We start from the raw sequence: 72,089 nt of genomic DNA on the forward strand, positions 1-72,089 counted from the left end.
TCTTGAAGATGGGAATCAAGATTGACGTTGACCAAGATTTGGGGAGTTTGCTTTCCTTGGCTGCGTTCAGTACTTTCGTTAAGAGTGGGGACCAGAGATCGGGGAGAAATTTATAGAGGTCCATTGGAACAGAGTCTGGGCCTGGCGCTTTACCATTTTTTGACGAGTTAATGGCTTTCTGAGTCTCATTGATGGTAAAGTGTATGTCTATCGGGTACTTCACCGCTGTGAGCACAGGTCCAGGGGATGGAGCTCCGGTTTTTGCCTCTCCAAAGACTCCAGAAAAATACATCACCCAGTCTTCCGCATTAATTGCGACGTCTAAGGATGGGCCTTCCTTATTCCCGACTAGAAAAGGAGTTTTGACTATTCTCCAGAATGCTATATTATCTTTTTGCAAACTACTGTCTAAAAGCTGGGTCCAGAGATTTAGTTGTATCTCTTTTTTCCGTTCTTTAAGTGCTTGCGCGTAGCTTTTCCGTAGTTTGGCTATCTCTTCCCTGTTTCGTTCCTTCTTTGCTAGGGCTTTCTTTAGGGTAGAGTAGGCTTTTGTACACTTAGTGTTAAACCATCCTTTTCTTTGTGTGTTGTTTTGTTTTCTAGGCTTGGTTAATTCATTTCCTATGGTTTTCACTATTCTGTCATAGTCGTTCAGGATTTCATCGGCACCTGCTGAAGGGTTTAGACAGTTTTCGATAAGTGGCCTGCATTTGTCCACTATTCTTTTAGTGATTAGTTCTTGATCTAGGGTACCCCATTTTAAGGTAAAGCCGTTCAACCTGTTTAGCGTGAGATTGTCTTGCTGTAATAGGGTATGATTGGCTTTTACTCGATTCTTGTGATGATCAGGTTCGAGGTATGTTAACTTGAGGGGATAGTGGTCACTGAGTACGTTGTTAATCACTTCAAACTGCTTTATACAATCTGCGTTGGTGGTTGAAACCAGGATATAGTCAATTAATGTTTGAGCCCCTCTTCCATGAAAGGTTGACGCGAATGGAGTTGTTGGTGTCATTATCATATTTGCAAATCCTAAATCTAACTCGAACATAGTGGCTTGTGTATTGGTACCTTCTTCCGTATGTACGAAATGAGTTAGAGGATTATCATGTTCATCAGTTATTCCACAGATGGGAGCGTTACTATGGCCGCAGATATGTAACTTAAAGTCGCCTCCCCAGATTATTGAGTGTGTGCTTTTTGCGAATTTGATTTTTTGCATGTTTATTGCTTCAGTTATTTCGCTTAGTGTTTTGGTTAGGTCCTCTGAGCTCATGTTGTTATAGAAATTTATTATTGTATAGGAGGTATAAGTAGTTACTTTGATATTGATTATTTGGTAGTTCTGGTGAAGAACTATAGGTGTTATATCTTGACAGGGCCAAAGATTCGAGATGTATGTTATTAGGCCTCCTTTACTTCTCCCTGATTGTGATTTTGTAGCTTTCGAGAAATATGTTCTGTATCCCATTAGGTGGACTGGGTCATTCAGCCATGTCTCCTGTAGACATATTAAATCTTGTGTATGGGCCAGTTCCAAAAAGGCTTTTTCTTGGTGCTTTGATGCAAGGCCCGCCACGTTCCAGAACAACAGGTTCCGCTCAATTTTGTTTATATTATCTGTGAGATGTTTCTTAGGGGTGACGGATTTTTCTTGTGCCATTGAGTTTGGATGATCAGCTATCTGATTTGTTTTGGGCAGACGCTTTTTTAGCGGCAATAATGACAGTTTCTGTGAGCCCGAGGCCAGATTACCATGTTGTTGTCTGATTTCAGTCTGACACGCTCCGTTTAGTTTTCCCTGTGTTAAGGTATCTTCTTCTGTTCTTGGCGTTGTTAAACACTGAGATTTTCCTTTGGTGTTTATTTTAGAAGCAGTAGGTGATAGGAGTTGTAGCGTGTTGGTTTTATGCGGGAAGCTTGGAGAATGGGGCTGAGATGGTGGTCAGTCGACCATGTCTAGGCAGCTGAAATGGTTAAATGTCGGAATTCCCGACCATGGGTCGTTATACATTTGATGATGTGGTCTTCTACCGGAATTCCAGTCACCACGGTCGCTGGATTCGTATCCCTAGTCCCCCTGCGGATAGAACCTCTGGCTATATCCTTGTCCCCTATTTCCCTGGTGCCAGTTTCTTGGTCCTTGCTCGGGTTGGCTCCAGGACCAATTTGATGGCCAAGTGGGGTCCTCGGAGCGATGGGGTTGTCGGGGGTAGAAAAAGGATAGGCGTTTGACACTTATTCCTTCGTTGTGTTCTGGAGTATCCCAGGAGCAAGTGTAGTCGACTGCCCGTGGATTTTCGAAGTTTACAATGATGCAGTCTCCTGGGATTGTTTTGGGCTGGTGGCCAATCCACGGAACCCTTCTTACCGTGGTTATTCTGGAAATGTTGTTAGGATGGTTGGGTCTGTTGACATTTAACCAGTATCGTACTTTGTTTAGTAGGGACCAGGTTGGTTCGTCTGAGTCTCTGCCTAATTCAGGGACGCCTGTTAGTATGGCTACAAAAGGAGTTGCCTCTGGAGGGAGATTTACTACCTTTCTCCATCTCTTATTAGGTTGTCCTGTTTTGCTGTTGTGGGTCTGTGTTTGTTCGGGTCTTGGAGTAGTAACAGTTGATGGATTAGAAGGTTTATTTATCTGCGCAGCTTTTGCTGAATTGGGGACTGCGATTGGTTGGTTTTGAGTACCTGAATTAGGTATTGGTTTGTTTTGATCAATCTTTGTTTTTACTGAGTTAGTTTGATTGGTAGATTTGTTTTCTGGTTCTTTCACTGGTTTCGTTATGATTTTTGTGGTGGTGATGTTGACTGGTTTGTTAGCTGTTTGTTTTGCAGGGTTAGTTGCATTTCTTTTTCCTGAGTCAATGGCAGCGCCTAGAGGAACAGGAAGATCGTTTTTCCTTGAGTTGGTGGTTGTTTTTGCGGAGGCTATTAATATGGCCACTTGTTTTTCTATTACCTCAAGGCTTTTTTGTAAAGGTTGTAGTTGGTGTTTTATTATTTCCGAGATTTTATTTAACAGAGATATGTCTACTTTGGAGTGGTTTGTGCCTTTTTCTGCACGAGGAATTGGTTTATCTGGACGGTTCTTGATGGGGCTTAAACTGTTTGCGTGGTCTTCGACTATGAGGACATCGGATAAGATATTCTTAGAGGAATCTGTAATAACGATGTTCTCCTGATTTTGTTGATTAGCATGTCGGACAGTATCTGAGTTAGTGGCATTTATATGATCTGGACTATTAGATCGTAGTTGTAAGGTGTTCTGTTTTGGGATTGCTCCTTCCCTTATGCCTCTTGGTTCTGTTTGCGTTGGGTCGTTGATTGTTGGTTGTGGGCTTGCAAAGATATCGGGGGTCAGTTCAAGATCCTGTGAAGATTGTGAATTTAACAGTTGTGACAGTTGTGTGGTTACCGATAGGTCAACGGTATTAGGTAAGACATGTATTTCAGCATTTGTATCTATGGTTGATTTATTTAGGGGTATCACATTTGGAGTTTGGGCCTGTGCCAAAATACCCATTGATGAGCGCCGTGCTTGGTCTAGCTCATAAGATACGCGGCGGTCAATCAACAGTACTGTTTGATCTATGGTTTCGTTTACCTTGTGTAGGAATTGTTCAATTGGACCGACAGTGGTTGTAATATTTTTTTTCATGGTTTTGCTTCTGGAGCCTCTCGTGGTCATTGTATGTTTGTTGACCAAGTGTGGAGCAGAGGAAGTAACCTTGATTGATATTGATTTGGAAGGAGGAGTGCTTATACTTTTATTTTATTTGCGTATTGAGGAGCCTTTCCTCGGTGTTTTACCTTTGCCTAGTTGTTAGGGGGGTGCGCCCGGCCCGGTCTCCTCCGGTCTGTGACGGGCTTGGACGGGCCCACCCTTGGCCCAGGCTTCGCCCAGCGTCCCGCTCGCGTCCCGCGAGAGGGGACGGTGATGCCCTTTATGCGCCTCCTAGCGTGTCGTGAAGGGGGTGTGGCTGGAGACCTCGAGGGCTGCCGGGAGTTGTAGGCAGCCCCTCGCCTCGCTCCACTCGGCGTCCCCGCTGTCAGGTGGGAACAAACAGCAGGACGGCGGTAGGGAGGCGGTGGGGGGTCTCTACAGCGCGGAAATCCGATGTGGTGTCAGAGCCTTCCTCGCTCTGCTGGGATGCAGGTCAGGCCGAGTATACTGCTGGGCTGGAGTGGCAACAACAGCGTGTGTCAATTTCGTTATGGAAATGACTCCCTTTATGCGCCTCCTAGCGCGTCGTCAAGGGGGTGTGGCTGGAGACCTCGAGGGCTGCCGGGAGTTGTAGGCAGCCCCTCGCCTCGCTCCACTCGGCGTCCCCGCTGTCAGGTGGGAACAAACAGCAGGACGGCGGTAGGGAGGCGGTGGGGGGTCTCTACAGCGCGGAAATCCGATGTGGTGTCAGAGCCTTCCTCGCTCTGCTGGGATGCAGGTCAGGCTGAGTATACTGCTGGGCTGGAGTGGCAACAACAGCGTGTGTCAATTTCGTTATGGAAATGACTCCCTTTATGCGCCTCCTAGCGCGTCGTCAAGGGGGTGTGGCTGGAGACCTCGAGGGCTGCCGGGAGTTGTAGGCAGCCCCTCGCCTCGCTCCACTCGGCGTCCCCGCTGTCAGGTGGGAACAAACAGCAGGACGGCGGTAGGGAGGCGGTGGGGGGTCTCTACAGCGCGGAAATCCGATGTGGTGTCAGAGCCTTCCTCGCTCTGCTGGGATGCAGGTCAGGCCGAGTATACTGCTGGGCTGGAGTGGCAACAACAGCGTGTGTCAATTTCGTTATGGAAATGACTCCCTTTATGCGCCTCCTAGCGCGTCGTCAAGGGGGTGTGGCTGGAGACCTCGAGGGCTGCCGGGAGTTGTAGGCAGCCCCTCGCCTCGCTCCACTCGGCGTCCCCGCTGTCAGGTGGGAACAAACAGCAGGACGGCGGTAGGGAGGCGGTGGGGGGTCTCTACAGCGCGGAAATCCGATGTGGTGTCAGAGCCTTCCTCGCTCTGCTGGGATGCAGGTCAGGCCGAGTATACTGCTGGGCTGGAGTGGCAACAACAGCGTGTGTCAATTTCGTTATGGAAATGACTCCCTTTATGCGCCTCCTAGCGCGTCGTCAAGGGGGTGTGGCTGGAGACCTCGAGGGCTGCCGGGAGTTGTAGGCAGCCCCTCGCCTCGCTCCACTCGGCGTCCCCGCTGTCAGGTGGGAACAAACAGCAGGACGGCGGTAGGGAGGCGGTGGGGGGTCTCTACAGCGCGGAAATCCGATGTGGTGTCAGAGCCTTCCTCGCTCTGCTGGGATGCAGGTCAGGCCGAGTATACTGCTGGGCTGGAGTGGCAACAACAGCGTGTGTCAATTTCGTTATGGAAATGACTCCCTTTATGCGCCTCCTAGCCCGTCGTCAAGGGGGTGTGGCTGGAGACCTCGAGGGCTGCCGGGAGTTGTAGGCAGCCCCTCGCCTCGCTCCACTCGGCGTCCCCGCTGTCAGGTGGGAACAAACAGCAGGACGGCGGTAGGGAGGCGGTGGGGGGTCTCTACAGCGCGGAAATCCGATGTGGTGTCAGAGCCTTCCTCGCTCTGCTGGGATGCAGGTCAGGCCGAGTATACTGCTGGGCTGGAGTGGCAACAACAGCGTGTGAATGAAACCAAATTTGGCAGAAAGCTAGATCTTGGTTCAGAAAGATCTCTTTTTGTAATTTGGTGTGATTCTTTTCAGTAGTTTTAGAGTTATTTAAGAAAACATATCTATGTATTTCTAGGGATGCGGATCGACTGCCAATCAACTGCAGTGAATCAGCCGATCCACGTTCCTACAGAAATGCTGTGATTGGCTGGCCGCAACGTGAAAGGAAAGTTGCAGCCACCATTTTTTAGGTCTCGCGACCTATCGATGCGCGCAAGCGCATCGAGCGTAGCGAGAATTCATGTGGCGAAAACATCTTCAAACCAAAGGGCTTTCAGCCCCGCGGTTTTCATGCAGTGCCCGTGTACATGCACGCGCATCGCATGCAAGCCCAGCCTCTCCCGCCCCCATCCGGCATCAGGCTTCTCCTCCCCTAGCAGCACTCCTCCCACACCAGCAACTCCCCCCTCCCACACCAGCACCTCCCCTTTCTCTCCACGCAATCACAGCCTCCCCCTCCCACACCAGCACCTCCCCTCTCTTTCCACGCAATCACAGCCTCCCCCTCCCACACCAGCACCTCCCCCCTCCCACACCAGCACCTCCCCTCTCTCTCCACGCAATCACAGCCTCCCCCTCCCACACCAGCACCTCCCCTCTCTCTCCACGCAATCACAACCATGCTGCACTGCCGAGCCTGGGCTTTTCCAGCTCTTCCCTCCCACTCTCTCACTCTCCCGCCCCAACCCGATTTGTTCTTGTTCTGAACTGCAGATGTACGAAGCGCCGAGCCAACTGCACAGAAAGAGCCAGTCTCTTTGAATAACAGTCAAAAAGAGCCACAAATGAAAAACAGATCCCTTAAGTCATCTGATCACGTGCAGACGAATGACCGCTTTGGTTTGAATGACCTCGCTTTTTTTGTGGTTCTTTTTGTGCGTAAATATTTGAAACAAAACAATGAAGCAAGGGGAAATGGGGGAGAATTCATGTGCTCCATCGGATAGTCAAACCACCGTTTTTTTCCGTGGCGTTTTCTTCGAGTGCACGTACAGGCACGCGCATTTGGCCCATACACTTTCATGGCCATCTGTTCCTGTTCCTAATGGCCCTCCCCCCTCCCCCAGCACAGCGTGTACTTCTTCCTGTGTTGCTGTCTCCCTCGTGGTTTTCCCCCACCACTCGTGTTGTTCTCTCCCTTGTGAACCCAACCCCCCCGCCGCTTGCATTTCCCGTACTTGTCTTTCTTTTTGACTAAGAAGTCCACGAGAGTGCATGTGCTTGCCTGATGTCTCCCTTGTGTGCATCTCTCCTGTTCCTCCGTATTGCGCTCTCTCGTATGTCTGCGTCTCTGCCCCCATTCTCTCCTTCACAACCAAATGCTTCTCTCCCCTACGCTGTGATGTTCTCTTGACTGTTGCTGTCTGCCATGTCTGAATTTTGCCCACTCCCTGTGTTGCTGCCTCCTTCGTGTACTTCTTCCTGTGTTGCTGCCATTTGGCCCATACACTTTCATGGCCATCTGTTCCTGTTCCTAATGGCCCTCCCCCCCTCCCCCAGCACAGCGTGTACTTCTTCCTGTGTTGCTGTCTCCCTCGTGGTTTTCCCCCACCACTCGTGTTGTTCTCTCCCTTGTGAACCCAACCCACCCCCCCCCCGCCGCTTGCATTTCCCGTACTTGTCTTTATTTTTGACTAAGAAGTCCACGAGAGTGCATGTGCTTGCCTGATGTCTCCCTTGTGTGCTTCTCTCCTGTTCCTCCGTATTGCGCTCTCTCGTATGTCTGCGTCTCTGCCCCCACTCTGGACTTCGCACTTCGAAGATCCTTTGCAGAGTGTAAACGAAAATACTGCATCGTTTAAATGCATTATTTTCACATCATAGCAATACGGTACAGCACCATTAAAAGCGCATAGCAGGCTGGGATAGCTTGTTTTTTACTTGGGCAGCGTTACTTTCGTTTTGCAGGTTTCAACAAGCATTCCCATAGCCAATACGACTCGCATTAGGAAAGTGTAAGCTATTGGCTTTGTAAATAACAATGCTATTAATTTCTATATTTTCAATGCCAACACATATTAAAAAAATAATTGTCATTTACAATACCAATAGCTCATACTTTCCTAATGCGAGACCTATTGGCAACGCCAGTGCTTGTTATATCAGGACTCTGCCGGGGGTCAGGGTAGAGGTAACCTGATCCCATGGGTCTGATAGAGGTGTCTGCTTGGGACCCCTCTTGGGAATGTAATTGTGAAAAAATATTTTTTGCATCACGAGTATCCCAGATCCAACGAAGCGCTCAGTGTGGCCCCTATGTGAATCCGCAATGGATCCATGGACCAAGACCCCAATTAAAAATAACAATTCACCCACACACATACCTACTCACACACTCTCTCATACCCCCACACAACCACTCACACTAACCACAGACCCACACAGCTGCTTACATACTCACTCACACACTGATCCATCCATTGACACCTCTACTCATAGACCCACAAAACCACTCACAGATCCACACAACCACTCACCCACACATAAAGCCCCTCATACACACACTCACAAACCTATACACCACTCACACACCCACTCACACAGCCAATCAGTCACTCTCAAACCCTTTCACGGCCCATAAAACCATTCACACAACCACTCACAGACCCACACAGCCACTCACACACCCACACAGCCACTCACACACCCACTCAAAGACCCACACAACCACTCATGCACCCTTACAACCACTCATACACCCACTCCCAGACCCACTCCCACTCCCACTGTATCTGTATTGAATGTGTTGTTTTGTATTGAATAGGTGCTTTTGGTTGGAACAGATCTGCTGATCCTTCATGGATCTGCCAGCTATATAGCCGTCAGATCCATTATTTGTCCAGAGATCCATGGCAGATCCATGGATCCACGTGAACATTTTTAAAAAAGGTTTTTAAAACAATAATAATCAGTGTTTGGGAAAAGGATTGGCTCTGAAAAGAGCCTTTGTGCTTAGGGCATGCAGATGATAAGTACACATAGAACAGGATGCAGTCTTTTAAGTTGTTGAGGAACACCCTGTTGCCTGTGTCTTTAAAATGGACTCCGTCTTTTCGACATATTCTATCCATGTCGAAGCGTAAGTTGTTGTGGTATATAGAGCCCATGTTGTGATCTTGGAGAAATGCAGAAATAGTTCATTGACATGTTTCCTGGATTTCTATAACTACGGACAAAAGTGGCTTGACCAGTGCCACATCCGTCTTTGGCAAATGTTGGAGAACACCAAGGCAGTATGTGGGAAAAGTAACTTTAATTTACCAAAGGTATCCTACATTATAATTTCCAGTCCTACCCCAGTAATTGTGCCTAGGTCACCACAGTGCACAACCATGAGGCCTGGATGGTAGCAATAGGCAATTATTTCAACCAAAGGCAGCAATTGATGCCATGTTTACCCTTTCTGGCCAACCCAAGTAATGACTACATTAGGTAAACCTAGGTCCCTGTCAATGGCACTCTTTCTAGCACCCTCTATGGCCCAAAACACAAATCTTTGGCCCACATTGCAAATTATGACCATTTTGGAGACCAGCAGGAGTAGCACACAGGAACAAGGTGCAGCAGAATGGGCAGTTTTGAAGATGAAAGGCAGCTAAAAAGGAGGACAGCAAGTACAATATAAAATAACATATTTGATTGGATGGTGGAGATGGTGGAGATGTGCAGGGAACTAAAATTAGGTAGTGTCTTTAACAAAACAAAACTACCTTTGTTATTGACTTTGGAAAAATGAATAAAAGTTATATTTTTGGGAAATGCTTGGAATTGATAACAGTCAGCCACACCTACTACAGTTAATGTGAAGCAAGTATGCTGCTTAAAAAAAGTCTTGTGATTTTTTCACCTACTGGTAGGCAGAAAGTATTGGAAACATGGGTACTATTGAAATGGAGCTAAAAGAGTGTGGGGGAAGGGAACAAAAGAGACTGCAGTGTGAAACTGAAAAGCACACTGGTGTATAACAATTGCTCAGGAGGAGTGTATGCCTTGTAATTGACAATATTTTAAAAAATAAAATATAAATGAAAAGCATTAACAGCAGATTGTTGAATGCTTTTCAGGGATTCTGTGTGGGTTCACCAATCCATCTCAGATTCACACCGGACCGTGGGTAAACAAAAACTATCAAAATATACATGTTTATGGAAATCATGAAAAGGGTTTAAAATAGTGACTGTTTAGGAGTGGTATAACAAAGATACAAGATGTAGGCAAGTATGGGTGTAGAAAGTGAGAGTACAGTGGGAAGGATAGCCATTTTAGGTACTTATCTTCAGAGAGAGGAGGAAGATTACCATAGTTCTGCCTTGAGATTTGCAATAAAAACCAGATGTTAACAGATATTACAATAATAGTTGGAGTACAAAAAAGAGATTTTACAGGTATGGTAATTAGGTTGTAGTATAACAAAGTATATATGTTTTAAAAAGCTATGAGCATTTATAAGCTGAAAGAACATGTGTAGCTTCTGGACACTACAGTAAAAGGCAAAACAGAAGGGAGCTTAGATGAGAACATTAAATAAACATATAGTGAGCATCAAAGGAGAAAGTAAATTGCTATACTGAAAATATAGTTATTTTATTACCCCAGTATGAATGAATGTGCTTGAAATTAGATGTGGGTGCTTGCCTATAACATGTCATTTAATAGTATGTAATTTGTACCCACTCACACAGTCAGGCTGACACTTATATACCCATATACACTTCCACTAAAGCACTTATTTGCCCACTACTCATATAGCCAGGCAGTGACTGACACACTCAGTCACACACCCACAAAAGCACACCTATACTGCTATTCATGTACCCAACACTCAGACTGTGAGTTACACACACACGCACTTACATACATATACAACCAGTTATGCAGCCAGTCACCCACCCATACTTCCAGTCACATACCTATTTACAAAACGATAAAGCAACTCACACACCCTGTCAGACAGCGGCAGGCGCAATACACACACACACCACTCTCCTTTACTCACTCCCTCCCTTTCTCCCCATTCTCTGCCTCAATATCCATATCCCTTTGTTTCCACTCGCCCTCTCTAGACTTCTTTTGAACAATACCTCTATTTTGCTTTCCTTCATATTCATTTTCCTACTTACTCCTGCTCCCTTCAAGTCCCTCTCCTTCTCTTCTTACATTGGATTATCCCTCCTCCATTGATTAAACATGATACCTCTCAGAGGAAGATGCTTTATTTCATTTAAATTTTTCCTTTGCATTCTGGTACTTTCAAAACTTCCATTTATAACATGAAATGCCGATCAATGTGCTTTGTGCCTTCCCCCCAAGCCCGCTTGGAAAAAATGTAGATTTCTGCTTCTGTCTCCAACACTGTGCCACTCTTGTCATCCTTTCTCCCCATCACTACTCTGTACTTCACAGCTTCCAAGTGCGTATACCCAAGACTTCATTTCTTCTCTCGTCCTCTTTTCCGTTTCTGTCTTTCCCTTCTCTCCATTTTTCCTGACTTTGCTCTCAGTCGGTTATTCCTATTATCTGCCTCCCATTTTCTCTCCATTCCTCCTCTCTGGTCCCCCCTCTTTAGTTTCCCTCTCCCCCTTCTACCTCTCGTTCTTCTCCACTCTCTCCTATTACCCCTGTGTCACTCTTTTTTTTTTTTTTTTAATTTTTGAAAACCTTTATTGTGCACGAATTACAGTACAAATACGGGCCTACAACCTTCCGGCCGGCCACAAACTCACATATAGCACCAAGGCATGCAATACGGTGCCACAGTAGTACAGCTGCACAGCGGCTAGTAAACGGGAATCAGACTGGAAATTGCCGTAAGACCATGACACAGGAGTATTTAAGGTTAAGTTTTCAAGTTTTTTTGTGCAACTAGTAAAGTCAGGTCGTAGTGTTCCGTACTCATAAAATGATAAAAGAAGAGCAAGGACCATGCAGGTGGGACATGGCAATATCTACGAATCACACAATCCACTTCTCAACAAGCAGTCCCGACCGGGCAGGATGGCCACATATTGTTCACGTTGCAGGGTAGCAATCCCAACCACCCACTCATACCCACTCCGCCACCCTTCACCCAGTATGCCTGAACACGGGCCGAGGAAAAAGAAAAACAGAAAAGAAGCAAAAACCGGTCCCATAGAAACTAACAAAAATAAAATGTAACCCCCCACCCTACACACATGCAGAGGCTATGGCCTACCCCCCCCCCCAGCAGAGTGTCTGTCGCCCCTTAAACCCGAAATACAGAAGAGAAGAAAAGAGGTAGAAGTAAAAGGTGAGACAAAGCAAGAAAACATAGAAAAGGAAGAAAGAAAGGAACAAAAAGTGAAGAATTATAACACTTGGATATAGGGAGGAAGAAAAGAATGAGCTAATCTACCACTCCCAAAAAGAAGGAAGCGGGGAGGAGTAACTACAACACCAGAACTCCCGGACTCCCAGTCATCCAAAACCCCTACGTCATGCTATTGTTCCGGTCCGGAGCCCCTCGGCTAGTCAAGTACAGGCCCTGCGGCCACCAACCGCAACTTTTGTCCCAGAGCAGCCCGCCCACAAAATAACATTCGCCCCATAGAGAGGGACCAAAAACGACATAATACAATACTTGCGACTTGAAATACAGGGAGAGGCCAGCGCGCATGACAGGAATACAGTACGAAATAGGTAGAAGTCTCACCGAATGCACAATCAACACATCAACATATATTTCAGTCCGGGGTCACAACCAGGCGGACAATCAGTGTCAATAAGGGAGAAGTCATCAGCCCTGTCCCGATCGTCGGAAGCCCACCAGGTAGAGCCACAGCAGAGCAGCGAAGCAATATGGCCACAGAGAGAGTGAGAGTGTCGCAGGAACGCAAAATGGCCGTCGAGATCCAACAGTAACTCCTTCAACTGCAATAGTGGGTACCCTGGGAACCTGCAGCGCATACAAGTTCTCCGAAGTCAAAATCAGAAGACACAACCCAGGAGCCGATAATGAGGGCAACGATGGTTTAGATATGTCCCAAGGCACTCGCGATGAACATTGCAACAATGTTGCACTCTCCGGTGAAAGGAGAAACAAAGTATCACTGATTGAGGCAGCAGGCGGACAATCTCGGGCATCAGGAAATGCGGGAGCGGGCACCTCTGTCAAGTCGGCAGAAGGAAACACTGTATCACCCCGTAGCGCAAGCGGAGATGAAGGTAGATTCGGCTGGGTCAGTGCATTGCAGTCCCGCCGTAGCGACGACGCCATGTCGTCCATCTTCTTCCACAGCACTTGGCAGCCTTGGCGCATATCAGCGCGGAGGTCGTGCAGGGCAGTCAGGAGGGTCTTAAGAGATAATGCAGGCTGAAGCCCCCGACTCCCATTTCCCAAGGAAGGCACTCGGGACTCGGGCTCCATCGCAGGCGGGGCAACACAGGCCAGTGATAGGGACGGGCGCCCTCCCCCACTCCTCGGAGCCTCAAACAAAGTCACCATGGCGAAAGTCCGGGGAAACCACACAGGATAGCCGTGGCCCAGGCGAGCGTCCTTACAGGGCTAAGGCATTGCAAAGCACTGCAGAGCAGAGCACTAGCGAGGCACACAGCGCGGAGAAGTGTCCCGTACCAGGGGGGTAGCGAGGCGCGGGGTCAGGCAAGCACAGGCTATCAAACATGGCCGTGCAACACTCTCCGCCCGTACCTGTCCCAAACAAAGGATCTGCTGCAAGAGGGTGCCTCAGCTCAACGAGCGCTCGCTCCTGGCCTCCTTCCGCAATCGCCGTAGTCGTCGCAGCACAGACTGTGCGTCGCGAGGTCCCCACCGGTGTCGGATCGTCAGCGCCGATCAGGTATCCCGGCCTCCAGGGATCTCCGGGGAACGGCAAGGAGCAGTTGTGCAGACGGGTCCTCGGGCTGTGGGCATTACCGCGGCTATCTCCGGCCGCCGGGCAGGTCGAGAGACCGGGAACACACCGCTGGAATCAGCGCCGCGCCGCCCTTCATCCGTTTGTGAAATGCGTCAGGATTCATGCCAGGATCACGGAGCGGCGGTAACAAGCTGGCGGAGCCGGGAGCCTAGAGGTCTGCTCCGGTCGCCATCTTGGCTCCTCCCCCCCCCTGTGTCACTCTTGCTCCTTTCTTCTTCGTCCAACTCCCACCACCTTTCCCCATCTTTTCCTTTCCTATTTCGTCTACTACTTCTCTGTTTTTCCATCTCCCTCTTCCACCAAACCCCCTCTTGTTCCACCTTTCCATCATTGCCCTGTATCTCACTTATCCCCCTTTCTTGTCCTTCCACATTCATCCCATCCTCCATCTTCTAGAGTCCAGAGAAGAAAGTATTGCCGTGACAACATGGCTGACTTTACACAGTGTTCAATCCTTGAGTTATAATGGTTGGGAGTTAACTTTAAGTTCATACATGGTTGTACTGTAGCTGTTTTTTCTTTTATGCTCTTGTGTCTTGCGGTGTTGTGTGCCTTGACCTTTTTATGACGCAGTGGTCCTAGATCATCCACTGGCAACTTGTCAACTGAGGCATGTTGGCTGCTGCATGGGCTCCTGGTCTTCTTATGTTTGTTGGCTATGTGGTATAATTTATCTAAGCACCACACAGCTAAGCGCTACCTGCTTTTACGAAGCCCCTGGCAGAGACTCAATGTGTTCATGTCACAAGTCATCCCAGTTTGGAGTCCTTCCCTCCATTCTGGTTGGAGTGGGTCTCAAGGCCCCCCGTACTACCAGTACTAGTCTCTGATTACTATCATTCCCATGCTACGACAGTCCTGGAATTCCCAACTCACTCAGTACCAGTTACCCTTTGACAGCCTGATTTCATGTTTCCTCTTATAACTAGCTGTTAAGGATTACCATGTTACACACGTATGATTTTCCCGATTATTAGTGTATTTATATATGTCTCTCCTACTACTGGCCTACATGCATCACCATCTTGCCCAGTACAATACTTCTCTACCACTTGTATGCTTCCCCACCCCCAGTATATGGCTTTAACTACCAACCTGAATGTACCAGAATACACAGTCTCACTTCCTATGATGTCACTTCCTCTCATGCGTTTCCAATGACTCCACTTCTAACTCTGTAATTTGCATCGAAGGTTTTACCTTAAATGTGAGCCTGCTCAGGTAAACTTGCAAGTTGCTTCTTCTGTGAGCGCATCTCTAATTGGAAGGGAGAATCTTATGCCAGAGTCCCGACTGAGGCTAAGCTGTGTCATGAGTGACCAAAAAAGACACGGCACCGAGCATAAAGGCATCCCTGAGGGCACACTTTAAATGCACCAGAGGTCATCCAGCGTGCAAATCTTTTTTTCGGACTCAATATTTGTTTGCCTGTGTTCCCGTACTTCTCCCATGATCATTATACAAATATATTTAAGACGCAGCTAATTAGGCATTATAAAGCTGTCTCAATCCCCTGATGTGAATGCTCATTTTTGGGATCACGTATAGTTTGCATTCCATTTAACTAGTCAGTTCAGAAGTTGGGAACATTCCATGATATGAGAGGTTATTCAAGGACTTCTGTAGTTTGCTAATGTTTTCCAAACCATTCAGCTTTCAGAGAAATCACTGTACAACGGTAAACCATATAGCCATAACAGGAATAACCTTGGTCTGGCCACCTGCTGCAGTCAGTGTCTGGCCTCTGCTGTTCCAATGCCGCTTTCCTCGGTTAACCTGCTCCAGATAAATAAAACTGAAGCGCTAGCGTGACAGCTGCTTGAATAAACACCTTCCTGGCTTTAGATAAAATGTTCTCCATGTTCTCGGAAAATACATCAACAGGCACATCTTTTTACAGTGTGCAGTGGCCCCTAGAATTAAGGTCTAATATGCTGCTTCCCTCTTCCCTGGGTCGCAGTAAATTGGATCTATTTCTGGGTTCTAAGAAATCATAGAAACATACTTACATGGCAGTAGGAACATAAGTGACAGCAGGCATTACTTTGGTAGGCCCTCTGCTTTATCAGGTTGTCTCTTTCAGCAGGTACGTGCCTCCTAGAAACATAGGGGCAGATTTACAAGCCCCTTGCGCAAATTTTGCATAATTTTTCCCATGTTAAAAATGACGCAAATGTGGCGCAATGGGCTTGTAAATCTGGCCCATAGGGCCTTATTTATGAGGCCTTGCGCCACTTTTTCGCTGCTGGTGCGTCACCTTTTGTGGCGCACCGGCGGCGTAAAAATCTTTTGCCATGGTGCACCCTTTTTACAAAGTGACGCATCTCGGCAAATGCGTCACTTTGTAAAGGCCTGGCCACATTGTACCTGCACCAGGAATAATGTATGCAGGGTGGGCGTTCCCCTGCAAAAAGCCTCGTAGAAGTGGTGCATTGAAATCTGTGAGATTTCAGTGCGCCACTTCTAGAACGCCATTGCATCAATACCTTGGTCTGCCTCACGGCAGGCCCTTTCATATGGGGCTTAAGGACACGTTGCTGGAGTTGCATCTGTTTTCAGACACACCCCAGAAATGCATCACTTTTGACAGCATAACGCAAGGAGTTACAGATACACCTGTATTTCTGACGTCACTGTAGGTGCAAAAGTGAAAGGGCATGTGAAAGGGCTTGCGTCAGTCTTATGCCTTCTGTGAGGCAGGTGTAAGATATTGATGCAACGGCGTCCTAGAAGTGGAGCACTGAAATCTCATAGATTTCAATGCGCCACTTCTTGCTGCGGTGGAACATCGACCCTGCATACATTATACCTAGCAGAGGCCTTTACAAAGTGACGCACCTGCCTAGATGCATCCCTTCGTAAATAGGGCGCAACATGATGGATTTGTTACGCCGAATTCACAAAATAGGGCAAGGTGCCCAGCAGTCTGTAAGAAAGCTTTTACGATTTGTATTAGCTGTATATGGTAGGGTGCTCCTGCAGGTGACGTGTCCGTCCGTCACGTTTATAAATTTGTTGCTAAGTGTGTGCATACATAGATTATGGATGCATCCCTGTTAATAGGGCACTCCTTTGGTTCTGTATGTCAGACTCCAATATTTGTTCTTACTGTGTGTATCTTTTTATTTTCAAATGATGTTCATTTGGGTGTTTCAAATCATATCAACAAAGTTCAAAGTTCATAATGCATACTGTTCAAACAATGAAGTTCATCAAAGTATTATTCATGCTCCAATGAGTTTCGGGCTACCCAGCCCTTTATCCGGGAGCTCTACGAAATCAAAAACAGATATAGCCATTCACTAGTATGTATGATATAAACACACTTGAGTGCCCGTAGCCGCGTGGATTCATGCAAACAAAGGTGAAAAACGCCGACGTACTCGTAAAAGTGAACAATAGATCATGCAGTGGCATACACTTACTAAGAAGGCTTTGGAGTTTCATGCACGATATAGCTGAAACACAAAAGGTGAAATATACGTAAACAAAGCGTTCCTGAGACGTACAAGTCTCTCGCTTGAACTTGAATGTTCACATGGCGGTGAGATGCGACTTACTTGATAAGAGGTGGTTCCTACGCTTCGTTGAGGTGTCGCGTAAAGTGGCGGAAGTTGCGAGTGAAGTTTAAACAATCCATCTAAAATAAGGTGGATTCTCCCATAGCAGGTCACATGATTAACCGGGCTTGGAAGAGCTAAAAAATGGACAAAAGTGAGCAGGCAGTTGTGGCGGCCATGTTGCAAGTGGCGAGGTAGAAGGGGTGCGCTGTGTGATACATATCAACATGCAAAGGTGACATATAATGCATACAAAGAAATGGCTTTACAAAAGAAATTTGGCATCAAGAATCACCAGATGGTGATTTAAATAAAACAGCTGAGTTCAATTCTGTCGTTGAGCCCAAATGGCTGCATGGATTTCAGGCGATAAATCCATGCCGGTTCTCGTTGTAACAGGCATTTGTTACTGGCTTTGCCCTCTTTTTTATCTATAATTTCCAGTACTATGTACTTGAGTTGTGCCACACTATGGGAATGTTCATTGAAATGTACAGCGACGTTGGATTTAGCGTTTTTGGTTCGGATGTTGGATTTGTGTTCGTTAAGACGAACTTTTATTTTTCTTTCTGTTTTGCCGATATAGATCATTCGGATCACTGAAATAATATCGACTGACAAAATATCGACTTGCCAAAATATCGTGGACAAAATATCGACAGTCAAAATATCGAGTTTGTATCTACAAACAGGTAAGTACAAAAATATCGAGTACAAAATATCGTTAACAAAAATATAGATGTAAAAAATATCGACTTTATTAAAAACAGTGTTAAATTAAATTAATATTAAATTTTAATTACTAAAATATACTTAAAACGACTTAAATTAAATTATAATAATTAAATAATAAATGAAAATAATAAAAATAATTTTTTAAAATCTTATTTGTTGACCCTGAACCCTAAAAATACCCCTTTACCCAAAAACCCAAAACTGACCCTGAACCCTAAAAATACCCCTTTACCCAAAAACCCAAAACTGACCCTGAACCCTAAAAATACCCCTTTACCCAAAAACTGAAAACTGACCCTGAACCCTAAAAATACCCCTTTACCCATGAACTGAAAACTGACCCTGAACCCTAAAAATACCCCTTTACCCATGAACTGAAAACTGACCCTGAACCCTAAAAATACCCCTTTACCCATGAACTGAAAACTGACCCTGAACCCTAAAAATACCCCTTTACCCATGAACTGAAAACTGACCCTGAACCCTAAAAATGCTCCTTTACCCAAAATTTATCAATATTATTTAATTACCAATTAATTATTAATTAACAATAACAATAAAGTAAATATATTAGAACATTAGGTGTAATTATTTTAATAATTAATATTATTATTTCAAAATTAATTACTTAAAAATAACACAAAATTATATATATTAAAAATGTACTCTAATTAATGTAATTAACTAATTACAATTAATTAATTAACAATTATTTACTAATACAAAATATATTCAAAATTATATTAATTAATTAACTAATTAATATTAATTAATTATCAATTAATTATTAATTTAAAATATTAACAAACATATATTAATTAATTAATTATTATTAAATTACTTCCCACCCTATTCCCCTATAAACCCACAACCCGCTACAGAATTACATTACGCAATTATTATCAAAACAAAATTCATGTAATAAAATATTTTATAACATTAATACACACTATTCACACATATTATTACATAAAAATACACTATAAAATATTATATATTATTAAAAAATCGATATTTTTGCTATCTATATTTTATACAGTCGATATTACTTCACTTACCTGAAAAACGATATTTTTGTAGTCGATATTATGTCCAGTCGATATTTTGTCCAGTCTATATTTAAAACTCGATATTATGTCCAGTCGATATTTTGGAGTCGATATTTTGTCTCTATACCAGATCATTCCACAAGGACACTTAAGGAGATAAATCAGATTAGATGAATCACATGTGGCTGTGACATTAAGTTTGATGTTGGAGCCCCTCATGGGGTGGGTAATGGTGTTGCCTCTAATGATATTATTGCAAATGTTGCAGTTAGTACACGGACGTGTTCCTTTTGATGCTTTGTGTGTGATAGATTGTTTAGACAAGATTTCCTTGATGTTTTGGTTACAGGTGTACGCAAAGATGGGCGTAGATTTGAACAAGTCTTTGAAATCTGGTTCCGATGTTAAAATTGGCCAATGTCTTCAGATGATCTTTTTGTAGGTTGCACTAAGTGTGGAGAATTTAGAAACAAGGACCATCCTGGTGTCTTTAGGATTAGATGATTTAGCAAGGGTCATTTCCCTTGATATCTTCGCAACCCGATCTTCAGCTTGTTTGATTATTTCTTCGGGATAGCCTCTTTCAAGAAATCTGTTACCCATTTCAGTTATTCATTGGTTACGTAGCTCGGGGTTTGATGTGATGCGCTTGGCCCGTAACATTTGTGAATAGGGTAAATGACGTTTAAGGGAACCCTGATGGAAACTGGTGTAATGCAACGTATTATTCCGGTCTTTTTTTTCTGAACAAGTCTGTCTCGAAACCTGTGTTGGTTTTGGAGATGTGTACATCTAGGAATGTAATGGATTCTTCATTGATCTCCCAAGTTAATTGGATTCTGTCGTCCTTTGTGTTGAGATCTGCCAGCAAGTCCTCAAGATTCTCTCTTGAGTCTTTCCATATGAAAAATAAATCGTCAATGTATCTGACGAATAGCTTTAGATTGTTGGACCAATTTGGATTTTCATAGATGTGGGTTTCCTCGAAGTCTTTCATGTAGACATTAGCGTATGTGGGCGCTGCACAATTGCCCATGGACATACCGGACAGCTGCATGTACCACTCATTTTCATATTGGAAGTAACTGTGATAAAGGGTAAACATCATAAGCTCTATTAGGAATTGTTGCATAGAGGCCTCTATTTGACTGTTCAAGATGGTTTTTTCTATGGCTTCGATCCCTCCTTTGTAGGGATTTGATGTGTATAGAGACCTAACGTCTGCTGTGCATAAGATTACGTTTTCACCTTCTTCTTGTGTGACTTTTGCGAGCTTGTTGAGGAATTCAGTAGTATCCCTCACGTAACTTCTCATTGATTTGACTGATGGTTGAAGATACCTGTCGAAACTTTCCCACGGGTTCGTGGAGTGATCCTCTGGTGGACACAATGGGTCTGAATGGTGGGTCATTGAAATCTTTGTGAATTTTGGGGATCATCTGAATTGATGGACTCCTGGGATGATCTAACAGGAGAAATGTTTTGGTCTTTTCATCAAACGTTCCCATTTCCATGGCTTTATTTAGTAGATCATTCAGAATGTTCTTGGAACTTCTGCCACTTAACGCGACACCTCAACGAAGCGCAGGAACCACCTCTTATCAAGTAAGTCGGTATCTCACCGCCATGTGAACATTCAAGTTCAAGCGAGAGCCTCGTACGTCTCAGGAACGCTTTGTTTACGTATATTTCACCTTTTGTGTTTCAGCTATATCGCGCATGAAACTCCAAAGCCTTCTTAGTAAGTGTATGCCACTGCATGATCTCTCGTTCACTTTTACGAGCACTTCGGCGTTTTTCACCTTTGTTTGCATGAATCCACGCAGCTACGCGCGCTCAAGTGTGTTTATATGATACATCCTAGTGATTGGCTATATCTGTTTTTGATTTCGTAGAGCTCCCAGATAAAAGGATTTGCTACGCCGCCAGTGCGTCACAAAACGTGACTCACCGGCGGCTTAAAAGTGACACAAGGCCTCATAAATAAAGCCCATACTGATTAACATAATGCATTCATTTCTAATTCATTTATGGTGGGCCCCTAGTTTACACCTTCAGGCTCACTGGGGTGGTCACCCGCAGCTGAGAGATGGGTATGCAATCTGGAGGTCACAGATTTGCGTTTTGGAGCAGCACCTCAGCTTTTTCATCCTTCTAAAAAATATATAATGGTTTTCCATTGAGAGTGGTAGCATCTATTATTTACATCCCCACTAAGCCCAATGACTAGAGCAGCAGGTGCAATATGAAGCATATTATTATGATTATTTGTATTGTTATTATTAATGTTTTATTTTGTTCATTTATTCAATGTATTCAGTAATGCCAGTAACTTGAGGGTATGGGAGAGCACTATAGGATTTGTAGCGATGACTGGGACTCCTCCCTTTCCCATGAGTGTGAGATCTATTTGTGCCTCATGTTGTGTGTACACGTTACCCCGGACGTTGTTCCCCATGTCGATCTAAGTTTTGGGTTGCCGTACAAGTAGCTTGTTACCTTCTTCCCTTTGCTTCCCTGCATGCCTATTTGCTGCTCCTCTCTTTCTCTTTTTTCTCAAAGAACGTTTTAACCAGGATAATGTATGTCTCCTTTGAATTAGTAATGTCTTCAATGTAGAAGAGAGAAGCTCCTTGTGATCACCCAAATGATTTGGGCAAGTTCCAGCAGGTGTGCCTGTAACCTACTAGACACTTTTGTTCTCACATGGAACAGACATGTGCTTGGGTCCATTCCCAGTTCCAGTGACCAGCTCTGGAACATGAACTGCAGTCCCAGCAATAACTCTGATTGGTTCTGGGTTGTCTTCAGAGGCTTTGCATCCTAGGATAGTATTTGATGCCCGGGTACTGCTGCAGGCTCAGAACATTTGAACAGACTATACATGGAGCATAGGCCACCATAGCAAACCCATATATACAAAGGTGTTCTTTGAACAATTTTTAAACTGCAACTTGAGTGTAAGCCTCTGCCACAAAGAGGAAGTCAAGTAGTCATTACAATTTTGTAGACATTATTTAGTTGAAAATGTGTCTCATTATTACTAAACTATTGAACCTAATTGTGAATAATATTCTTATTCTTTCTAGAATTTCTGATTGGAGAGTAAAATAACAGAGGGATATTTGCTCTGTTACCTGTACATAAGCTTCTGAACTAATTTGACCCTTCAAAAGTAAACCTGGTTTATTTACTCTCCGAACCCCTTGAATTGCAAAGGCTAAAAAGAAGGCCTAATGGTAAAAGAACGACTCTGTAAGCAGCTAGAAAGGAAATGGAGAGCAAGTCACAACACCATCAACAGAACTACCTACAAAACTGCAGTCAGACACTATCACCAGCAAATAAGAGACCCCCCAAAAAATCACTATGGGACAGTGGAACCCCTTTCCAGAGGAGCCACGCGCCTGAGAGGTAGAGAGCGAGTTTGCCAGCAGGATTCTGACGCCAGTAGTAGTTGGAGCCGAGTCCCCCCTGCCGCCGCATTCTAACATCAACGCGGAAGCAAAGCGGAGCGGGGGGACTACAATACCCAGGAGCCTGAGCGGGGGCGCGCATCAGTGACGCGCTAGAAGGCGCCCGGAGGCGCTTAAAACAGCGGCGCCGCCGGAGCACCTCAGGAACCCCTTTCCAGAAGAGCCACGCACCTGAGAGGCAGAGAGCGAGTTTGCCAGCAGGATTCTGACGCCAGTAGTAGTTGGAGCCGAGTCCCCCCTGCCGCCGCATTCTAACATCAACGCGGAAGCAAAGCGGAGCGGGGGGACTACAATACCCAGGAGCCTGAGCGGGGGCGCGCACCAGTGACGCGCTAGAAGGCGCCCGGAGGCGCTTAAAACTGCGTCACCGCCGGAGCACCTCGGGAACCCCTTTCCAGAGGAGCCACGCACCTGAGAGGCAGAGAGAGAGTTTGCCAGCAGGATTCTGACGCCAGTAGTAGTTGGAGCCGAGTCCCCCCTGCCGCCGCATTCTAACATCAACGCGGAAGCAAAGCAGAGCGGGGGGACTACAATACCCAGGAGCCTGAGCGGGGGCGCGTACCAGTGACGCGCTAGAAGGCGCCCGGAGGCGCTTAAAACAACGACAACCCCTCCGCGTAGTGGGACGCGTGCGGGGCCAAGCGCGGGGCTAAGCCCGGGCAAAGGGCGGGCCCTCTGTGGCCCTCAGAGGCCTGAGGAGCCTGGCCTGGGCCACTCACGCTGCCAGTTGGTCATCAGCCCTTGGGATTATGGACCTCTAAACAACTGTAAGTCTGCCAACTGTTTATGTTGCTATTTTTTAACGGGACCAATATATCAGATTGACTTTTGTGCTTGACTAAACGTAACTGCTGAAACCACCCACTGCTATATTATCAGGGTCTGTTATGAACTGCAGAGAGACCAGAAGTATGGCAGCTGCAGGAGCAAAAAAACTGACTGGTACCCTTGATGATTTTATTGTTCGGACTCATGCTTTAATAGATGAAGGGATTATTTTAATGGATAGAAGGGTGTCCCAAGACTTGGCTATGGCCAAGCGATCCTCCTTAGGCCTCATAGCTCAAGCTTGTACCCCACATGCTGTAACAGGTCCAAATACTCTTGCCATTGTACACAATGAGGGGGGCTATGATGTCTTAAGTTCCCAAGAAGGTGTGGAGGCAACCCCTAATCTCACCTTGCTAGTAGACAGTGGACCAGTTGAAAATGAGTCTGAAAATCTTTCCATGGCTAATGCACTAAATCAAAGGGGCATGAAAGAGGGGGCAATTCCTAAACAAAAGACCAATAAATCTGGTATCCGCAAAGGGAAGAAAGCACATATCACCCATAACCAAGATCTAACCACTCAAGACCCGGTGCTCCCTCATTCGAGCAGCAACCTGGTCACTCATACCATTGACACTGGGGGAGTGCACCAAGCCAATGTCGGCCTACCCTTAAGCCTACCAGATGATACTGTTGTAGACAGCAGTTTAGAGGAAATCCTGGAATTAAGTGGCATGGTAAACAATCATGCCAGAAGCAGCGAGGATAGAAGTAGCCTAAATATGGTAAATAATAACATCTTTGAAATGTTAAAAATCCTCCTTGAACCCATCGAGGTTAGGCTACGCTGCCTAGAAACGATTCTAAAAAACATTCACAAAGACATAAGTGCCCCTAGTTTCAATTTGAATAATAAGGTACCCCACGCAAAGACTATAATGAATAAGCCATCTTTAGTTGATAAAAGCGTCCCCATCACCAATAAAAATGTGACTAGCAATCCTGGTAACTCCCTCAATCCAGGAGGCACTACCTCAAAGACCCCTGACCCAAAACAAACTCCGAACCCAGCTAAACCCAAGGTAATCCCTCAAGTTAAATTTAAAGACCCCACACCCCCGACCCCCAAATTGGACCAGGCCCCAAAAGACAAGAGAGAGTCCCGGAGAAACATCCATCTTCCCCCGGATGCATGTTCTTATGTTGTGATCCTGACCGGGGTTACTGAACTTGCATCAACTGAAGTAGAATCTTACCAGGGCCTAAAAAATAAGGTATGTCATTGGTTGTCTAAAAATCCCCCATTACCGCCCGGCATGCCTAGTAACATCCTAATGGTGGAGAGAACTCCTTGGGTTGGCGGTAATAGGAAAAATCTACAAGGTGACTGTATCGTGGTCACCTTTGAGAACCCACAGGTGGCAAATTACATCTGTGCCAGCACTCCGCGCTATCAGGCAAGCACGGTCACTGCCAGGCCTCTCTCCTACTTCTACGCACAGGGGAATCAACTAGACAAAAGATGGAGCTGGTTAAGGGGCCCACAGGAATATAAAAATAGACAGAGGTTCAATCCCCCATGGGAGGCGCAACCCCGTGGATGGGAGGAGGGTGGTGAGGATGGATGGAACCTGGTCAGGAGAAGAAGGGCTAGACCTTTCCAGGGAGGGTTTGCTGCAGGGCCCCAAAATAGCTACCCACTTTATGACCACCACTTTGTGAACGGGCAAGAAAACTACTTTAACGTCCCAACATTTAATCATTATGAGTGACCGTCATTTATTGAATGGGTAGATTGACAAAAATTGGGCTTACCCATCAAACAGTTGCAAATCACCCCTTCCATTTCCCCACAGAGTAGTCAGCCCGCACAAGAGTCAAACATTGAGATAAATACTGACTCAGTGTCAACTATAGGTCAGGGTACTGAGGGAGGGACAGCATTCTGTGTGAAAGACGAAAATGCAAGGGGCAGGCGGGGGATTACATTGGCCACATGGAACATCGCGGGCCTCAGGATTTAAATTGATGACCCCTACTGGAGAGACCTCATAAGCACCATGGACATAATAGCCATGCAGGAAACATGGGCCACTGAAAACATACTTACAGTGGATGGCTTCACTACTTTTTTTCTCCCAGCAGTAAACTCAAAGCGAGGGCGGGCAAGAGGTGGTCTGGTTACTTTGATATCCGCCAAAATTCCAGGCATCTAGAAAGAAATTCCCACTGGCAGTCCTTACTGCCTCGCAGTCATAATTACACACAGGGGCTCTAATACAGTACTGTTAGTGAATTTTTACAACTCCTTTGATAGGGAACATCCAGTTGGCAATTTGTTGAGGTTAATTTCAAGGAGTCTATAGAGCCTGAATGTATTGTTATTCTACTGGGAGATTTCAATGTTCATGGTTGCCAGGATAAATGTCCCCCCAATGTTTTGTTTGGCCCCCCGGAAGAAGAGAACATTCACTTTGAACATTCAGAACAGGGAACTTTTTTAGAATCCCTGTTGGCTGAAAATGGGTTAATGTTGCCAACCGGGGGGGAAGAGGACATTCCCACTTTTACGGGTCACGGCAGCGGGTCCACAATTGATTATATTTTCTTGAGTAGTAGTTACGGGAGTCAAATTATTAGTTACTTTGTTGTAAGGTCCCATTTTAGTGACCACAATCTGGTTGTATTAAAAGTCAAGAATGTATTTGATATCAAGGAAAGTAGCTTGAGTTTAGTGGATAAATGTGATATACGACCAACTGACCAGGCACGCAGAATTAAGTGGTGTAAAATAATTCCTGAGGATTTTTTTTGTAATCTGTGTACCAGTAGCCAGGAGGCTCTAAAACTCTGTATGGATGATCAGGCGGGGGACAACGAGGTAATAGAGGCGTATAAAAGGGTCTGCGCCGATATTCTGTCCAACCTGACGCGACAGGGCAAAAGGAAAACTCAAGGAAAGGAAGGCTGGTTTGACAACAAATGTTCCGCTGCTAATCATAAGTTAAAAGTAGCTCTTAAATCTAAACCAGTAGATAGAACGCTTGTGGCTACCCTTAGGAAAGAATACAAGACCACCATTGAAAAAAGGCGGCGCGAGATCAGAGAGGACGCTTGGGCCGACCTGACCTCAATTGATGTTTTGAAAAGTAGCGCCAAATTCTGGGCCGTGGTCAACCAACCCTTCTTTTCGGATTCAAGCAATAACTAACTGGATTGTGGCATCCAAGAAGACAAATGTCACTTGCACTTTAAATCTGTTTACGAACAGGAAACCCCTGGGGTTGAGGACACGACCAGCTTTTACCAACTCCCTTACAGCCTAACGGTGGACGAGGAAGAGGTGGCCGTGGCCATTGGGAAAATGACCAGTATTAAAGCTCCCGGGCCGGATGGGGTTCCTGCCGATCTTTTTAAAGTTGACATTTTATTCTGGTCCAAAATTTTAACTAGAGTTTTCAACAGAATCTTTAAAGCGGGTATCTCAGAACCATGGACCCAATCAGTAATTGTCCCTATTTACAAAAAAGGGGACAGGGGGGAACCCGGAAACTATCGCCCTATATCCCTTATAGATTCCGCGGTTAAGGTCCTAGGGAGAGTGGTCCTAAGCAAACTTACTGAATGGTTAGAGGAGAATAACACCCTCTCCCCCCTTCAGTATGGTTTTAGAAAGGGGCGTAGTACCATCGATCAAAGTCTAAACCTACAACTGCTCATAGGGAAATACACACAAGTTAAGCAAGGATCCCTTTATATTGCCTTCATGGATCTGTCCTCGGCATTTGACCGAGTTAACAGATCCAAGTTGTGGGGCCACCTTCTTAGTATTAGAATTGACCCAAATATTGTGTATTTTCTAGCAGACCTTCATAGGGACCTTACTGCCACGGTCCGTTACGATAGAAAAGGGAACTGTACAGGGAAAATCAGTATTACCAACGGTGTAAGGCAGGGCTGCATTCTTGCTCCCCTGCTTTTCACACTATACATCAATGACTTGAGTGGAATATTGGGTACAGCTTGTAAGGATATACCCAGGGCAGGGAAATACCTACTGCCCGCATTACTGTATGCGGACGACGCTGCTCTTATAGCTAGAACCGCAGTGGGTTTACAAAGTCTGTTGAACTCTTTTTATATTTTTATGACAAAACTGGATTTAAGTATCAATTTTGGCAAATCTCATGTCATGGTGGTAGGCCACAATGCAAAGGCCAAAAAAAATGTTATGACACTGCACTGTAATGGCCACAAGTTATCAAGAGTTTCTAGATTCCCTTATCTGGGTGTAGTGTTTGATGACCGCTCTACTTGGCACCCCCAGATGTTGGAGAAAAAAAAGGTTTTGGCACGATCCATATCTGCGGTCCTGGGTTTCTCACGCAAACTTGGGGTGAAGCCCATAGAGGCAGTTTTAAAAGTGTATGCTGCTAAATGTATTGCCATCGCTATGTATGGTGCAGACCTGTGGGGCTTTAGGCCTATTAAATTTCTACAAGTGATTGAAGATAATTTTTTTAAATCAATTCTTTCTTTGCCAAGATCCACTGCCAGCTTCATAGTCCACCAGGAATGCGGGGTGGACTTCTTGGAAGATCGAGTTTCTATGGCCCCCCTTTTAAAATGGATATCAGTATGGCTCAATTCAGAGCTGGAAGTTAACCATGAAACCCTGAAGAACTGCTTAAAGTTAGATCATTGAAACAAGATTCCCTGGCTGAAATATGTTGAACAGATGTGTGTAAAGCTGGGACGACCTGAACTGTTTCACAATCCATCCGCCCTTGTGAAAGCTGATTTGAAGTGGACAAAGAACACTTTTTTGCAGTATAGTGGAATGGACAGAGAAAGCAGGGAGCTGTTAAAGCCCTCTGTTAGGACTCACCAATTGATTGTTTCTTCAGACCACGACTTGGAACTCTATCTGAAGGTTGTTAACAACCCAAACCACAGGTACCTTCTCACCAAGTTCCGATTGAACAAGGTCCATTTGTTAATCTCTGGCCGTCCCGGCTGGACCAGGGACTTGGATTTGAACTTATGTAACTGTGATGGTTACTCAATCATGGACACTGCCCATTACTTATTTTTCTGTGCCCACTTTAAAGACATCAGGAAAAAATTCATCATACCCCTATTAAAGGGGAGAGGGTTCAAGCAGGTCAAACCAGCTTTACTGTATCTCCAACTGTTAACAGATATTTGGGAAATTTATAATGTGGCTAAATTTTTAACCATTGCAGTGAGATTGGGCAAAAAGATTAATTGGACGTAGAATATCCACCACAAACATTGCCCAGTGTTAACTTGAATCAAGTTTTTTATCTTGTGAATTTTTAACTGATGCATGTCTCTTTTTTAACTGTAGATTGACACTCTTTTTAATGCTGTATTGCGATTCTTGGACCATTTTTTATGTGTGTCTTGTACTTTTATGGTTTTTGAAAATTGAACCGAATAAAGTATTTCTTCTTCTCTTCTCACTAGTGGACAGCATCAAAGGAAGCTTCAACAGCTGCAAAGAGATCTTCTCAATTGTTAAGGCTTTCACCTCTCCCTCAGCCACTATCACAAACATAGCTACCTCCTAGCAACTCTGTGACATCCTATCCAACTTCTTCTACAGCACAATTGAAAACATCTACAGCAACTTCACACACAACCCAATCCCAGAGAACTTGTTGCTAACCTACCCACCACCAACCAAGATGGACAGCTGACCAAATAGACAACCCTCTCCAGAAACAAAACAGCAGCAATCATGCAGACCATCCACTGAGGGGTCCAACTGACCCATGCCCCCACCACATTGATAACCTGGGAACATCACCAATCAGCACCACCCTGACCCACATCATCAACACCATCCATCCATCAGGTCTGCTACTTTTCCGGATGAATGGAAACTTGCAGAAATCAACGCCCTCCTCAAGAAGCCTACAGCCGATGCAAATCAACTAAGCAACTTCCAACCCATCTCCCTGCTTCTCTATCCAGCCAAAGTGATTAAGAAGGCCATCAACAAGCAACTCACCACCCTCCTCGAACTTCACCAACTTCTAGACAACACTCAATCAGTATTCCGAAAGAACCACAGTATCAAAACAACTCTCATCACAGCCACCAATGCCATTCAAATCATCCTGGACCGAGGAGAAACAGCGGCCCTCATCTTGCTTGACCTCTCAGTGGCTTTCAATACTGTTTCCCATAATACCCTGATCAGAAGACTCCAGGAGATTGACATAAAAGGATACACTCCCAAATGGTCAGGATTCCACCCTTCACATCAGAGACGAAGAATTTGATATGCTGAGTCCCCTGCGGATTGTTTCTCAGCACCACTCTTTTCAACATATACATGATACCGGTAGCCAACGTCGTCCAATCAAAAAACATCACCACTCTCCTACGCTGATGACACCCAACTCATCCTCTCCCTGATAAATAAAACAACTACATGGTAGCAGACTGGGTGCGCACCCACTGCCTGCAGCTGAACTCAGACAAGATGGAAGTACTGGTCTTTGGCAACAAGAACTCCTCATGGGACTCCACCTGATGGCCGTTTGAGCTAGGACTAACACTGACACCATCAGACCATGCAAGAAATCGATGGATCATCATAGACAACAAGCTCAACATGACAGCTCAAGTCAATGCAGTGTGCACCTCTTGCTTCCACACCCTACGCATGCTGCGAAAAATCTTCAACTGGTTGTCTCAGAACACCAGACGGACCATCACACAAGCACTCAATCCCAGCTGACTGGCCTACAGCAATAGTGTTTACACCGGAATCTCCATACAACTCCTACACAGACCATCCTGAACACTGCTGCAAGACTCATAATCAACCTCCCATGCTGCACCCACATCACACAGCTTCACTGGCACCCCAATAACAAGGACAGCCAATTCAAACTTCTCATGCGCACATACAAAGCCCTAGACAACACAGGACCAGAATTCTTGAACAGGCGCATACACTTTCACCAAATCACCAGACACCTCCGCCCTGTCTCACTCTCACACATTCCTTGCATCCATAAAAGCAAAACTGGAGGTTGCTCATTCTCGTACATCACACTTGGTGCGCTACACAAATCAATATAACATAAGGTACTTGATAATTCAGGAAGCTTGTACGGAGCCTGACTTCTGTGGATTTGGAGGCAGCAGCCCATACCTGTTACAAGGATTGGCCCATTGCCTCTGAGGTCTCTATGCCTCAGAGAACTGGTCACACACATATTATTTTATATCATTTAATGTATGTATCAGTACTGTTAAAGCATGAGTACTGACTTCAAAGAAATCACTTTTGGTTCAGGCTTTTGCAAGATACCTGGGTGCGTATCACGGCATTGCCTGACTAAAATAAGACGGTCCTTTCTAAGAGTTTCTGAAGGTCCTATCGCCATCATATCCAACTGATTAACATGATTTTTTGTATGAGATGCTTTATGACTACATGGACCTGTAAAGGCTGGATAATGAAAGTGGGAAGCAAGCAGTGATATTCCACAGAGACTACTTGTTCACCTATTTTCACATTAAATGCTAACAAAGAAAACACATTTAATCACTGGAACACAAACAAAATTATGGTCCATAGCAATATCATAAACATCAAAAATGTTTATTTCTAAAAATTGAGACATGATAATGTCAATGCTTGCAGACTGTACAGTAAGGGCCTTATTCCCAGTTGAACGGTGCTCTTGAGGCTCTACATTTGCATGTGATTTGTGAATTTATTGTTACCATGCAGTAATTCTGTGCCAGTTCCATGCAATAAGAAGGTAAAGTGGACGGAGTAGGGAGTTACTACATAAGACCAGATTTATCGGTAGTAACATAACAATGAATTCCCAAGTCCCTGGGATTTATACATTTACGAACTGCTCTGAGCAGGTGGTACATGTATGCGTCTACCTCATGGTGGAGTGCAGGGCCGGACTGGGAACCACAACCGGCCCTGGCAAAGTGCTCGGCCGGCCCCCGCCCCACTCGGAAGGGGGAGGGGGCGGCCGAGCACTTTGCCGGGGCCGGTTTTCAGCCGTTTTTGTTACAGGGCCGATTTTGCAGCTATGCTGCAAAAACGGCCCTGTAACAAAAACGGCCCCCAGAGGCCCAAAACCGGCCCCCACCTGTGCGGCGCACCGGGGGATTGCCCAGTGCCCGCTATGGCCAGTCCGGGCCTGGTGGAGTGGAGAGAGTGTGGTGAGCGGAGCAGGGGCAGAAAGGGACAGATAAGATCTGACGGGGACCTAGAATGCTGTCAGGAAAAAATTGGGAGTCGAGGCTTGGCTGCTACAGTACCGCCCGCCCCGTAAGACCAGCTCCAGTTTTCAGCACCTGGGAAATCCGGGTGTGGGAGTACAAGCCCACTCTGAGCCAAGTGGAGGGAAATTCTGCACCGCAACAGCCCCGCCTGACCACATTGTTATCCGCCTCGATATCCCAGCGTTAGCATGCTATGCTCATATATGTAACACATTTTTTTCCCCCACAATTGTATCCTACTTACCCTGATAGTGAAGTGCTCTGATACCTGCTGAGTCATGTTTGCGCTACACAAAGCATTATAAATTAATGGGCAGATCTACATGAAAGTGCTGCAGGGTGGCACCGCAAGCCCTTGGCTGCTCCACGCTGCTGCACTTTCAGAGCACAGGAATGCAACAAATCTACAAAGATATGTCGCATGCCTGTGCTCTCCCCTGCGTGGGTGCAGAAACAGCTATGAAATACACAAAGTAAAAAGTTCCCCAAAAAGATAAGTAAACAGGAAGGAGAGTGTGTGGAAAAGGGGGTTAGGGAGAGTTAAGACAGGGAGCAGAAAGCTCCCTTGTTGGAACTGAGAGGCCTCACACACCCAGCGAGCTAGATGTCAAGCTTCATCATTGGCCTCTTGCTCCTCGTCAGACTGGCGCTGCAATGTCTGACGGGCGCCTCAAGGGCGCTCTTTGTCGGAGTTCTTTTGTTCCAGCCAATGGTTGTGTGCATGTGAGGGGAACAGTGGAAGTGTAGTCATGTGGGGATAGTGATGTTAAAAAAGGTGAATCAATTCACAAGATCATTTATTCGCGTGATAGATTCCCTTGGTTAAAAGGTGGGAGGGGAGATAGAGGCTGTAAGGGGCACAGTGGAACTACCTCAACCCCCTGATCAGGTCGACATGTTTCATGCGAGAGTCGCAATTCCTCAGGACCTATAGTGAATAGTACTACACAGTGAAAACAAACCTAAACATAAAAAGTAAAAGGGATACAATACAACCTCTCTGGGTCTGTAAGGGTACAGGCCTAGTGGTTCTGCGGTGAAGGGGTGACCCTAAAGGAATCCCTAAAGGGCCTCACAGTCTGTTCCCGTGGGGCAGCACAGAAACAGCTGCCATGTGCCGGCACAGGGACCCTTACACCATGGTGCAAGGATGCCTACGCCATGGCGAGATTGCTTTTGTAAAGGAAGGGGCCCCTTCCTGCATCAAAGTAATCCTTGCAGGCATTTTCCTCTTTCAATGCGTGCTGTAGAAAGCAGCACACATTGAAAGAGGAAAAAACAAGGAGAAATGAAAATATTTCTCCTTGTTTCGCTTGGCTACGCCTCCCCTGTGGTGGCGCAGCAAACTGACGCATTTCCAGGTTTACAATTTCTCGTAAATCTGGAAATGCCTCAGTGGACATGGGTGTTGCGTGGGAACACCCACAGCAACACCCATGTCCCACCCCTAACAAGCAAAGTGTTGCGTGAACAGAGGCGCTACTTACAAGCACAGGTTAAGTCGCGCAAGGTGACTACCTGTGCTTGTAAATATCCTTTAGCAGGCTGCGCCACCGGTGCGTCACGCAACGTGATGCACCGGCGGCGCATGGGGCTTGGAAATCTGCCCTTGAATATATAAATAAAAAATAAAATAAAATAATCAGGGCCTAGCAGGGGTTTGCAATTGTTCCATGTTTCTAGTACTGTTTTTATTTAGCAATGCGGTGCTGTGGGTTTAGCCTTCATCAGTTGCATTTGAACAAACTGGATTTCCATAACTCGTGGTTAAAGAGAAAATCCTAGAACTGGCTAAATAGTATTACATTTCTTTAACTGAAGGAAAAGGACACCATGAAAATGTATGTTTTTTGTAGCAAACTAAACCTGGTGAATTTAATGTGTATATAGATTCAGCTGTACACATTACCATTTTCTAGACCTGGGTTTTTATTTAACAAATCGTTGCATTCTGGTATTTGTAGCCTTTGTTTCATTAAGTAAATTGGAGAAACATACCTGTGGACAATTAACTGTTAAAGGGAAATGCAGGACTGAATTCATGTTTTTGGTATGCATGGAGCGATCAGGCGACCCTAAGTGTGATGTAAATACTAAAGAGAAACAGTTAAAGAATCACAATGTAACATATGTATGGTTACAACGACTAGTTAAAGGGTGGCATGAGCACTGAGATTGTTCCATATTGTTACCTCCAAGTCATTATTCCAAAAAGGCAATGATTTTGATGAGCACGTAGACGAAATGATTCCATCATCCAGTGTTGGACTGGCCTTTCGTGCACTCTGACAGTCTTTCAGACTAGCATTTTGTAGTAATGTACTTGTTACTCAATGCACTCTCCCTATTGAGGTTCTCTGCCTTGCTGCTCAGCCTATGGTTAGGACATTTAGAATGTTCAGTGTGTCTGTATTGAAAGGAGAGTCAATTGTTGTGGAAGGGCTGAGCAACGAGGAGGCTGCTCCTGGTGGGGCACTTTAATGGATCAAACTAACATCCTGTAACCTGTAACCTATGAAGTAGTCTCATGAATAAATCTACTACCTTTTCTACAAGACTGGCCTGCGCATCATTCTTCGTTTTAACACATTTCCAGATGGGGCAACTTGAAAAGACCAGTGTGTAGGCAGTTTGTTTTTTGTCCTGAGGGCTCTCACTGGAACAAAATAACACAACCCAGACACAGGTCCTTTCCAGGTGTTCCATCTGCACTGCCAGAAAGGCCCTTCCAGCTCTGCCATCAGCCGGTAAAATTAATTGCTCCAAGAAAAGACTAAAGATTGAACTAGTGTAGACACTAATCAAATTAACCTTTAACATGTGCATCCCTGTGCAGCGAGGTTAAAGATTAAGCTTGCCTCTCCCAAGCACCTGTTATGCATAATTCCAGGCATCCAACATTCAACACTCTGTCCATTAGCCCATCCGCCCATTCAACTGTCTGTCTCATAGTCTGCCTATATCTATGCGGCATGGGTGCACTGCCTTGGACCGTAGGTGAGTAATGTGTGTGGCTATATGACTTTTTTATATGGGTGGATGTGTGTGTGTGTAGTCTGGATGTGAATGGATGCCAGGTTAGCTGTATATCTCTTGGCGTATTTGGTTGGGTGACTTTCAGTCCATTGGCCAGGGTGCATGGGTGCCCCTGCGTCTATTGGTCTGTGTTCCGGTGCATCCATGTGTTGGATGTTTGTGTACATATTGTCTGTACATAAATTGGTCTGCGCACATGTCTGTTTGTAATTTTCTTGGTCTAGGTGAATTGGTACATTTCTGTCTTAGTGCAAGGCTGTATGACTTTTTGCCTCTATGTTGGCTGGTCTGCAAACACTGGTAGCTGCTTGTTCGTTCATCTGTGCACATAGATGCATGGGTGTCTGTTCACCCGGATGCTGTTTTTATTTAGTGCTTGGGTAATAGTATGTTTTTAGCCTGTGCACTGTGACTGTATATCTTTTAGACTGTGTGCAGGTGTGTTAGCTACCTCACCATCCATCACTCTGTATGTCCAGCCGTCTGTCTGCCCGCCTTCCCCCTTTCTCTCTGTCTATTCATATATGCAAATGTTTGCATTGTTTGCATTGTTTATGACTTTATGTGTCTTGTGTCTGACTGCATATAGATGTCTGTTTGTGTATGTGTGTCTCCGTGTGCTGTCTGTGTACAGATGTGCCTGCTATTCTACATGTGTTTGTCTATGTGCACGGCTGCATGTGTGTCTGCTAGTCTGTGTACTCGGGTGCCTTTATATTGGTCTCAGACTCAGTGGGGTCTGACCGTGCCCTTGGTTGTCTGCTGATGTATTGGTCTGTTTGTGCATGGATGTCTGTGTTTTGCCCAAAAACTGACACCTTGCTTCTTGGTACCTGCTTGAACTTTGAGCATGGATGTCATGGATATCATGTGTGGTTTCCAAGAGTCACCGCTGCAACTCTAACCTTTTCCCTTGTGACCCCTGGCACAACCTTAGCGAGCATGGGCCTCAGAGGTGGCAAAAGCAGTCCCAAAAGCAGAAGGTAAACAGCCTCCCAATGTACCTGTTTACTTTACTTTCTGCTGATCAGACTGGGATCAAGTTCAATAAAATAAATTCAGCAGAGCATTGCTCACAACTCTAAATAAAAAATGAAATAAAATAGCACATTTTTAGACAACTTATCATTTATTATTATCATGAACGCATTAAAAATGAGCCGTTTGAACAAAACCTTCACCTTTATGCTTATCATGGTTCATATTCAATATATGACCAATATAAGTTAACAGAGGTGGACATAACACCTAAGTTTTATCTTTTGTAAAGCGTTTTCCTGTAATGTATCTATACATTTTGCCTTTTTGATGTACACTACGGGACACATTACAAAATGGGCGTTTGTGGTAGAAGTAATTTTGGTTCCTAGTGGTCTATGTTTCGTGACAATCTATCCTCTGGAGGAAAATAAATGCTTACGTTTACTTGGCATATTATGTTTGCATTCTTATCAAAACACAAGTGATATCTGAAATAGACACTTATTTGTGTTAGGAAGGGCTGTGTTATCATATTACTTGTGCATTTACTACCTGGCAAAAGGTCATATCACTTAATGTGATGTCTCTGAGATAAAGTATGTGTGTTTGTCACTTCCGCTAAACCGGCCATTTTGGTGGATCGACGTTCATGACTTCGAGGGAGAGTCCCACCACTCCCCTGCAGTGCAGGGCAGTTCCATATTAAGGATTCTGTGGGCCCCTGCAAGACATAATTTAGGGGCCCTGAAATAGAAGAAATTTAAATTTGTATTACCCATTTCCAGCTTATTCAAACTTGCATGATGCCAAAAAATATTAAATTATATGTTACACTTAAACAGGATCACACAAAAAAGGCTTAAATGGGTTTTGTCCGGGACCCCAAAGTCCGAAAATGGCACTGGGTAGAGAGAGTCAGGTGGTAAATGTAGGTAGAAAGCGAAAGAGGTTTAGACAGGGCAAATAGAGGAGACAGAAAGCAAATAAAGAGAAAGTTCACTTTTCTAGGGGCCCCTGGAAAGTTGGGGACCTTGGAAAGTTGCCCACTTTGCCCATGCCTAAAAACTCCTCTGGCACAGCATTTAACAGCACATTTTAAAATCTTTGTTCCAATCCTACAATCAGGGCACAAGTCGTAAAAAAAGAAGTGGGGGGACGCTGTCACCGGAAGTGACGTCACGACAGGAAGTGACGTCACGAAAGGTGCCGAGCTCCTCGTCCCAGAGAGGCCAAAGAGTGAAGTCCAGCTGTTTGGCAGAGGGGATGGCGGTCCCCCGGTAAAATAAGTGGGGGGACGCCATCCATCCGCGTGGTACCCCGACTCGAGCCCTGTTTACAATGCTTGCCTGAGAGCAAAATGTGGAACAATGCTTGGTGCGCCTGTTTTCAATTCACTTTGCCTGATGTCCCCCTCACACACACTCTCAGGGGCGTAGCTGGGGGGGAGGTGGTGAGGCGGTCCGCCCGAGGCGGCACTATTTTGGGGGTGGCCGGTGTTCTGTTGTTTCCATCTCCCCATTTGGCTGTGCTCCCCCCTCGTTTGTGCGCATGCTATCTGAAAATGCTATTTTCCTAAATACAGGTATTTTTGCGCTCCCCCAGTGTTCTGCCGTTTTAGTGCACATGCGTGTCATTTCACACATGCGCACTAATTCATTTGTCATTCAATTTGAAGCTCTGTCCTGTTGCAGCGTTAACACCACTACCAGTGATTGTGGTAGTTAACCAGCCTGTGACGACAGCCACCACCGAGGTGCGCCGCACAAACCAGGCCCGGACTTTCATGAGGTAACCAGCCTGTGAAGACACATACGAAATTATATTCAAAATTATTGCTTAAAACAGTAATTGTTTGCCAACTTTACACATACCATACCAGTTTTATGTTAGGCGCACGCACAAACAGCTGCAGCACTTTAGGGGAGGCATAGACATACGGCCAGGCACCAACATGCAGGTTATAGCTGTATTTGTATCTCCCCTCTGACGTAGGGGGAGCAAAAACCGACGGGGGAGCACATCTAGTTAGGTTATAGCTGTATTTGTGAGCTCCCCTGTAGGGGGAGCAGTGAAAGCACTACCATTGAAGGCCCTGGGAATAATTTTGGGTCAGCCCATATACCCTCACAGGTGCCATTAGGAGGATGACATTCACTGCATCATCTTGAGCCTACCTGAAGGCCATACATTCAAGGTAGTATGATAGGGTGTGATGGCTGGGACGAAGAAGACTAGGTGTAATGAAGGTTATTGTTAAGTAATTTGCCCATTTTCTCTACGCCCTTTGTCCTCATCCCAGTCTTTATATGGAATACCAAAACAAGATCATACTTAGTCTTAAAACAAAGCAACCCTTAGGAAACCAAGGCCCAGATTTATTGTTCCTCATGAAACGGAGTGCTGTGTAAAAATCTGCCCCAGGGTCTTGAGAAAGTGTTAAAGATGAAATTCGTGTTAGATGTATACGATGTAGCTGATATGGTATTCCAACTCTTGTCTACTGCGAACAGCTTCAGATACATTCCCTACTCCAACTTTGAGTGCTAATGTATATTTAATAAAGAATTATAGTCCTATGTTGCTACATTGGTGTGCCCCCATCTTCTGATGTTTGTTTCTGAATAACTGTTCCTTTTTGGTCATTTGTGTCACACCTCTGGGTAGCAGGCTGTTTAAATGGTGAGCACCACAACATTAGACAATCCCTTCTATCAACCTTGCTTTTTTCTTACAAAACCTGTACTCTCTTTGTATGTGTAACTCCTTGCCCCACTACCATTATTATAGTTTTTACTGGAAGCTCCTCTCACTAAATCTACCACTGTGGCATTTTCTGTACTTTGTGCATTGTAGTGCTGCTGTTTTTTAGTGCTGGTGGTCCTTCATCAACTGATACTTGACCTTCGAGGATTGCTCTATGCTTACGCCGCAGTTTCATGCCCTTTCTTATGCAGTGGAGTAGAGAGTGGAGTCGTAACTCAAACCCTGCCATTCCACCCCTGCTGCCTGCCATAATGTTTCCCTAGACCTTTCCTCTGCTCCCTCCCCTTGCTACCTACCATGGGCGGCAATGTGAGGGATAGACCCGGGCACTGTCAACAACAAAAAGGGGAGAGAGAGAAATTAAATCAAAATGGATTCGTTCTCCCTGGACTAATGCAAATAAACAAAAAGAATCCACTCCTCGAGTCCTAGGTGTGGTCTCCGCAATGGGGAGCACCCTACTGTTTTTTAGGTCCCCTCACACACCAACAGGCCCCTTGGTGTCATGGGGCCTGTTGGTGTGTGAGGGGACCTAAAAAACAGTAGGGTGCTCCCCATTGCGGAGACCACACCTACGACTTGAGGAGTGGATTCTTTTTGTTTATTTGGATAGCCCCGGGCGCCAGAAGCTCTAGCTACCCCACTGCGCACTCTTCCTCCCTTGCACAGTGAAGTCCATAGAGTAGAGGTGGTTTAGTAAAGGGGACAGCTTCAAAATATTCCTGCTTGGATGAACAGAGTCTATGCTAATACACAACCTTGTCACCCTTCTCTGTTCACCCTAAAAGTTTCTGCCAGTTCTTCCTTCCTCCCCCATCTTACTTGGGCGTAATTATTCATATGGAGCCTTTTCCTAATTTGTAATAGGTTCCTCGAGACCCACATCTGCTCAACTGACCATATTTGTTCTCTGGGGATGAGATAAGAGGCTGCAAGTAAGTCCACACACACTACATATATATGTTCTCTTTTGGTGACTTCCATAGAATTATTCTGAACTTAAATATTGGATCTATGGTGCTCATGTTCTCTCTAAAACCAGCCTTTAATGGTGATAAAATCTATTCCTCACTCATCCAGTCTTAAACCCTTTCTAACAAATATCTATGACATCGTTTTTGTGAGATGTCAATCAGACAAATAGGCCTGTAATTTTCTGGCTCGCTTTAACCACCCTTCTGGAACACTGGCACTACCTCTGCTCCCAGCCAGGAATCAGGTTTCTCTGTGCCCTTTAAAATACATTAACATTTTGATTAAGAATAATGCTCCATACTACTGGTTCTGCGAGGAAAAGGCCACCTGGGAATTTATCAAAGGCCATTGCTTTATTCTTCTGTAATGTAGTAAGGGCCCTCCTTGTTTCCTCCAAGCTAAAAACAATCGGGTCTACGTCAACCATCTCTCTATTTATATCTATTCAATCTGTTTGGCTGACCCTCATCTCGTTGTCAACCTGCGTCATTTAAATGAATTAATCAGGTGTTTGTTAAGTGCAACTAATCACCCGTAAGTGTCTCAAGGTGCTTGGGGGGAAGGGGGGTCGCAGGTTCCAGTCCATCAATGAGGGGGTCATCGAAGGACCAGGTTTTCAGGTTTCTTGCGAAGATCGGGAGCGATGTTATCTGTCTGAGGTGGAGTGGAAGGTCGTTCAAGGCTCTGGCCAAGCGGAAGGAGAAGGAGTGGCCTCCTGATCTGGTCTTTCTGGTGTGAGGGACCACGGCGTAGGAGAGCTGGGCTGATCGTAAGGTCCTTTGCGGTGCCTAGAATTTGAGTTGGCTGTTCAGGTATGCTGGTCCGGTGTCGTGGAGGGCCTTGTGAGCGTGGGTTAGCATCTTGAAGGTGACTCTAGCTTCGATGGGGAGCCAGTAAAGTGAGCGCAGGTGCTGGGAGATGTGGCAATGTCTTGGGAGGTTGAGGATCAGTATTGTGACGGTATTTTGGATGTTCTGTTGCTTGCGGGTGAGGTTTTTCTTTATTCCGGCATAGAGTGCGCTGCCGTAGTCAAGCCTGCTGGTGACCAGGGCGTGAGTGACAATCTTTCTGTGTTCCAGGGGGATCCATTTGAAGGTCTTACGTAGGAGGCAGAGGGTGTGGAAGGAGGAGGACGAGATGGAGTTGATCTGGCGGTCCATTTTGTGCTCTGAGTCCAGGATGATTCCCAGGTTGCGCGCATGGTCCGTGGGGGTGGGCGGGCTTCCGAGGGCAGGGAGCCACCAGGTGTCGTTCCAGGCATAATGAGTACTTCCGTTTTGTTGGTGTTTAGTTGTAGGCAGCTGTTTTTCATCCATTTGGCGACGGATTCCATGCCTTCTCGAAAGTTGTGTCTGGCGGTGTGGGGTTCGTTGGATAGGGAGAGGATGAGTTGGGTGTCTTCTGCGTATGACACAATGTTGAATCCGTAGGTTCTGACGATGGGGGCGAACAAAGTCATGTAGACGTTGAAGAGCGTAGGGCTGAGGGAGGACCCCTGGGGGACGTGGTAGGTGTAGGATCTGAGGGAAAAGGGGGGAGACTGACCGGCTGCGTTCTGCCGGAGAGGAAGGAGTGGATCCGATCGTTGGCCTTGTTCTGGATCCCTGCGTCGTGGAATCTGTGAATTAGGGTGCGGTGAGAGATTGTGTCGAACGCCGCTGAGAAGTCGAGGAGGATGAGGGCTGCTGTTTCTCCTTTGTCCAGTAAGGTACGGATGTCGTCTGTTGCTGCGAGAAGGGTGGTTTCCGTACTGTGTTTTTTTCTGAAGCCGGTTTGGGAGGAGTCAAGGATGTTGTGCCCTTCGATAAATGTGGCGAGTTGGCTGTTGATGGCTTTCTCGATGACTTTCGCTGGGAATGGGAGCAGGGAGATGAGTCTGTAGTTTTTTAGGTTGGTGGGGTCCGCTGAGGGTTTCTTCAAGAGGGGGTTGATATTGGCGTGCTTCCAGTAGTCAGGGAACGAGGCTGTTGCCAGGAACTGGTTGATGGTGTGGCAGAGCATGGTTGCGATAGTGTCGGCATCTCTGTTGAAAATGTGGTGGGGCAGGGGTCAGTGGGGGCCTCAGAGTGAATTGACTTCATCGTCTTCAGTGTGTCTTTGGTGGTGAGGGCTGTCCAGTTGACGATCGCTGGCTTCAGGGTGTCTGGGGTGGTTGGTGAGGGTTCAGTGTGTTGGTTGTCTTCGTCGAAGTTGTAGTTGCTCTTGATTTTGTGGCAAAAAATGGTGCTGAGTTTGTCGCAGAGGTTTTGTGAGGGAGGGTTGTCGGTGGACTCGCTGGTGCGTTGGGCGAACCCCTTGATGATTTTGAAGAGTTCTTAGCTGTTGTGTGCATGAGTGGAGAGTCTATCTTCAATCGCTTTTTTCCTTATTTTTCTGATGAGTTGGTGGTGAGCATTGGTGGCGGCTCTGAAGTTGTTGTGGGCTTCTGTGGATTCAGTATTCCTCCAGGCCTTTCCGAGGCGGCAACAAGTGCGTCTGGAATCTTGAAGTTCGGTGGTGAACCATCTAGCTTTCTTGGAGTGGGTGTTGTTGTTTTCTTGAGGGGGGCTATGGTGTTGGCGCTGTCGGAGATACATCTGTGCAGGGTTTCGGGCTGGAGTGTTGGGGTTGTAGTTTTCCGCGATGGTTGGGGTGAAGTTGCTGAGGGATGAAGTTAACTGGTCGTCGGTGAATCTGGTCCAGTTTCTTTGTGAGAGCAGGTGCTGGTATCTGTGGATGGTGGGTGTTCTGAAGGTGAAGTGGACGCATCAATGGTCAGTCCATAGGAGTTCAGTGGTGTGGCTGAAGGTGATGGAGTTTCCTGTTGTGAAGAGGGGGTCGAGTGTGTGTCCTGCTGAGTGCTTGTGTTTGGTCACGATCTGGCGGAGTCGAATGTTGTAGAGGTTGTCCAGGAGGGATATGGTGCTGAGATCCAGTTAGTTGTTGAGGTGGAAGTTGAGGTCTCCCAGTAAGGTGTAGTTGGTGGACGCGATGGCATGCTGGGAGATGATGTCCATGATGGAGTTGGCAAAAAGTCTGCAGGGTCCAGGGGGTTAGTAGAAGAGGGTTCCTCGGAGGGTGGAGGTAGGGCTGGCCAGTATCTTGAAGTGAAGGTGTTCCATCAGGTCTGTGGACGCGTTTGGGGAGTGTACTCAGGACGAGGGTGGATTTGTGAATGATGGCAATTCCTCCTCCCGGGCGGGTGGGGTGGTCCTTCCTGGAGATCTTGTAACCTTGGGGAATGGCGATGGCGATGTCCGGTCCCGAGGTGGTGTTGGTCCAGGTTTCAGTAAAGAATGCTACGTCCGGGGTGGTGCTGTTGAGGAGGTCCCAGATTTCGGTGGCCTGTTGAGCGTGGGTTAGCATCTTGAAGGTGACTCTAGCTTCGATGGGGAGCCAGTAAAGTGAGCGCAGGTGCTGGGAGATGTGGCAATGTCTTGGGAGGTTGAGGATCAGTATTGTGGCGGTATTTTGGATGTTCTGTAGCTTGCGGGTGAGGTTTTTCTTTATTCCGGCATAGAGTGCGCTGCCGTAGTCAAGCCTGCTGGTGACCAGGGCATGAGTGACAATCTTTCTGTGTTCCAGGGGGATCCATTTGAAGGTCTTACGTAGGAGGCAGAGGGTGTGGAAGGAGGAGGACGAGATGGAGTTGATCTGGCGGTCCATTTTGTGCTCTGAGTCCAGGATGATTCCCAGGTTGCGCGCATGGTCCGTGGGGGTGGGCGGGCTTCCGAGGGCAGGGAGCCACCAGGTGTCGTTCCAGGCATAATGAGTACTTCCGTTTTGTTGGTGTTTAGTTGTAGGCAGCTGTTTTTCATCCATTTGGCGACGGATTCCATGCCTTCTCGAAAGTTGTGTCTGGCGGTGTGGGGTTCGTTGGATAGGGAGAGGATGAGTTGGGTGTCTTCTGCGTATGACACAATTTTGAGTCCGTAGGTTCTGACGATGGGGGCGAACAAAGTCATGTAGACGTTGAAGAGCGTAGGGCTGAGGGAGGACCCCTGGGGGACGTGGTAGGTGTAGGATCTGAGGGAAAAGGGGGGAGACTGACCGGCTGCGTTCTGCCGGAGAGGAAGGAGTGGATCCGATCGTTGGCCTTGTTCTGGATCCCTGCGTCGTGGAATCTGTGAATTAGGGTGCAGTGAGAGATTGTGTCGAACGCCGCTGAGAAGTCGAGGAGGATGAGGGCTGCTGTTTCTCCTTTGTCCAGTAAGGTACGGATGTCATCTGTTGCTGCGAGAAGGGTGGTTTCCGTACTGTGTTTTTTTCTGAAGCCGGTTTGAGAGGAGTCAAGGATGTTGTGCCCTTCGATAATTGTGGCGAGTTGGCTGTTGATGGCTTTCTCGATGACTTTCGCTGGGAATGGGAGCAGGGAGATGAGTCTGTAGTTTTTTAGGTTGGTGGGGTCCGCTGAGGGTTTCTTCAAGAGGGGGTTGATATTGGCGTGCTTCCAGTAGTCAGGGAACGAGGCTGTTGCCAGGAACTGGTTGATGGTGTGGCAGAGCATGGTTGCGATAGTGTCGGCATCTCTGTTGAAAATGTGGTGGGGCAGGGGTCAGTGGGGGCCTCAGAGTGAATTGACTTCATCGTCTTCAGTGTGTCTTTGGTGGTGAGGGCTGTCCAGTTGACGATCGCTGGCTTCAGGGTGTCGGGGGTGGTTGGTGAGGGTTCAGTGTGTTGGTTGTCTTCGTCGAAGTTGTAGTTGCTCTTGATTTTGTGGCAAAAAATGGTGCTGAGTTTGTCGCAGAGGTTTTGTGAGGGAGGGTTGTCGGTGGACTCGCTGGTGCGTTGGGCGAACCCCTTGATGATTTTGAAGAGTTCTTAGCTGTTGTGTGCATGAGTGGAGAGTCTATCTTCAATCGCTTTTTTCCTTATTTTTCTGATGAGTTGGTGGTGAGCATTGGTGGCGGCTCTGAAGTTGTTGTGGGCTTCTGTGGATTCAGTATTCCTCCAGGCCTTCCGCGATGGTTGGGGTGGAGTTGCTGAGGGATGAAGTTAACTGGTCGTCGGTGAATCTGGTCCAGTTTCTTCGTGAGAGCAGGTGCTGGTATCTGTGGATGGTGGGTGTTCTGAAGGTGAAGTGGACGCATCGATGGTCAGTCCATAGGAGTTCAGTGGTGTGGCTGAAGGTGATGGAGTTTCCTGTTGTGAAGAGGGGGTCGAGTGTGTGTCCTGCTGAGTGCTTGTGTTTGGTCACGATCTGGCGGAGTCGAATGTTGTAGAGGTTGTCCAGGAGGGATATGGTGCTGAGATCCAGTTAGTTGTTGAGGTGGAAGTTGAGGTCTCCCAGTAAGGTGTAGTTGGTGGACGCAATGGCATGCTGGGAGATGATGTCCATGATGGAGTTGGCAAAAAGTCTGCAGGGTCCAGGGGGTTAGTAGAAGAGGGTTCCTCGGAGGGTGGAGGTAGGGCTGGCCAGTATCTTGAAGTGAAGGTGTTCCATCAGGTCTGTGGACGCATTTGGGGAGTGTACTCAGGACGAGGGTGGATTTGTGAATGATGGCAATTCCTCCTCCCGGGCGGGTGGGGTGGTCCTTCCTGGAGATCTTGTATCCTTGGGGAATGGCGATGGCGATGTCCGGTCCCGAGGTGGTGTTGGTCCAGGTTTCAGTAAAGAATGCTACGTCCGGGGTGGTGCTGTTGAGGAGGTCCCAGATTTCGGTGGCCTGTTTGTGGCGAGATCAGACATTGAGGAGGATGCATTGCAGGGTCTTCGGTTTGGTTGTGTTCTTGCGGGCGGGTTTCGCTGGGTGCCGTGGTCTTGGCAGTGCTGCAGGTGTGCCAGCAGTGGTGACAGCAGAAGGGTCTGTGGGTTTTGTCTGGTGATGCTAGCTTGCAGTTGTTGTTGCAGCCTGGGTTAAGAGCGTGGAGTGCCGCTGAGTCGTAACGTTGGTGGTGCAGAGATCTAGGGTTCCTGACGCTGGTCTCAGTCGAGTCGTGGACGGGCGCAGACGGGTTTGCATTTGGCGCGCCGGCGGTGTGCCCGCTGCATGTCCGCGCAGCGGCCGCCATTAAATAGGGGTCGGGGAGGGCTTGACAGCTGTGAGGCGGGAGTGGGTAGGGGAGCTGAATTGGGCTGGTCGCACTGGTCGTGCTGGGAGGAAGGGGTCGCAGGGGCAGCAGCGATGGGGAAAAACGGCTGAAAAAGGCAAAAGGAAAAAGGAAAAAAGTGAGAGAAAAGCGCAAATAAGGCAGCAAAAGTGCAAGAAAGAGTGGAGGAAAGACACAGAGGACACAGAAGGAGAGTGAAAAGGGGAGATTAAGATGAGGGTAAAAAACGACAGAAAATGGAGGAAAGACCCAGAAGAAGAGTGAAGGGGGAGATAGAAGTGAGGGAAAAAAGGAGTAAAAAAGCGGAGCGAGAGAAAGGAGGCAGAGGTCCACTGGATCACCGGGGATGAGGCGCAGGTGAACCCTCCGGGTGGAGGAGGGACTCGAACAGCAACACCCGAGAGTGCAGGGGCACAGGGGAAGGCCTCACTCAATGGTGGAGCTGAGAGGGAGGAAGAGCAATTTCACTGACAATGAGTCAGTGGTCTTGCTCGCCTGTCCCTGCAGCGGCTGTCATTAAGTAGGGGTCGGGGAGGGCTGGACAGCTGGAAGGTGGGAGCGGGGAGGGGAGATGGGTTGGGCTAGTCGCATTGGTTGTGCTGGTGGAGAGGGGCCACAGGGAGCAGCAGCGGCGGGGTAAACGGGCTGAAAAAGGCAAAAAGAGAGAGAAAAGTGCAAATAAGGCAGCAAAAGTGCAAGAAAGAGTGGAGGAAAGACACAGAGGACACCAAAGGAGAGTGAAAGGGGGAGATTGAGATGAGGTTAAAAAAACAAGTGAGAAACTGAGGAAAGACAAAGAAGGAGAGTGAAATGGATGAAAGACCCAGAAGGAGAGTGAAGGGGGAGATAGAAGTGAGGGAAAAAATTAGTGAAAAAGCGAAGCGAGACAATGGAGGCAGAGGTCCACTGGATCACCAGGGATGATGTAGCAGGTGAAACCTGCGGGTGGAGTAGGGCCTCGAACACCAACACTCGAGAGTGCAGGGGCTTTGGGGAAGGCCTCACTTAATGGTGGAGCTGCGAGGGAGGGAGAGCAATTTCACTGACAATGGGTCGTTTAGAGTGAGCTAAAGTGTGTTACCCATGTCTGTGGCTGGATGTGGTAGTCTTCATCTTCAATGTGGCTCTCAGTCCCTTTTGCTATTATATGCCAAAACTGTTTGCTGTCCTTACGTTTTGCCACACTAGTTAGGTCTCTGCATAGCCCCTCTTCCCAGTTCCTTTCTGCCCCAATTCGGAGCGCTTTATATTTTTTCCTTTGCGCCGCCACAGAACTTCTATAACCGTTTTTTTATGGCACCCATCAACTCTGCCCTTGTCACCTTGCAATGCTCATCATACCATTCTACTTTATTATTACTTATCATCGAGCTCCTTCCCACCTTATATAAAACGTATTTAAGCTTCCCAACTAGTCTACTAAATGCCTCTTCCTCATACTTATTGTTGTCATATAACAACTGCAATGCAACAATATATATATCTGTGCTAGGATATCTTCATTCCTCTCTATCTCTGGCAAATTAACCCTTCTTCTATTAATGCTAAGTACAATTGGGCTTAATCATTTTCTGTCAGATTGGGCCTTGGGGGAGATAAGCATGTGTTCCAGGTCAAATATCCGGGCATTATGGTCACTATCAAACCTTTTCGTTACCGTCATGTCGATCAGATGGTGCCAATGTCCTGTAGAAAGTAATATATTCAAGTTCTGCAATTGGCCCATGTGAATGTATGTCTAGGGTCCTTATCTGATATTGTACTTCCATTACAGGCTCTAAGCCTTCACTGAAGAGCAAAGGAACCTACTTGAAACACTACTTTATTGTTTCTGGCAAAGCCAGCATGACCCAGTCTAGGTATTCCCCGTTCCTCACCCTCCTCCATAGTAAGATTTGATATCACTTTCAAGGTTCATCAATGGTGCAGAGATGGTCCCATGGAGTTTTTGTACCCAGTTTACCATTTAGACCTGAACGAGGAGCTTGAGATAAAATTGGCTTCACTGGTAGCTTAATTCACATTAACAATCAACCACAGATATATGGGAAACCCTCATTGTACATGGTCTTCAATATGTATAATGCTGTAAAAAAGCCAAGTTCCTCAAGATACTCAACGTCTGTTCCAAATTAATGCCCTACTATGGTCAGCTTTTATTTGTATCACACCCCTCGCCAAACCTACATTAAGAAATGAAGTTGATATGAGTAGAAAAGTGGGTATTGTAAACAGTGTTGGCTCTATGGAGAGTTTACTTTCTAACACACGGTTTCCAGACAGTGAAACTCTCATGAGAAATACTCCACAGAGTTTAAAAAGTATGTACTAAGAACAATGTACGTTCTATACACATCTTGTGCAAAGAGAGATTATTCACTTAAAATAACCAAGGTCTGAGGGTGCTAAACATCATACTACTTTTAGCCTTCATACTGTGTGAAAACAGTACATAGGTTAGTACCTGGTGCACACAGTCTTCTATGCTATGTAGAAATTGTCATGCTGAGACGATTCTGTCTAATAACTAAGGGCAGCTTACGATACTTAGCTCCATTGCATAGCCCATTCCTACTCATGCACTAAGGTTATATTGAGCTGTTGTGTTTGTACTAGTTGATTCAATGCCCATTAGATTCCCAATGTTAGACTAATGTTCTGATTTGTTAATTTGCCTCAAATTGTAAAGCGCTCTGGTATCCTTTGGGATCAAGTTTGCGCTATATTAAACTTTATAATTAAATAAATAAATAAATAAATAAATGAAAGAACAAGAGGGCCTCTTGTTTGAATCATGTGCATGGAGATGACCACACTGAAACTTGACAACAACCACTAACCAGACGCAAACATGGCTGGGAGATCTTTTCGCATATCCTGCTCTCTTTACCTAGACGAAAAATATGAGGCTTCATTTCAGACTGAAGAAGGTTAGACTGAAGAAGGTTTATATCCTCCCTGAAAACCAGCATAGGTATAATGAAAAAAAAATAAAAAGTATTACTTTTCCCCCCAATTCATCTATAGCATATTAATGTATACCTGGACCAGCGCTGGCAACGTTTTAAATCCTAGTTTTATTATAATTCCACTACACAATATACAACTCTACTGCAACACATTGCTCTAGTAAGTGACATAGCTGCTCTGTTTATACATGTGCATCATGAATGTTCTGGGCCTCGCCATGATGTGCCATTATTGAATGCAGAGGTGGTCAATAACGCTATATTTTGACCGTTACCTTCCTTGTTGACCTGAGAAGCAGAAGACGGTGTATGCGGTAAGTGTAGATGGGAAATTAAGGTTGTGCAAGGTTACTAATGATTTTAGCACCGAATAGTACTCTCATTGTCCCCGCCGTATGATGGTCCCTCCCTGCTTCCTACAACTTTAAAAAGACAGTTGCATGCAGTGCTTAATTTGTAAAAAAAGAATAGAAGTCCGGGCTCTCATCAGAAGACCACTGCAGCTTGTACCACCCATTGCCCCTGCCAGCTGCCAATGATAGTTTAAACAAAACTATTAACCATCACACTCCATTAAGTGTGACAATTCAGACTATTCCAGGCCTCTAAAACTGTAAGAATGGCTAGGGCGGCAGGTATTAGTCATTTTTAATGTGTATTGAATTAATAGTTAACTGTTGTTGTAGTCTTCTGTAAATTAGCCAATTCTGTTACAAGCACTGTGTTGGCAATTAAGTTCCGGTACCGAGCACCTAAAACCACTGGCTCAAATTGTTTGTTTGTTTGTTTATTGAGTTTTATATAGTGCTGGCTAGACCCGGAGGAATAAGAGCACTTTACATAAGGAACAACAGCGAGTTACAGGAATAATAATGCACTGGTTGCATATATGCTGTGAGAGAGCTTCAGCTAAGGGCCTGCACCTTAAATTTGCACTCCATTTCAAGCAATCTAATCTCAAAATGTCAAACAAGCCATAAAATGAGCTAATGTAGCATTCTTAGCGTGTAGCTGGTAATTTCTATTAGTTTTTTAAGTAGGGTGGGGGAAAAAACTAGTAATGTCGAGCCACTCCACAGTCAATAATGAGTGGAGTCCATGAAGGCTGCTACACTGTTCCTACCTCTCCTTGTTCTTCCGGACTACGAGCGCACAATCCCAGGGCATTTGACATACTTATGGACTGCTTTCCAATCAACATGATGGCCGGCTGATCTCCTTCTTTATCTTCTGATGAATGTACTAAAGTGAAGTGAAAACGAGACAGACGCTCAATTTCTATTTTTAAACTGCAAACTTTTAAGCGAAATCCCTTTGATCCTGGTAAATTCTTTAAATATTAATCACTTGTCAAACTTATCGCCCCATGGCCAGTACTGATGGCGATGGAAAGTATTCCTTTGCTGTAAAATAACAAACATGAGCTTAATAGGAAACCAGCACCTGTCTTGGCATACTATGGAGTCCTCGGGCACAGTGGGAAGCCCTTGGCATAAGCACTGGCATGGTGAACAGTTCTATGGCATGGGTGAGCTGGCATGTTGGGCCTCACTCTACAAGCAACCTGGAACATTTGAGCAATACTGTAATATATTTTGGAAGCACCTTGGCTTAGTAAGACTGCAGATGGCATATACTTAAGAATTCCAGTGTACCGTTTCTAATGATTTTTACAGATAAAGACAGACAGAAAACAGTCTATTTCATGTCTGTGTTTATTTTTAAAAGCGGAAAAATACAGAAAATTGTACTTCTGGTAAGTGACTCCTTGTTGTTTTTCATGAATTCCAAACCAACTGCTAAGCAGAGAGAGACCACGGGGATTTAAAAACTGGATCAGATTCTCTTAAATACAGGCATATACGTTAACATATATTTGCATATAAATGTTAATATTTACCTGTCAGTGTAGTGTTTTGTTATATTTGTCTGCTTAATTTGCTAAAATGCGACAGGCAGCAAAGTGCAAGTGTATTTTTATCTGTTAAATAAATGTGGGTATATACCATTTTACCACTCTATTTAGACTCAAAACATAAAATAAGTATAGATACATACCAATAAAATGTGCCAGAAGTAAATATGGATAAACACAGACTAAGATATTAAAAAAGAAAATACCATAAAACCGGGAGCCCTATATATATAAAATTAATTCTGATGGTATTGCATCGTCTGAAAAACAGACGTTGATGGGTATTTGACTGACAAATGGTCACTGATGAGGAATATGCCTTGGGACGTATTGTACAGTACAGCTGCACTAATTTTCTTGGTACAGCATTTCCTGTGACCTTGATGGGCATTGTTCTCATTTGGCACACACATCTGCCTGCAGATTCATATATTTGGGTTGTGCTGGGCCCACAATTATTTATAGGCACCTACTTTTGTTAAGAAGAAACAATGCTCCTGAGTTTTGTGCAAGACCAGCAAGTATTGGCATATTATCTCATTTGCTCCCCTTCGGAACTGCTTGTGAAATCCATGAATTTAGCCAATATGTATTTGATAAAATGTGCAGTAAAATGCACGATTTGGTGCTACATCTTCCAAAATACTTGGGTTAACCTACTCCCACGCTCTGCTAGAGAGGAACCCCACTCCCTCTGCGCGATTCCGACGGTGTTAACATTTTTGACCAGTCCACCTCTGCTCCCATCGTAGTTGCCACCGTTGCACAGCTACGCTACTTCATTTTCATTCATTGATATAGCTCCTCTCAAACATCAAAAGAGATATGCGCTATATGAGAGCAGAAACAAGGTAAAAAATATACGAGCTGCATATGCCATAGAGTCCAAAACCAGCTAAGACAACGGAGTAGTTCAAGTAACTTACACATGCAAATGTTTTAAATATATTACTAGTATGCTCTTCCCAATCTGGGACGGTATGGCAGCATGCATATGTCTGTTTTGCAAGTCTACAGCAAGATCGCATGATTATTACAATAATAATGGTATTTTTTATTGTATAGTGTGGTGGCAGCACTAAACGTCTTGCTGTGGATTCGGGATGGCTTGCATTTTGTTAATTTCGTCAATTCAGAAACAAGGTACTTTACATAACATCGTAGGTTATTCAAGGACTTTGATTGCAGTTCCCGCGCTCCAAAGCGTTCAACTTTCATAGAACATACCGAAGGACGGTAGACTGTGCAGACAGAAAAGTAATAACCTTGACACTCAGGCTGCTATCTGTCTGGTGTCTGCTGGTGCATGGCTATGATTACATTCACATTTTTGCCTCAGATAACCTGCTTGAAATAAAAAAAATGCTGTCCTGATGTAATCATTTTTAGGTCTTGCCTACTAGGCAGCAAAATCTGTCTAGTTGCGAAAGACTGTGGGTTTACAAAGAGATTAAAGTTGGCTTTAAGGCCTCCCTTTGCTTACCATTGGTTTGTGCTAGTCATGTCATCCTTAGGGCGGTCTCCCACCAAACATTTTGCCTGCTTGCCTCCTCTTTTTGCTGATTCGTTCTGCTGACCAGTACTATAGTGCATGTGCTTCTCCTCTAAACATGGTAACGTTGGTGTATACCTAATTGGCATATTTAGTTTACTTGTAAGTCCCTTGTAAAGAGGTAACCCATATACCCAGGGCCTGTAACAAAATTGCTACCAGTGCACCTGCAGCACTGGTTGTGCCACCCACACAAGTATCTTTTCAAACCTGTCTCAAGCCTGCCATTGCAGTGCCTGTGGGCGCTGTTTAATTCCACTTTGTCTTGGCATTTAAAAGTACTTGCCAAGCCTTAAATGCCTCTTTTATTACAGATAAGTCACCCCTATAGGTAGGCCCTAGGTAGCCCATAGGGCAGGATGCTGTGTAAGTAAAAGCTAGTGCAAGAGCTGGAACCCATACTTCTGAATTGTTTAGACGTATGCTTTTTATGCAGCATGAGAGGTAAAGATAAAACTCCCTCGAAATTTCTAGAACTTCCAATTTCGACACTTCTCGCAAACTACACCCAGGTCGACAATCAATTCAAGTTAGTTAGTCTGATTCAGATTTTGGAACAAATGAATTTACAGCAATTGAGGCATTATGGTGTAAAAATAAAGGATTAAAAAAATGGAGCGAAATCTCCACAAGTGATTGAGTGAATGATCACAGCTATGTAGGTCATCAAAAGACAAAAATGCACTTGTGATTGCATTAGGTTTCAGGAACAATCTTACAAAATCTCTAGCTATCTCTGCACTATCTTAAAAGGAACTCCTAGTCTAGGGCAGACTTAGCAAAGGAAAGAGAAAGGTGTCAGCTCTTAGAACATTCCTAAGAAGTAACTCCAACCAGGATCAAATAGCATAAAGCCAAAAAGTCAATCATTAGGTCTGTACCTGTAGATGTCCTAAAACAGGGTATTAGCTGTCCCTAACTACATTACAACATAAGCAATGACTAAATCAAGGCACCTCCCATCTTGCCACTGGTAAAATTCCTTTCTCTGCCTCCATGTTCACAAGTTGAAATATTTTTACTCGCCCTTGGTGCCATCTCCTTCTACTACGAGAACTCGTCCTCTATCCACTATCGCGTTCTCCGTCTCAGGCCTCCCTATCTACTAGGCACAATCATTCTTTCTCTCAACTATTAAAGCCTTGGTCACCTGCAGTGGGAACAGAAAATACATGCAACATTCAACAAGGGTAGCAAAATACAAATTAAACGTTAGCTGAAAAGAAAAAGCATTAGAAATGCATTCCAGGCCTACAGTTCGGCTAAATTAACAACACAGGTTACAGTATGTGTGCACTTCTAAAACACACAAGAAATACTATCAGCACATTATAGCCAGTTCTAAGTGAAACGTCTTAACACTAATAATAAAAATAATCAATAAACAAATGTACAGTTATCCCCCTTACATGATACTAATTCACCCCCTTGTTAGTACATTTCTAACGTGCACATGAAAGTCTGGGTAATCAAGAGGATGCAAAACCATTTTGTATTCCTCTATCTTATCTTTACATATTAGTCACACAGAAGATTCAGTGAGTGCAAGCTAACCATGAATATGATGCACTCCTACAATAATTTGAAGAGTGAGCCCAAACTACTCTCCTCCAGTAGACATGTGTTATTAAGTTTTGCATGTCCTGGTAGTGACAGACACCCACATTTGTTTTTCACCACAATGAAGCCTACTCCTCTCATCAGTTAACACTGAGAATTCCTGTATACACTTTAAAAATATTATTCCTGATTAAAAAGGAGTAGCTGCCTCATGGTATATATATTTTCAATTGTAATGATAAACCCCCTTTACTGGTGAAGTTGGATTTAAAATTGCTATTTTAGAAATGTCACTATTAGAAAGTGGACATTTCTCTGATCTTACTACTCTATGTACCTGCAGCCTGTGTCCAATACATGTCTGGCGTGGGTGACAGCTAAACTTTGTGCATTCTCTCTGGACAGCCACAAACACAGGAAGGGGAGGTGTGTCTGTATTTTCATCTACATTCTCACGCCTCTTCCTGAGCAGGAAGGGAGGTGGGAGCTGACACTTATACCTTAATAGGCAGTGCTCTCTTCCCACACAAAGGGCTGATTACCCCCTACTGATACTCTGGAGCCATGGCTGGGAAAAGAGGACCTGTGTGCACTCCAAAGACTGTTCTTTGAAGTCACCCCCACTTCAAAGGCACAACTGGTTATATGTACTGGGTCTCCGACCCTACCAAGACAGTACACTACTGGGCCTTTGAAAAACCCTGTCAGGTAGAAGGACTGCTGTCCTGCTACAACTGATGCTCTGGAAAAATGGATTTTCTGCTCTGATATGCTGCCTGTTGCCAGTTGCCCCAACCCTGCAACAGCACCTGGACTCTGCCATCTGTAATTCCTGACTTGTCAAGTGGTTCCAATCCAGTCCTGAGCCCTTAGAAGTGTGTGTTTCTGTGCTGACCCAGTAAAATCAACCTACCGACGACTTTGCTCCGATGGGAACTGACGCATTGCCCTTTCATGCTGATGCAGCTTGTGTCCAACAACATCCAGTCAACACGTTGCATGGCTTGACCACAACGGACTGCGTGGCATGATGACAACACACTGCCTGTATTGCAAAGGGGTTCATTAACAAGGCTTCACTGATTGAACGGATCGGAACCAATGCATCACCTACATCTATGGGATCGACGAAGATGCATTGCCTTTTCTGTTACTTGTATTGGGTCCTCAACATCGATGCTTCCTCTATCCAAGGTACTTTTTCAGCGGGACCTGTGGGACTCCTGCAGCTGGCCTACCCTCCATTATGGTCTGCCTGAACTTTAGATTTTCCCGGGTCTGGTGTCAGCAGATGTACCCGTCGGCCCTTTATGACATTAAGCACTATAATATGATTTTACATTTAAAGTTTCATAACTCCGGTTCTACTTATTGGATTTTTGTCATTTTGGTATTATTTTACTCATAAAATATAATGTATTTGTCAAACCATGTGTGGAGTATTTTTGTGGTGTTTTTATTGTGTTACTGTGCGAGTGTTTAGCACAAATACTTTACAGATTGCCTCTTTAAGTAAGCCTGACTGCTCTGTGCCAAGCTACTAGAGGGTGCGCACTGATTATCTTTTAGTGTTTATATAGCTTACCCTGACTAGAGTGGTGGTTCCTGCTTGGACAGGGTGCATACCTCTGTCAACCAGAAACCCCATTTCTAACAGTTAGCTTTATTGTCAACTCTGGTTTCCTTGCTTCATACTTGATGCCTTACCATCTACGTCTTGGTCCAGTTTGCGTTTGTCCCTCTTCTGGATAAGTTCTGATCATCCTTCCTTTTGAATGGTTGACGTGGTCCTTCCACTGTTGAGTTTTTGGAAACTACTTTTGCTATTTGGATAAGAACTCCATGAGAGTGAATATGCTTTCCATCTGTCTCCCTTGTTTGCTTCTCCACAGCCCTTCTGCTCTCTGTGTTCCTTTCTCACTTCTGTGCTTTTCCACCAAACCCGCCCTCCACATTGCACTTTTTCTTGTGTGCTTCTCCCCTTATTTCCGTGTTGATGTCTTCATCATGTGACTTTTACCCTACCCTCATTGTTGCTCTTCCTTTGCCTGTGCTGCTTTTACCCTCCTCTCCACCCATCTTTATTTGAGCTCTACTCACCCACCCGACACCTGACTTGCTACTCCATTGCCCAACACTCCTGCGGTGCTTATTTTAAAAATACAGTTTTTGTAATTTTTTGATGGAGGACCAAGTTGCAAACTGCTGCCATCCCCTCTCTTTCCCAAAAATAGCTTTTGCGCTATTTCATTCTTTTACTTGATCCATCTTGGACAGATGAATAAGTACATTTTAAAAAAGGCCCCCTTGTCATTTTGTATGTTTGCACATGCATAGTGACATATCTGCGTGAACACATCATCACAGATGCAGCACAAAGTGACACCACCGCCAGTAGGAACCATGTAACCGTGTCTCTTTTTAAAATTTTGAACATGATGCACACCAACACCGAAAGGCATTGACAAAGTCAATACATTCCAAAGCGAAGACCTAGTGGCTTCGTAACAAGCTCTCTTCTTGGGGTTTAAGTCGCAAAAATAATTTTACAGATATTAAGTTCCTAGTTTTGCAGCATTTAAGAGTAGAAAGTGAGTCTAGGTGGGCCTTCTGTACTTTGTCAATATCAAGATGCCTTAGCATCATAGCAAAAACATCAAAGACCAACATGATGAACAGGTATGAGCATATAGCTTAATAAAGGTTTCTTATTTTTAATTTCATATTTATGTATTTTGATGGCATATAGATGCCTAAATGTGGAGTTAGGTATAGAAAATCTATATATACTTACCTGTTGATATTTTGGTCCTCGATATTTGAGTTGGGATATTGAGGTTTCTAGTTTGCCTACTCAGTATATTCCCTACTTAGCCCTCATAAGACGGATGGAAGGTTCTGCTCATGTGCTATGATGAGTTAATGACAGTATGCAGCTATAGGTTTAGCTATTTTAAGTTACGACACAACTGCTGCTTTTTCAAGATCTGTCTTCACAATGAGATAATATTCTGCTGCTGTCGCTCGACAGGCTGCACATTTTAATACATGGCCTCTGAACTTGTGAAAATTAATTAATATTGATGATCAACTCATTTTTTATTAATTAAACGAATATTACTCCCCACCCTTTATCCCTACAAACCCCACAATTAAAATTAATTACACCAATATCCATATTTAATTTTCAATTAATTAATTAATATTAGTTAACAACGAATTATTAATTAATTACACATAAATGAAATCCCAACCTTCACCCCATAAATCCCACAACCTTCACCTAAAGCAAATCACACAATTACCATAATTAATTATCAGTTAATATAAAATTGACACCTAATTATTAATCAATGAATCTATATAAATAAAAATGTAAATGTTTTTTATTTCAAAATCGCAAATCTCCGAAAGTTCTTCACTGATGGCTTTGAAATTTTGACACAACGTTGGATTCGAATAGGGGGGTGTTTTTATATACACAACGTTGGATTCCAATACGCGTGTGTCGAATACGCTCGTGTTTTTAATCGAACAGACACATAAAAATGTCAATGTTCCTTTGTTCAAAATCTTAAATCTCCAAAAGTTCTTCACCGATTGATTTGAAATTTTGACACAACGTTGGATTCGATTAAGCGTGTGTTTATATATACACAACGTGGGATTAGAATACGTGTGTGTCCAATACGCGTGTGTTTTTAATCAAAAGGGCGAGGAGACCCTATCGATTTGGTTGCTGCGCAAAAACTACAAGGGACACATAGAGACAATAGTCTACATATATTAGGATGGACAGTTGGTGTCAGGATGCCAGACCTGGAATTGGGTGGAGGGAGGGGGGACGAGTTGGTTCACTTTGCAACATTAAGAAAGGACACATAGAGACAATAGTCTACATATATTAGGATGGACAGTTGGTGTCAGGATGGCAGACAAGGGAAGTGGGTGGAGGGAGGGGGGAGGAGTTGGATTCAAATAGAGGGGTGTTTTTATATTCACAACGTTGGATTCCAATACGCGCGCGTCTAATACGCATGTGTTTTTATTCGAAAGCCCAAACAGACACATAAAAATGTCAATGTTCCTTTGTTCAAAATCTCAGAAAGTTCTTCACCGATTGATTTGAAATTTTGACACAACGTTGGATTCGATTAAGCGTGTGTTTATATATACACAACGTGGGATTAGAATACATGTGTGCCAATACACACGTGTTTTTAATCAAAAGGCCAAACAGACCCTATCAATTTGGTTGCTGCACAAAAACTACAAGGGACACTATTCTACATATATTAGGATGGACAGTTGGTGTCAGAATGGCAGACTTGGAAGTGGGTGGAGGAAGGGGGGAGGATTTGGTTCACTTTGCAACATTAAGAAAGGACGCATAGAGACAATAGTCTACATATATTAGGATGGACTATTGGTGTCAGGATGGCAGATCGGGAAGTGGGTCGAGGGAGGGGGGAGGAGTTGGTTCACTTTGCAACATTAGCGCGTGTTTATATATACACAACATTGGATTCGAATACATGCGTGTCCAATACGCGCGTGTTTTTAATCGAAAGGCCGAACAGACCCTATCAATTTGGTTGCTGCGCAACAACTACAAGGGAAGCATAGAGACAATAGTCTACATATATTAGGATGGACAGTTGGTCTCAGGATGGCAGACCGGGAAGTGGGTGGAGGGAGGGGGGAGGAGTTAGTTCACTTTGTAACATTAAGAAAGGAAGCATAGAGGCAATAGTATACATATATTAGGATGAACAGTTAGTGTCAGGATGGCAGACCGGGAAGTGGGTGGCGGGAGCGGGGAGGAGTTGGTTCACTTTGCAACATCAGCAGGTGTTTATATATACACAACGTGACAATAGTTACAAAAACATATTGTGTGCCCACAAGCATTGGGAAATTAAACATATTGGAAACATGCGCTTACTCTTTTCTTTCTCTTCCATTTAACCAGACTGAGCCACAGCAATGCGTGGCAGGGTACAGCTATTAAACATAAATTACTTCCCACCCTTTACCGCTATAAATCCCACAACCCGCACCTAAACTCAATTACACAATTTCCTCAATTAATTTTCTATCAATTAATTAATATAAACTAACAACTAATTATTAATCATCAAAAAAAATTCTTCCCACCTTTTACCCCTATAAACCCCACAACCCACACCTAAAACTAAAAAAATTACACTGATACCATAATTCATTATCAATTAATTAATTAATCATAATTTACAACCAATTAATAATTAATTACAAATAAATTACTTTCCACAATTAACGCTATGAAATCTAAATTAAATAAATAAAAAAATAATCATTAATTCATTATAATTAAATTACTACCCACCCTGTTCCCCTGTAAACCCACAACCCGCTACAGAACTAAAAAATGCAAAATTGTATTTCATTAAAATTCATAACTACGAAAAATGTAACACATATATTAAAAAACATAAACCATACTTATACAAAATCATACATCACATACATTTAAAATATAAACTAAAATACATAGGAATAATTTAAAAATCGATATTTTAAACATCTATATTTTTGCAAACAATATTAATGATTTCTATATTTTTTTTAAACGGTGGGCCATATGTATGAAAATGTCCATTTGCGATTGTCAAATAGCGATTTTTTACGAATCGCTATTTGAGAATCGCAAAACGCTATGTATGTAGGATTTGAAATAAATTTTGTGAATCCTACATATTACTTAATTGCGAATCGTAAATTGCGATTTGCAATTTAGGAATACCTCCCCCATTCATTCCTATGGGCCTAGAGGCCCGTAGGAATGAACGGGAAGACATTCTCAATTTGCGATTCCCAATTAGAGAATCGCAAATTGCAAATGCAATTTTAAGGGTGCCAGGGTGTCAAAGGACACCCTGTTGCACCCCTGAAATGAGCCTGGGTGCATATGTGGCCCAAAAGGGCATGTATTTGAGTCACATAGCACTTTGAAAAATGCAAAAAAGTGCTTTTCTCAAAGAAATCGCAAATTACCACCAACTTGAAGTTGGTGGTAATTTGCGATTCATTAAGTCCCAATTGCACTTTTTCTGTGCTTCTTACGTTGCATTTAAGTAATCGCAATTTGTGATTCCTTATATTGCAATCGCAAAATAGGAAATCACAAAATTTGCGATTCCTTATTTTGTGTGGGGTGTCATACAACGGACACTGCTGATTTGCGATCGCAAATGCCGAATTGCAGCGAATTTCGAAGATTGCGATCGCAAAATTGCCTTCATACATATGGCCCGATATTTCTTACCTTAAACTCAATATTCTTTACCACGATATTCTTGCTGTCAATGTTTGTGTAAGTCGACATTTCCAACTCGATATTCTGTCTCAGCTCACTCATAGACAAAGGAAAGATCAACATGCAAAGACTGGCTGGGAGAGATGATGAGGATGGCCATGCACAAAATGGATAATCTCCACTCCACAGGATTTGAGGATGAGACAATGTGGGAACCACCAATAGAATTAATGTCTGAGGTTTCCATGGCCACACATCTTGGTACCGGCTCCCCGCTGACAAAGCTGTCTTTCTGATTCACCTTCATGGCACTGAAGAAGGCGTGCTTTGATGACTAGCTTCACCTCCATGATTTAGATTTTGTTTTTGTAAATTTGTTTGGCGCAGGTCACTAACATCTACTATTTTTTACACACCCCACCTCTCTCCTACCCTCAAATCTTAGGGGCTCATGACGATTGCGGTGCATCTGCGACCGGCAGACTGCCGGTGGCAGATTCACCACAATTGTGTGGCCCAATCCACCCGCCAGATTACAATGGCGGGTGGCGTGTGTGACAGATGGAAAATCTGTCCACCACAGGTCAGACAACAGCAATCGTTATGATTGCCTGTCGGACCGCAGCTCATCTGAAGAATGGCGGTGGTGTCTGGCAGGCCCGCCCACCATATTACGATGTTGCATCCCCGCCAGCCTTTCCATGGTGGTGAAATCGCCATGGAAAGACTGGCTTTATGTACTTTAAGGGCCGGTTGCAGGCCCCCCTTGTGCCGGGGAACTTTGGTTTTGCACTGGTGCCTGCCACGTAGTGCGTGGAAATGCAAATGGTGCATTTCAAACATTGCGGCGGGTGCTGCAGCCAGCAGCACCCGCCACAATGTTAGAGATACACGATGCAACCACCACAGTGGTGGTAGCATCATAATCTCATGTGCGGGACTGCCGCTTTACAGGTGGCCGGTCCCAAGCCCGGCAACGATGGTGGACGGACTGAAGTCCGTCTGCCATCGTAATGAGCCCCTTAGTTCCCTTCCTTTCTTCTGCCTATGTCATTGATGTAGTGGTTTCCTACGTACCTTATATGCCACTATAAGGACTCAGTTGCTGTATGAAGATTTATTTCCCATGTATTATTTTTAAGCCTTATTGGTTTTGATTATCAGAAGTTCTCCATTACTATGAATGAGTAGAGTCCTACTCTGTTTTTCATGTTCAGTGGTTGCCAGAAACTACCTACACTACTGTAAGGTACAAGGGTGTAGTATTGGCAATGTAGAGCTAGTTGATCTAACGGCTGACTTATCCTGTGGGGGTTTCCAGAAGCAGTGGTACACCAAGCCCTCAGTTTAGGTCATCCAAAACACGCAGGTCTTGGGGATTCCTAGGAACTGTACGACACTGGCATAAGCTTCCCTCCTTTTGCAATGATACAGAGGGCCTTTCTGAAAGTGAGGAAAGAGAGATGCTCCCTTGTTCTGGTAACTCCGTTTTGGACCTCAAAAGCATGGTTCCCAATGACCAGGGAATTAACTTGCAGCATTCCATTTTTTCTTCTTGCTTTGGTAGACCTAATGAAAGAGGTAGAGGAGGAGGAACATCTTCTGGTCTAGACATGGATGTTCAGCCTTCTTGCATGGAAAGTGTCAGGTGGTCTTCAGACATGTCAGGCCTTTCAAGAAGAGATGAAGAGCTGCTCCAGAAATCTTGGACACAGGTACCCGGTAGCGGTATAGAGGGATTTGGAGATCCTGGGTACACTGGTATATGTAGAGGAACTTGGATCCTGTAGAGCTCCCTGTAGTTGAGAACGTTAATTTCCTAGTACAACAGTTTGATAGAAGTTTAAGTTATAGGACTATTGACTGCTACAGATCTGCAATATCAGTGGATTATTGCTTGATTAATGGCAGGAGCGTTGGAAAAAACATGTTAGTATATTGAGTACTTAAGAGCATTAGGGTAAGAAGACCGCAGAGAACAAGATATCAGACCCTGTGGGACATTCATTTGGTTCTTTGTTTGTTTTCTGCTTGGCCAAGTAATCAGTACTTAGAAACATAAAGACTAAGGGGTCCGTATGTATTAGGATGCCCCCGCCACACTGCCGGGCGCATCCTGTGCCTTTTACATTGTGGGTGGATCTGCTGGCTGCAGACCCACTCGCAATGTAAAAGGACTGTGCACAGCATTTCCATGCACTACATGGCAGGCACCACATGGTGCCTGCCACGTAGTGCATTGTAATGTGTGGGGGTACCATGGGTACCCCCCATGTGCACCCCCCAACACTCGGGGGGCCAGCAAAGGATCTCCAAAAGCAAGAACCGCATGCCTTTCCATGGCGGCTACGCCGTCAATGAAAGGCAAATCTCTGCCTACATCATAATATGGATGGCAGAGTCTTGCAGACACCGGCACCATATTAGGCCCCTTTTCCGCCCGGTCGATGAGTCGACCGGCGGAAAAGCGACGGACGGTGTTTCCGTCCGCCGTGGACCCCCCAGCCATACTAATATGGTGGGGGGGTCATTCAGGCATTGATGGCGGGCGGTTCACCCCAGCTGGGCCAGCGGTGGATACCGCGGGCCCGGAGGGGGCAATACGCCCGTCATCCTAATGGGCTTCCTACTATGAAGTTTGCTTCACTACTTTGTCTGATCGCTTCTCGTAGAGTTTTGGATGTTAAGGCATTAGGTTAAGTAACAAACTTTAAGATCCCTTTAGGGTTACCTTTGAAATTACTAAAAGATCTAAGACTACGTCTAACACCATCTTTCATCCTAGATATACCCCATGCAAGAAATTGTGTGTAGTGGATTGTATCGGAGGATATGATTCCAGTATGAACTAATTTCAATCTAATGGTTTAAAACAGTTATTGATTTCTTTTGTAAAGCCTTTTCAAGCAGTGACAAAAGCAACAATTGCCAGGTGGGCGAAATGTACTATGCAGGAAGCAGGCATTAATCCAAATAAATGTGCACACATTACTTGAGAAGTGGCATGGGTAGTCAATCCCTCTGGAAAGGAGGTAGATTGGTAGATATTATGAAAGCAGCTGATTGGTCTTATGCTTCCACATTTGCTAAGTACTATTGTAAACCTATTGAACACATGGCTGATGTGGTATTAGAGGGCTACCAACATGCATTCTTTTGTTGTTGGATATTTCTTTATTGATACTTTGACAACTATAGGAGTAATAGCATAAGGTACAGTGGTTTGGTGTAAGCAATACAACCATAATACATCATATTTGTCCACTGTAGGATTAGCACAGTTTACATTATACATAAAATATATACTGCATCACAATTTTTGTGTATAGATGTATTTGCAGTATCAAAGACTGGTACAGTGTATGAAAAATTGCAGGGCTACCAACATGCATAATGGTTGCTTCCGGTCTTGTAATGAAATAACAATTCTCAAAATACTATGCTAAGAGAATCTGAATTTCATTAAAGGCAATGACGCTAACATTATCCATCCCTCCCTCCCCCTTTTCATGCTTAAACAAATTTAAACAATTAAAATAAGATAAGAGAAACAGAATGTATTGTCCATGACAATGATTTTATTACAATGGTTTGAGGAATATTTATTGAAAATGATAACTCTTTGTCACACATATCTTTTGTCATTTCTCAGTAAGGAATCTTTAACAATGTTTTTCTTTTCAGATAATACACAGTAATTCAGTCTTCTATAATGGTTATCGTGGTGGCTTTTATCTGATCCTTGTCCATGTAAAGGAAGGATAGCAAGTTTGATTTAACAAGTCGCGCATTCAAGAGAAAGGTGCATACATGGACTGGTTATGTGCTGCCAATGTTCTGTTTTGGATTGTTTGTTTATGATGTAACATACTTTCAAGTACTGCTACAGAGTAGCTTTAAAAAGACTAAATGCATAATGTTAGCCTCTGTGTATTTAATGAAATTCAGATTCTCCTAACAGCAGTCTTGTACAGAATATTTGCAGCTATAACCAGGGCTCCTTAAATATGCGATAGAGAGGTAAGTACCTCACACGTTGATCTCAATAGATAGCCCTCTTGCACTAGGCCTTAGGGTAATTAGTGTTATTACCCGGGTAAACCTGTTTTTCTTCTTTTCATCAGGAAGAAATAGAAGACAAATTACATAGAAAATGAACAAATTGGTGAAAGTAACCATTTTTCTTCAAACATATTTTTTCAGTCACATCCCAAGAAAAGGATTTTAAAGTCTACATTCAGTTTGAATGCTGGAATGACCACCCTTGGACTTGTGGCAGGGGTTAAAGGTATGTACGCACTGTAACCTCCAAGGATGTAGTAAGATGAAACTGAATTGTGCACGCGTGGTCCTGAGTGGCAGCATAATGTTAAAGCAGCAGGCCTGTTTTTCTATGATTTTTAAATACTAATTCGCTTCACATTTTGCCATACTGGAGAAGTTTCAAAAAAGGTGTATATGAACAACATACATCTTTGGAATTCTTGTTCGATATGCACACCACTTTTACCATATTCATTGCCCATACAAGAAAGAAGGTGGCCTTGAAGTCATCCACAAGTCCAACTATGCACTTCCCAGTACCAGATCTCAATCAAACCTCCCCTAGAATATACAGCTAAGAAAGTTGCATGGCACCTCAGCTTCGAACCTCACAGGAATCAGTTCCACCTTCAGTACATAAATCTCTGATCTCATTTCCTCAGTCTCCATCAACTACAACAACACAATTTCACTTCAGGACTTAGGTTTCTTCAGCAATGCCACTATCATAACTATTAACGGGCCATTCTCCAGACTCCTGAACACTAGTGACATAATACAAGATTACTGTCTCTAGCAGCACATCATAGACAACACTCTTGACCTCGTACACATATAATCTTGGACTGGGTAACCTACATCCCATCAAACTTGACTTCACCCATTTTGGCCACCCCATGTTCAGCACTAGCCCGCTGCAGCAAGGTCTGGTCACAACATCTGACCCATCCGCTGATGCCATCTAAACAATCAACACTCTCAACCACAAATTGTGCACCAAAGTAGATGCCCACCCTTTCATGAAGATCCACTCTATGAATCCCAAGCCCTTATTACGATGGTACAGCTAATCTATAACATACAACAAATGCACCTTGTGTAGTCAAGAGCAGAATTGGTGAAGTTAAAAGGAGTAGGAACATCTGGAAGCCCCAAAACACTCTCCTTTATGCAATTAAAACTAATCTCCACTGCTACAGGAACTCACTCTTTTGAAACCACCAATGCACTTACAACAAGATTAAGCGGAGCACTGTTCAAGGCAATTGTATTTTGCACCAGTCCCACTGTGGACCCTGCAGCAGAACATTCGAATGGCAATTACAATGTGATTAGCCTTTTCTTCATGGAGGAAAGAGCCAAGATCAAGAAGCACATCAAGGACATAGAAGCTACAACAGCTACACTAACTAACTCTGCCGTTCAATTCTCCTAAACGCATACATCTCATTTCTCTCACTATTGATGACCTGGCCAGGATCCTCAACACTTCAAGGCCATATCCCATCCTTACTAATCAAATATGTGACCCATGAAACGTTCTAGCCACTACCAATCATTGTTAATTTCTCCCACACACAGTACATCTTTCCTGACATCCTATATACTATATAGATCATTCCATTACTGAATAAAGTCAACCTTAACCGTAAAAACATCTACACAATAACTCTTCTCCTCTTCCTCAGCAAGATTCCTGATCTAGTAGTTCCAAAACTTGGTACATATGGACATCAGTATCAACACCATTCGCTAGGTCTATAATTAAAAATCTCTGATCACAGAACAGAGACAACCAGAGATTCAGAAGCAACTCCTGGAAACTAAGAGCAGTCATCCTTGTTTCCTAAACCTGCTGAACCTCTCGGCACCTCTGCAGCATTCGACCACATAGCCTTGCTGAGCACCCTAACTTCACATTCCTCAAACGATTCTCTTGCTACCTGACCCCCTGGTACCAGCTCATCTCAATGAGCTCCAGAAGATCTGAATGCACTTTCGCTGGCTTTAATTAACCCTGACGAATTCAGCCACAACTTCCCAAAAGCGGCATGTGCCTCAATTTGCACATCAACTGTAATTTCTGTTTCAAGACCCACATGCTACAGATACAGCCCGGCACCAGTTTTCACTTCTCTTCTAAGCCAATTAGGACTTCAGAACTGCTGTTCAGGCCTTGTTACACTTAGAAGGTGGCAATGCTTTGCTTGCCATCACCCTAAGCATCCATCTCACACCACTAAAACGTGTCCTCCATGCAGCAACAAGGCTCATCAAATGAATGCGAAAGTAGCACCCCATCACCTCTATATTACAGGAACAACCTTTTCTCACTTTGGAAGACTAAATCACTTTCAATGTCAACTGTGCCATGCTCAAGATTATCACCTCCAACACAGTATCCTACCTAGCAGGCCTGATTTAGAGTTTGAGGAATCGGATATTCCGTCACAAACATGACAGATATATCCCAACCGCCTTATTACAAGTGCCCAGGATACAATGCACTTGTAGTGAGGCGGCCAAGACATTCATCATGTTTATGACAGAGTAAACCATCCACCTAACTAAGTAGGCCAAGGTCACAATCTCCACGACACATGCAGCTAGGGCAGAGGCAAGTATACAACAAAGATATGCAAGAAAAATTAGACCAGGGGACAGGTATTCTCTTGCTGTCCATCTGGAATGGGTAAAATCATATCAGGGAAGACAAATACATTTAGGAGGAAACTGTGAAACTTCCTACTCAAGGAACTCTTTATTCATAAGTAACACTTTAACTGCTTATCCCAAATAGTCCCTAACTAAAAAAAAAACTCCGATTTATAAGCAAATCTTACCTTTTCTCATTTTTAAACCTTCTTTTATTGCATGGTGCTTTTTTGCTTTATAACAAGGTTCACGCCTAAAAAAACACCTAAATATACCTATCGAATCTACAATGGCATCTCTCAAGACCCCTTGAATCTGTGCAGCTTGCATCTTCGAAGGATAGCTACTTAGCCTGTTAGAGACGTTTTCAGGACAGTTAATGCCCCCCCCCCCACTCAAGGCATCTTACCAGATGTCCTCAAGACAGGAGAGAGCCTACCTTTGTTGGAGAAACTTAACCTTGGCTCCAAAGCGCTCACATACTACTGTTTCCTCATCTATCTGCTATTCCTGGACAAGACCATTGAAAAGACTGTCACCAACTAGCTTGAAGGAAAATGAGTCTGCCAAGGCATTTAATCTGTGTTCCGGTCAGAGTGCACCACACCCCTTACCTAAGTGGTTGAAGATGCCCTTCAACTCGCAGAGAGCTGCATTCCTGTTCCCTCACTATGCTCAATCTCTGCAGACTCTTCGTAGAATGAGCCATACTGGCTGCAAGTTAATTGCGGGAGGGTTCATGATGGATTGATGCCCTAGGACAGGTAGGCGTCATCTCTGCCAAGGGATAGAGACACATCCCGTATAATTAGTGATGTGGATCTCTCCCCGTACACAGACCCAATAGAGGATCGTGTAATGAAAAGGAAAAGATCCAGAAAGCCCAAAGGTGCTAAAAGGGCCAAAACTGATTCTGTCCCACCAACTCTAGGTGAAAAACTGGGTCCACATGAAACTTTAGGTTTGGGGAAGGAGAGGTTATTGTTAAGTGTTCCTTCCTCTGCACCCACTCCCGCACTTACCCAGCCATTTATTTTTGGTGGGGCCAGCCCTAATGCTACAGATTCCCTTATTGCTTCACTCACCGCTGTCTTCAAAAGTCTATTGAATCCTCTTTTTCTTAAACTGGATTCAATAGAGTCGAGATTAGCAGCAATTGAGAGTTCAAGTGTGGGCACTCTAGGCCAGTTTGGGACAGGAGCAAGTCCAGAAGGGTCTTCTGTGGGGGGAGCTGAGATTCTACATCCCCCTACGGTTACCACGATCCAGGTTCCCCAATCTTCTACAACTTCTAATGGGGAAAATAGCACTCACAGTACAGCTCCTTTGCCTCAAACCGCACCAGTACCACTGCCCAGGCTATTGCCTCCGATTCCTCCACCTAGGAGGTCGAAGCAACTAGTTCATGCCAACCCACCCACACAGCGGATTCCTCCAAAAACGCTAACTAGTAGTTCTATCCACCAGGCCAGCCCCAAAACACGGCGCAGGGCAGTGAACCTGCCCCCTGAGGCAGCGGGTTACACCGTTATACTGATGGGGGTACCTGAACTGGCTAGTGATGTAACAGAGTCTTTTGAATCCTTACGAAATAAGGTAATCAGCTGGCTAAACATACAAAGGCCCCTTCCATCCAGCTTAAAAGGAGAAGTCCTCATGGTTAGAAGGGTTATGTGGGTTGGTTACACCGCCAAGAAAAGTGTGGGGGACTGTGTAATTGTTAGTTTTAAGAATCCCCAGGTTGTTTCCTACATCTGTAATTGGTTTGGCCACACCGCCAATACATCGATCGAACTCGTCCCTCTCTCATACTTCTATCCTAACACTAGCAAGTCATCTATGAGTAGGGACGATGGATGGACAAAGGTGGGCTTTGCTGTGGATGGATCCAGATATAGGCCTAGGTATAACACCCATTTTGCCAACGTAAATTATGCACATCCCAACAGGTTTAATTGCCTTGATGAAGTAGATTGACTTTGAGGGGGTTTTCCTTTACAATCTTACCAAGTCAATGAAACTGAACCTGTGGGACAGGGGACGGGAATTGAAGGGACTGACATCTCGAACAGAAAATTGAATCCACCCCAGGGCGGTGGTCTGAAATCCCCTAGCCTCAGGGCTACTGCAGATAATGTATTCCTGAGTCAAATGGTTGGCACTTCACCCCCCCCCCCAAGCGCTCTGCGCTCCTAATGTAACATCTACTGCCAAATCCACCTTGGAAATGCAAGAGTGGCTCCCCGTATCCCCACCCACGGGCACTATTCCTGAAACAACTGAAGGGCCCACTCCTAAATTGACCACCGAAACTCTAAAGGTACTCTACTGGAATGTGGCAGGTATTGCAAATAAAATACACACAGCAGACTGGGATCTTCTAATAAGTACCAGTGATATCTGTCTCTTCCAGGAGACGTGGGCCAGGGATCCAGTGAGTAGTGTGGGCTTTGCGGTTTTTGAAATTCAGGCCAAATGGAGTGGAAAGGGGAGACCTTCGGGGGGCTTGGCAATTTGGGTAGCCAGCCACACTGGTTGCACTGCGGAGAGCGTTAATACGTTCTCGGAGGACATCCAGTGTGTACTTCTCGGGTGGCCCAATGCGGTAAAACTGGCAAATATAAATGTATATTCCCGTCCAGTTAGCGTAGCTAAGGAATCGCCTACCCTGGAAGATCTGGCGTCCTTTCTGGACTCACTGCCCAGCGACTATAAAATTGTGCTGGGCGGAGATTTTAATTGCCACTTCAAACCCCTGGAAGGCCTAAGGGAGGGTGCCCTTACCACCGAAGATGACTTCTGGGGTGTTCCACCATGCTCATCCCCTCATCCCAAATCTTGGTCCCCACTTGTTGTGCAAATCATGTCCCTCACTTTAAACTACGCATTGAGGGCTTGTAACGGCCACACTCCGTCAGACTGTCCCTCAGCGTGTACCTTCAACAGGAAGGGTCACGAATCCAGGTTGGACTACATTCTTGTCGACATTGGCTCATGGTCCAGGGTCCAGGATTTTAGAGTATCACCCAGAACTGATAGCGACCATAACGCTCTTTTACTAGACCTGAAACATCCAGCACCTTCTGCTGACTCGCTATTCACCAACCACAAGGATGACCCTGGAAACCTGGCCCTTAGCTCCAATAGGCGCAGGGTAAAATGGGGGAAAATTGTCAGTACAGAGGAAAACATAAGGAAAATCTTTGACATTGTACTGCCGAAGTTTGTGGAATTAGATGAATTAATTAACCAGCCTAGATCCACAGATTTTAACCTCAAATTGGGTCATATACATGCAAATCTAGTAGGTTCCTTAGCAGAGGTTTTTTATCCTGTGGCAGCCCCTCGGCGTAAACAGACCCGCACCTCAGCTTGGTACAACTCTTCCTGTCGAAAGGCCAAGAAAGAATTAATTGCTAATATTAAAGCAGGGTCAGATAAGGGTATGGTCGCCAAACTCAGATGGGATCATAGGGATGCCATTGCATCGGCAAAAACGGAGTGGGATTGGAATCATTGGCAGGATCTCTCCTCTGCATTAGAAACCAGAGACTCAAAAAAATTCTGGTCCTTGGTGAATAATGGCACAGGAGAGGCTAAAGCTGCCGTGGAGCCAAATATTGCACCATCTGTTTGGGAAGCCCACTTTGGCAAACTGTACCAGGACACTGTATTGCCCGCCAACGAAGTGGCTCCCGATGATATAATCACTCCTGTAGCTGGTTTGGAATTTACTCTTGGTGAGGTGGTTGGTGCAGTAGAGAGACTGGCAATGGGGAAGGCTCCGGGTCTGGATAGGTTGCCCGGTGATCTCTTCAGACAATACTCTGAGATTTGGTGCCCGTACCTCCTTATTCTTTTTAATGCCATCCTGGGGGGTATGGAAATCCCCTGTACTTGGCTGGGAGCAGAGATAGTGCCAATTTACAAAAAGGGCTCTCCTCTTCTCCCAGCCAACTACAGGCCGATTAGCCTCATAGACGTTACCCAAAAACTCTTCTCTCGTCTCCTTTTGGACCAGCTCCTTGATTGGATGGAGGCAAATGAAATCCTTAGTCCCCTCCAGGCTGGCTTCAGAAAAAACACATCCACCATGGACCAGATCTTCCGCCTCATCCTCCTGTACTCGAAAACTGTGAGGATTGAGGGGGGGAGGCTATACATGGTGTTCGTGGATCTAAGGTCAGCCTTCGACCTGGTCCCACGGAAAAAACTATGGGAGGTCCTAAAGGAGCTGGGTGTTCCAACCCAGCTGTTGCATGCCATAATTAGGCTACACGATGGCAACTACGCGCAGGTTAGGTGTGGGAGGGATGGAGCGCTGTCCGCAAGGTTTCCTGTTCTCAGAGGGGTAAGGCAGGGTTGCGTCTTGGCGCCGACCCTGTTTTGCCTCTCTGTCAACAGCGTTATATCCCACCTTGATGACGTTAAAGATAATGACGCTCCTTCTCTGGCAGGCAGGAAGGTGCCAGCCATTATGTTCGCTGACGACACCCTCCTGCTTTCCAAAAGCCCAATGGGGATCCAAAGGATTTTGGATGGATTTGGTCTTTTCTGTAGACAACATGGTCTAGAGATCAATACAGAGAAGACCAAATTCATGATTTTCAACCCATCACCAAAGAGCAGACCCAATCCCACTCTGGGTACAGCCAGCCTAGAAAGGGTTACAACTTTTCAATATTTGGGGGTAACTCTGCACGAGAACCTATCTTGGGACCCCCAGATAGTGAAATCCCAGCTAAAGTTGTCCCAATTATCTGGTGCAATTTTGAAGGTTGTAAATACTTCAACCTTCAAACCTATAAGTCCGGCACTGGAATTGTACAAAACGCAAGCCAAAGCGGCTGCAATGTACGGCAGTGAGCTATGGGGGTACAGAGCAGGTCCGGATCTCGCCAGAGTAGAAAACATCTTTCTCAGACGCCTTCTGGCCCTCCCTTGTGGCACACCCCTGATTCCCCTGAGATTGGACGTGGGTCTACCCTCCATCGCTGCTGAGCTGGAGTCTAAGACAGTAAGATTCTGGCACAGGCTCTGGTCCACCAGCGAGCTTGAACACTACAGGAGTGATCTTACCCATGTAATGGCCTTGAACCACCGAGACAGAATTCCCTGGCTGGCCTTTGTTAAAAAGGAACTGTACCGTTTAAATCTGTCTGAACTCTGGGAAGCTCCAGCATCGGGCTGTCAAAGGCTATCCCGGAAACAACTAGTCCAAATCTATAAGGAAAAAAGCCTCGATTTACTCATGACCTCAACTAATAACGGCACCCTAACTGAACGTTTCTTGCAATCCAAAAATTCCTATGAGTTTGAGGGTTTTATGGATATCATTTTCCCAATTCTAGCCAGGAAACTGTTTATACAGTGGAGGTTTGGCACTTTACCTATCAAAACTTTTACCTCCAAATGGCTACAGAGGGATGATAAAACTTGTCCGGGTTGAAACTCCCATGATGAGGAAGAAACCCACCTTTTTTTCTTCTGTCCTGCATACTACAGACCAAGGAAATATTGGTTGGTCCCCCTTTGCAGGAATTTGGGTTTCAGGAGACATATAGATGCCTACAGAGTTTTAAGAACTAGTACTCTGTCCCACATAGTTTTTGCTGTGGCGAAATTCACTATGGCTATGTGGCATATCAGGAAAAAACTGTTAATTGCACAAAACCCTAAACTATGAATCTTTTTTTACAATCATGGACTGTGCTTTTTAAAAAATTCATGTATGTTTTTCCACTCATTATGAAATGTTCCTTTTTTCCTCATCATCTGGAACGACGCGCTAATCATTTTATGTAACGTGTTTTTATAATTGTAATTTCTTTTTAAGTGTTGCTAAAAATGTAATA

Source organism: Lissotriton vulgaris, chromosome 3_1, assembly GCF_964263255.1.
Source record: "Lissotriton vulgaris chromosome 3_1, aLisVul1.2, whole genome shotgun sequence".
In the NCBI taxonomy this organism is placed as follows: domain Eukaryota; kingdom Metazoa; phylum Chordata; class Amphibia; order Caudata; family Salamandridae; genus Lissotriton; species Lissotriton vulgaris.